Raw genomic sequence first — 72089 nt, 5'->3', positions numbered from 1 at the left:
TAAAATTTTTTCTCCAAAATCTAGTTTGTGGACAAAATCGAAAAAATCGGCCGGATTTCCAGTTTAATCCGGTTGAACTGTCGGATCATTGACCAGTCAACAGTTCTTATGCTTAAATGATCTAAATGAAAACCCGGCCTGGTCCAATGACCGGTTCACCAGGTTGACCGGTCCGACCGCCGGGCCAGGCCGAGTTTAATAACTATGATGTTCGGTGCTACATTTTGATTTTATTTAGGGGATAGTTGTTTGCTGACACATGCGGCAACCTTGTCAACTGTCATTGGTTAGATTTTATTTTAGACATTAAGGGTATGAGCGATATAGTTGGGACAGTGCAACGCTTGCATTTTTACATTTTCGTATGTGCAAAGTATCTCAGGCAGTAATGAGCTGTACTGCTGGATCGTACATATTTCTACAAGTGAGCATATATACACCATTTGAATGTGTGAGTATATTTATTTCACTACTTTCTGTAAATATTATAATTTGGCAAAATTTTTCATTATTACTAGTTATGGGTATGGAAGAGGATTCCCAAGATTCGACCAACCGTGTTGGATCCTACCGCACAACAAAATGACTTTTCGAGAGGCGGTTAATGTGCTAGGAGCCGTACAACCAAGCACGTGCCCTCGCATGTTGTATCTGCATTTCGTGATCAGCTTACAGTTATGGACGTCGACGAGGTGTTGCAAATGGTAACTGTTTCTATTCTTGACTATGTTTGTAATTACTATCGCGACTAACTATACATTTTTAAATGGTAATAGGTCATTTGGGAGTCTTGTCCTGACGAGTTTATTCCACATCTTTCCGTCTATTGCTCGGCTAGACAATATATATGGCTTCAGTCATTCTACTGATACATTGAGAAGTAATTGAATTTCACCTTTCAAATTAGGCACTAAAATAGTTTGGGATGCATTTGCCCATATCAGTTAGAGTTGACACAAATGGTGATAAAAAAATTGCATTCTCTATGTTGATCAGAACAGGTCAGAAAGGATTGAACTCGGTAGCCTAGTCATTGGATTGAATATTGGGAGTGTCGTGCTAAAGCATATGTTCGAGGCTATCATCCTGATCCCAACAGATTTATGGATGGCTACATGACATAGTACCATAATTGGACAATCCGCTACATATCACTTCCTATTTTGCAATTGCCCCAACGTGATGGTCATCAAGGAGATAGGAGACGATTCGATTACTTGGTAAATAATTACCTTTTTAGCTTTACTTCTTAGCACGTATTTATTTTTTCTTAAATAACATATGTAATAACTACAATAAACAATTTCTACTTTCAACAGATTGATACCATATTTCAAATCGGATCCATTTGCAATAGATACTTTGCTCCGATAAACCCTGCCCAGTGTGCTCATCCCAGGCTCTCTTTGATACGGGAAGAGACATTCGGAAAGTTACAATAATTGAATCAGGGAATTCGGATTGCATTGGATCCTTTGATCATCAGGATGTTGGTCTATCGATCTCTCAAGTTGCACCTTTCGAGATGCCTGTTGAGCATCCACCTAGCCTGGTGCATGGTAAGAATCAGGGAGGCAGGTTTTGTTGGAGGGTCACCTCATTACGTGATGATGATGTTCCTGTTAGACAACATCCTCATGCTTCATCACATGTCAGATACAACTTTATAGTTATCATTTAATTTTTCTATTCTAGAGCATTCTCCACACCTCCATGTGTTCCTGATATAATTCTCAATATGCCAAGGTGAATCAAGAATGTGAACCACAAGTTTGGACCTAGATTAAGGATCAACGTTTGGGGATGGATGTTTATGATCGATCTTGGACCGCTTAAGAAAGGCCAAAATGGTAAAACAAAACTACAATTAAGGTGAATACTTAATTGATATGTTGACGCATCATCTTAGACCTATTCTAAGATGTTTAATGGCGGCTTTCACAAGTCAAAAGAAACTCTCTCACACAAGGAAGACTTTTTGAAAATTTTCTCAAATTTATTCAACGTATGACAAACGTAAAACTAAGGCTTTTTATAACTTTTACAAGACTTAATACACCTAACCATACTAGAATTCACTTAACGAATCCTTAACTACCTAGAAGTAACTAATCCTTACTATGGTCAACATGACCTTAGTCTTTTATTCTTCTAAAAGTAACGACTCAATTAAATATGAAACCAACTAACATTACTCGACCAATCTCAACCAATTGGCTAGAAAATTGGATAAAATAAACAACTTCTACATCTAATAACTCAATCATCCACTAAAATACAACTTGATGACCATTCTTGAAGCAAACAACTTTGATAAGTTTCAAAGCTAACAAGATTTTGTATCATTCCCCTCCTATTGAAAGTGATTAGACTACAAATCGATGCATAAAGAGACACAAGAAGAGTTACATGCCGTCGAGATGATGAAGACAATTAAGAATTGCATCCAACACAAGGACCACCATGTGCAATGCTAAAAATGATCGATTGCATCACCTTGAAGCTCACGGATCGGCTTCAATGCTTGTGTATCAATAAGATATGGATTTTCAAATTGGTACGTAGCATCTTCTATGAAACTGGCCCTTCCACCTCATTGAAGCTGGCAAAGTGCAAAATCTGATTTGGTGATGTTGAAACTTCACTTGGACTATCTACAAGTAGAAAATAGTAGTTGTAATGCTCATTGAGGAACACACTCTTTAAACGAATTCTTGGTACACAATTAGCCCCAATGTCTACGAAAATGAGATAACAAAGGTTAGTAGACAGCTCACAAAAATGAGACAAATGTGTAAAAGAAATATAGACATGTTAGAAAGTTAGTTTAATTTCTTTTAGGTAGGTTTCTTGTTTTGTGTGGAAATAACTAGTTTCCTAATTAGTTTTAATTATTTGAAATAGTAGCTAAGGAATTTTCTATTTTATTTAGAATTAGAAGTTATTTCCTATTCTGTACAAGTACAGGAATTAGAATTGATTTCTTGTTGTTATTTGGGTTACTGGCCAAATAATATTCTCATAGGTGGGTTAGCATACTACAAACAAACACACAATGGCACACAAGAGTGACATGTAGCCTTATACATGGAGTAGTGAAAGAGACTCATTGGGAGATGAGAGATGGTATACAAGGGTTGGATTTGGATTAAGTTATATTCTTGTATAGGGTTTTTTTCTCATAGTAAAGAACGAATTTTTTCTCTGTGGATGTAAACTCAATGGTGGAGCCGAATCACATTAAATATTGTGTGTTGTTTATCTTTCATGCTCTGTCATTAAATTATTGTGTATTTGATATCTCAATAGTTGTTTGTTCCGCGCTTGAATCCTAATAAGTGGTATCAGAACTTGGTTGTGAGATTGGGCTGCTCACAAGCATTTGGATCCCAACAAATTGAATGGTTGGATCAATAGTTTGGTTGTTCATGGTTGGATCTTGGTTAACTATTGAGATCAAGTAGGTTGGTGGTTGTTACCAATTGAACAATTTAATGAGTGGAATCCCTGTTTCAATGGCTTGGCAAACAGCATTGATGATGAAGGATGGGAAGCCGAAAAACATAAAGATATTTGATGGTGAATTTAGGCAGAAGATTCAAGAGTCAAGAAAAAAGTGGAGTCCAATGTTGATTTTGGACGTGAATCGGTGGAGACTTTCTCACACCTCTAACAGTTGATATTTTATCCCGGTGACTTTTAGATTTCAATTATATTTTTTGAGTGGTGTGGCATATGTCCCAAAGAAACAAAGAGATATAAATTTCATACACCAGAAGACTCTGATAGTTACGAGTTTTTCGTTTTAGGTGGAGTCTTAGAAACCACACATGGCGAGATAGTCCTGAAGATGAAAAGAACTATGGTGATTTTACCACTTGGTTGCCTCAATGTTTAGGGTTAGAGTTCACAGAAAGGGATCCCAAGTTGCAAGTGATTGTGAGAAGAAATCCTGCAAAGGGAGACGATGAATTGATGCACCTTCTCATGAGTCAACTGGAGGTTGGACTCGGGGTAATTACACATATTCATTTGTCGATTGAATCAATTTGGTGTCAGGACTGTGTTAATTCGGGTGTGTAGTTCGGTATCATATTATTTAGTAGTTGAAAGCAAATGGTTGCTAAAAGAAATTTTTGCCAAAGTGAAGATTTGTTAGAAAATTGGCTTAATTTCTTTTAGGTAGGTTTCTTGTTTTGTGTGGAAGTAACTAGTTTCCTAATTGGTTTTATTTACTTGAAGTGATAGTCAAGAAATTTTCTATTTTATTTACGATTAGAAGTTATTTTCTATTCTGTACAAGTTTAGGAATTAGAATTGGTTTCCTGTTGTTATTTGGGTTATTGGCCAAATAATGTTATTTATAAATAGGTAGGTTGGCATACTACAAAGAGACACACAAGGGCGACATGTAGCCTTATACATGGGGTAGTGAGAGAGGGTTCTTGGGAGATAAGAGATAATATACAAGGGTCGGGTTTGGGTTCAAGTTGTATTTTGGTATAGGGTTTTCCTCTCATAATAAAGAACGAATTTTCTCTCCGTGGACGTAGGCTTAGTGGTGGAGCTGAATCACGTTAAATATTGTGTGTTGTTTATCTTTTATACTTGTGACTTGTTTGTCATTAAATTGTTGTGTACTGGATATTTCAATAGTTATTTGTTCTGTGTTTGGATCCTAACAAGACATGATAAGAAGGAAGAACGAAGGCAATAAGATATAAATTTCTGAAATTGTATCGTTGATATTTTCACAAAAAGGAATGGTAGCAAGGTTGGTTGAAATTGGATAGCAATCATGCAATTCCATGTCCTCTCACTTAACCTGCAAAAAGGAAGAAAAACTAATAGCAAACAAGTTAGTAAAGTTATAAGAAAAAACCTCATCATGCTCAACTTGTACTAACAAACTATGTTTCCTATCTTTATACACCCCTTTGGCCGAACTAACTAATGCCTTTCTCTCATTACCACTCTCGGTCTCACTCTTTTTCTTTTTGCTCAACTCATACCTAACTCATATTTCTCATGTAATCTTACTTGATCCTCTTGAACCGGTCTAGGGGTAAGGGGAACAAGAGTAACCTTTCTATCACCATGCATGAAGGAATACTTATTAGCTCGTTCGTTGAAGTGAACAGCTTTATCGAATTGCCAAGGATGACTTAAGATCAAATGGCTTGCTTGCATTGGTACCACGTCACATACCACTTCGACTTCATACTTACCAATGCAGAATAGTACCTGCACTTGCCTATATACTCGTTCATCATCATCATTATTTAGCCATTGGAGTCGATATGACTTAGGGTGCTTGGTAGTTGGACGAGCCAATTTCTCAATCATGAACAAACTCGCCATATTTGTGCAACTTCCACCATCAATTATTAGACCACACAACTTGTCCTTGATATGATAACGAGTGTAGAATAAGTTGTTCCATTGTATATCTTCATCCTTTAAAACTCGGGCTACAAGCACTTTTCTTACAACTAAGACTCCAACGTTCCCTTCAAAAGGCAATTTTTCTTCCGAGTTGTCACTTTCCTCCACTAAAGGTGGCATACCTTCACAATCGTTCTCATTATCCGACACAACTTCTCCATTAGGTAGGATGAGCATGGTCCTTTGGTTGGGATATTGAGATGCTATGTATCCAAATCCTTGACACTTGAAACATTTAGCATCCCTACTTCGAGGTTTTGGAGTGCGTGTGCCAATCTCAACCTCAATTTTAGTTGCGGGTTTAGCTTTCATTGGCCTCGATTTTGGTGGTTCAGAAGGTTCCATATACTTATCTTCTTGTCTTGAAGAAAAATTTCATCAATTTTCAGTTTGATAGTTAGAATTAGGGCGAGTGTTACCCCTCCTCTTGAGGCGCCTTTCCACCTTCACCGCTTTATCCAACAACTCATTCATACCTAGATAGTATTGGAGCTCAACTATTTCTGACCATTTAAAAACCTAGACATTGTAGCTTCTAGATCTTATTGCATGTCGACCCTCATCATAGCCATCTCCATCTTCTTGCAATAATCTTCCACGGACATATTGCCTTGAGTAAGAGTTTGTAACCTATTATGCAAGTCTCGATGATAATAGTTAGGCACAATCTCTTTCGCATCAATTCTCGCAACTCCTCTCAAGTCTTCCCACCTTGCTCACGATTCCTTCTACGACTAAGGTATAGTTGATCCTACCATACCGATGTATAGTCAATGAACTCCACGGCTGCAAGTTTTACTTTTTGCTCATCCGTGTAACTATTGCATTCAAATATCATCTCAATCTTCCTCTTCCATTCCAAATAAGCTTCAGGGTCAGATTTTCTTTGGAAAGATGGAATTTTCAGCTTGATTCCCTTGATTTCATCATCACCTCTATTATTGATGTTTCGGACAGCCCTTGTTCGACCTTCATCCTCCTCATATTCGTCATTAGAAGCTCCATTTTCTACTCTATTACTCCTTCCTTGGCTTGTTCCACTTCGGTTTTGGAAATTTTCAAGACAATCCATCCATTCATGTAAGGAGTCAAATTCCAATCTCATCTTACGTTGGAATTCACTCATCATACCCTCCATGGCAAGTTTAGAGTCAGCAATGCATGATTCCTCTCCATTTGACATGTTAAGGTAACCTATAAAAAGAGTAAGCAAGAAACAAGTGTATGTTGCCTCACACACTCCCTTACGTGTTTGCACTCAACACTCCAATGAACTCACAATCAAGCTCTAATGGATGTTACTTGCTTGCCTTGAATAAATTAGAGCTATGCTTGAGATGAAACTCCACTTATCAAGTAATATGCACTTGCTTGTAGCACGGACAGATTTAACAAGCAAAAGCAAGGATTAAACACAAACAAAGGTGCTGGAAATTTACAGAAATTAGACCTCAAGAATGCTGGAAAAACGGTACATAACAAAGCTGGAAATTTGTAAATTTATTGGTGCAAAGATGAACCCTAACAAGACTAAAGAAACTCTAGACGATTATAGGCAAAAATCAAACAGGTTTGGTGTTGAATTTTGGCAGATTTTGGACCAAGAATTGGACACACTTGGACACTTTAATTATTGCTGGAAATCTACCCTACAAAACCAAATTTGACTTGGACAAAATTACAAAAAAATCTAGAAAGTAATGGACTTGGACAAGACAACTAGAATTAAGAAACTCTTGACTCTTATAGTCCAAGACCGATTTGGACTTGTTTTTGACTACTAAAACTTGAATATAAACTGAAAAAATAACTCAAGATAGAACTATACAATGCTGGACAATTTAGTTTATTCAGTTGGAATAAGGAACAAGTTGGCAAAATTTCTGGATCCTAGAAATAGGCACTCTACCTGATTGTAGCTTGGCTGGAAATTGGAATCTAATCTGGATGGTTCTTGGATTCAAATATAGGAAACGAGATGCTATTTAGGTAGTTTCCTAAGTGTATGTTCAGATTTTATAGCTGGAAAAAGTAAACCAAAACCAATAAAGATTCTTTGTCCAACTTTTGGAAACAAGAGTCCAAGTTGATTTCAGTTGCCAATTCCAATTTGGCTTCTTGTTTCTAAACTCAATGCTAATGATCTGATTAAGACTTGTTCTTTTTTTTTTCCCACGGATCAAATTCAGAATTTTGTCTCTCTTTTTTTTCACTTCGGTTCACCCAATCAAGAAACAAAGGCAGCCTCTATTCATAAACTCAAAAATATGAACTAGGATTTCCAAGTACTTCAAGATTTGGAAACTTTGGTTCAAGATTTTCAAGAAACCCTATTATGCAACCCAAGAACTTCAAGATTTTCAAGAATTTGTTCAAGAAACTTCAAGAAATTCAATACTTTTGCCCAGAAATTTCAAGAACTATAAAGCTTTTCAAGAAATCAAGGAAAACAGCCACGGACTTGCAACAAGGACAAGGGCAGCCACGGATTCTCACAATAAACTCAAGGAACAGAATTGTTTTTTTGTTTTTTGGACGCTAAGTGACACAAGACTTGAAGAACAAGACAACAGGACACAAAATCAAGACTCAAACACAATTTGGACCAAGGAACAACAATGGACAGCAATGAACAAATGTGGACAGCTATGGAGGCTCAAGAAACCCTAGCGTTTCAACAAGGACAATTTCAGACTGGTTTGCTAACGCACAAAACAAGAATCAACAAAGAGAAAATACACAAAACAAGACACAATTGATGAAGGAAAACACCAAGATAAGTCACGAATTGGACTGCACAATTTGGACAGCAAGGTTGAGACAAATGAAATCCTAGAAACTAAACAAAACAAAAAAGGATATAGCGATGATACCTTTAACCTAGCTCTTGATATCAACTGATACGATTCTCGATATGCCAAGATGAATCAAGAGCGTGAACCACAAGCTTGGACCTAGATTAAGGATCAACATTTGGGGTTGGATGTTTATGATCGATTTTGGACTGCTCAAGAAAGAACAAAATGGTAGAACAACGCCACAATCAAGGTGAATACTTGATTGATAAGTTGACGAATCACCTTAGGCCTATTCTAAGATGTTCACTGGCAGCTTTCATAAGCTAAAAGAAGCTCTCTCACACAAGGAAGAATTTTTGGAAAATTTTTCAAATTTATTCAACATATGACAAACATAAAACTAAGGCTTTTTATAGTCTTTACAAGACTCAATACTCCTAACCATACTAGAACTCATTTAACTAATCCTTAACTACCTACAAGTAACTAATCCTTACAATGGTCAACATGACCTTAACCTTTTATTCTTCTAAAAGTAACGACTCAACTTAATATGAAACCAACTAACATTACTCGAACCAACCTCAACCAATTGGCCGGAAAATTGGATAGCATAAACGACTACTACAATTAATAATTCAATCATCCACTAAAACACAACTTGATGACCATTCTTGATGCAAACGACTTTGACAAGCTTCAAAGCTAACAAGATTCTGTATCAGTTCTTGCTTTCAGAGGCCATTTTTATATGACACCTACTCCCTTAACTGGATTCGACTTTACAGCAGGTGTTGGCTCCTTTTCTATTAGGCCACATAGGTCATTTGGGATGAATAATGAGTTCGGTGAAAACCTTAATAGTATCTATGATTTCTTAGGATCCTCGATGGGTTTTTTCACTAGTTTTTCAGACAAACTCAGACACCGCTTCTCATCAAGGCCCTTCCACCACATCTATAAATCTTTCCTATTAGAGATGCGGTTAGACTCCTGTGGTGGACCCCTCCGACGATGATAAGGATAAACAAATGCCTGAGACACTATATAGGAGGTCTGAATGGCTACAGCTGCAACACGATTTGCCACACCAGAGAGTGCATTGGAGATGCGATTGTTTTATTACCACACGCAATAGGGGCAAGGGGCACGATGGATGATTATGATTTGTACCGTTCATCTGTGATTTGTAGCTTTAAACAATGACAATATTTTTTACTTTGCTATATTAGACATTTACAGTTGATGCTATATTATTTATGGTACGTTAAATTATGGGTTAATTCCACTTGTCCCCTCAAACTATATGTGAAATCTCACTTCAGTACCTAAACTTTAAAATGGGACACTTAAGTCCCTAAACTACAAGATCCATCCCAATTAAGTAAAATCGTTGATGAACCGTTAGTGTTCTTAGGGCATGAGAAATACGCACCTGTAGTGCGGTTTTGTTAGTGTTGAAAATCAAAATAACGAGGATATAAATGTAATTTCACCCTAAACATTTAACAAACAAATAAAAAAATGATTCATCATTGTTTATTTCATTTGGAACCCAAGCTGTCACTCTAGCCCTTTCCCCCCGGTCAAAACACAAATTTAATGAATCCTCCCTCCTACTCTTGTTTTCTTAAATTATTGTTTAATGCAATTAAACAATCAAAACCCATATTAGCGAATCAGTTAGAGGCAGTCACAGTTTCCATTTGCATTTCCATGTTCCTCTTAATTTTGATGTTGCCATCACCTTCCTCATCTGTCAATTTTCATTCTTCTTCTTTTTTATACCATTAATCACTATAATATTCAAATCAACAACAAAAGCAATTCTCCACTAAACCAAAAAAAATTCCATTAATTAATCAAATCCTGACGCAACCCCTTCAGTGAATCTATCTATTTGTTACATAAAAAATTACAACCACTCTGTCCATCAGCCCCCTTACCACTTCCCCCCAAGCTAGCTTCCTCTCTATTTCTATTTGTCTCCTAAAACTTAAGCATCTTTTCAAGAACTAGTGCAATAGAAAAAAGACCAAATTTTTCCTCATCCATTTTTTTTTGTTATACCAAAATTCTTTCTTATCCAATAAATCTTGAAGCGGTTGGAGAAACTTATGCACATCGTACGGTGACTCAAATGAAGGGAAAAAAGCATTAGGGGTGGGCAAAATTATCCGCTAACCCGAAAACCCGTCATATCCGATCCGATCCGATCCGAAAATTAGGATATTCGATTTTTATTATTTGATCGGGTCAAAAAAGGGTCGAGTACCCGCTAAGATGCTTGGCGGGTTAGGGTCACATAATTAAAAACTCGCGAGTACCCAATCCGCCCCGCATATATATATTTTTTTATTTTTATTTTTATACACACACTATAAAATAATAAGAACTAAATAAGTAATTTTATTAAACAAATTGCATTACAAATATGAGCGACTATAGTTTATTTACAAGATTCATTTGTAGAGGCCATGATCTTATATTTTATAGAAAAAAGTTTAATTAATGTGGAACATATATATTAAAAATTGTGCTACTTATTTCAAACTTTTATTGATTTTGAATTCTTTTAATTTTTTTCCTTTATCTTATATTTTCTTCAAATGCTTGTTTCTTGGTAGGAAATCTTTTTTTAGAAAAAAAATATTTCTTAAATCTTAGATGAATGTGTAAAATATAAAATTAAATTGGTATAAATCATTTTTTTAAAAAATTAAATGATAAATGGGGCGGGGGCGGGTACCCATTGACCCGACCCTATCTCAGTAGGTACCCGATTATAGGGTACTCGCTGATATGCGGGGCAGGTAAGGGTCAAAAAATGGCTGACCCGCAAGGTACGGGTCGGGTCAGCCAAATGGTGAATGGGACGGGTACCCGACCCGCGCCCACCCCTAAAAAGCATGTGACCAACTTAAGAAATGCTATCGGCGTTTGCGCTACCATTGCCGTCGACGTTGCTGCCCAAGAAGATCGTCAAAAATTAGAAGCTAACCCGCCTCCCTTAGTCTTCCTTGTTCTGTTCCCCTATATATTTCTTGCTAAAAATCTGAAGAATAGGCCCAGGCGAACCTTCATAACCCTTAATAGCTGCTGATTGTTGTAGTAAGAAAAAGTGAAATCTGGTTTTATTTGATGGTGTCAGATCAAAATCTGAGAAAATGGACTCGGATTTGCATTTTTTTCTTCGTTCTTCCCCTGAAGATTCAACAACTTAGTTTCTACATGTACAAGGCATGTGGAATGCACTTCTAGGACTTGGATCAGTTAAATAAATGACTCAAATCAAATGTGATGGTTAGATGGAAGGAAACACTTTTCTAATTTAATTTCCTTACTTTTTATATTTTTGTGAAATTCCCTCAATGACCTCAGTTAACGGTGCGTGTTTCTCACACTTTAAGAACACTAACGATGTTCAAGATTCTGTTAATAAATTTATTAAACTGAGACGGAGCTTGTAGTTTAGGGATTTAAGTGTCCGATTTTAAAGTTTAGGTAATGAAGTGGGATTTCGCGTATAGTTTAAGGGGACAAAATGGAAAAGTATTCATAAAATTAAAAAACTTTCATAATTAGGATGCAGCGTCATTAATTTAAATCAATTTTTGTATTTGAATTTGGAATCTCAACCTTGCTTTTACCCATTCATCGGTATTTGATCACCGAATGATGGTGAAAACAAATTAGCATGTTTTTAACGTAATTTTTGCTTAAAAGCATAACACATTCTAAGATCATTTTTGAGTTTAGCATTAATTAATTAGGATGTAGGGTTTATAAATTAGGGTTTAAAATTTACGAATTAGGGTTTAGGGTTTCGTTAAAAAAAAATTTAAAAATTTTGGGTCATCATCACATGCACTACTGCATGCGGCGAAGCATCTTAATAAAAAAAGTCCAGTTGCGGAACAGAAAAAGAAAAAGAAAAAAAAATTTATTACCGATAATTTCAAATGTGGTGACCCTTCTACCATCACGAATCCTGAAACAACACCACTTCTCCGACTTTTTCTCTTATTAACATTATTTATAGAAATTCGCCCCTACTCCAGGAAGCCTTACTATAGTCTAATTTAGAAAATTTTAGGAGTTGGGAAAGTATATGATGCATATCTTTTCCACTACTATAGAAAAAAGATATGAAATGATGAAAAATCATCTAGAAGAAAATTTTCTCAAAGCACAAGTTTATACATGTTATATGAACCAATTGTAATTACTAATACCACTTCTTCAAAGTTTTGATTATAATGCAAGCATTCCTATTATATGACTTGTGTTAGTAGTTTAATAGCATGATATCATTAAAATTTCTACTGCTAAAACAAAGCGAGTCAATCACTCATATTGATTACCAGGAAGAAACCGCATTAAAAAATTGTGGATAAAAATTTTTTGAAGTAAACTATTCCAATTCTCTCATCCATGGATTCATCTAAATCATTTAGCTTCACACCTATTACTAATATTTAAAATTGTAACTATACAAAATCAATTAAAACTCTCTATGTAGTGGGTTTTGTTAAAGTGTTTCCCAATTAGGAGGCATCGACCCTAACCAATTTAAGTTAGTGAGTTAACCCTACTAATTTTGCCCAACTTCATTTTTATTTTTCTTTTATTTCTATATGCTTCATTTAGTTTTTAGAAAGTCCAATCACGAGATTGAGTTTATGAAAAATAAGTATACACAAGGCTTGCAGTCTCCTCATTCCTCCTTCTTTATAAAGTTTGGAGTCTCTCATTGAACCAAAACAAAAAATATGAATATGTGTGAACCAAATAAAGGTACTTGAGAGTACCTTCTAAGTATATTCTTGAATTATTAAATAGTTGAAACTGAAAATTCTATTCACAAGTTGGCAGTAGGGGTTATAAAAGAATACATTTCTTCTTGCTTCTTATTTTCCTAGACTATCTTTTGTTCATTTTTTTTAATCCTCTAACCTCCCATCCCTTCATATATTCTTCCCATCCCCAATTGTCAAGTATAAGATTTGAACCTTGAACTTGACAAGGGGAAGACTCTAAAACCCCTTCCCCAACCATTGGGCTATTTTTTGTTCATTGAATTAGCCGTTACATCAGTAAACATCATTGAGATTATAGTGAACAATAGGCTGTAGTTTCTTTTCATTTTACTACATGGGCAACATTCAAAAATTGCATTGATACATATGCTATAAATATTCTGAAATTGTTTCAATAGATACGCTATAATTACTTAGGCAATATGCTAAAGACAATGCCCTCTCTAATCCTATTTAAATTTCAATGTGTTTGTATCTATCGAGTTTGTATTTACCAAATAATTATTAATTTTTTTGACAACTCCCATACACAAAGAAGGAGTGTCAGCCCTATGATTTTATTATGAAAAATAATAAATTATTGAAGGAGGAGGACATTGACCTAAGATCCTGCACATGATAAAGATTGAATAAGTGAACATAAGGCATGCTAATATTATCTAAATGAACGAGTGCCTTAAGCTGAGAAGGAAACTTTGTATTTGATGAAAAATAAACTCTCCCTTAAAGGGAGGAGATGCTACTAAATAATTATTCCTTATCAAGAACGACATTTTCATGTGTAGATCGTTATTTTCAATCTCTACAGTTTGAGTTCACTATTTTTTGACTTCCATAAGCTTAAATTATTGATGATTGAACAAAAATTGTCCTTTTCCTTTAAAACCAATGGGTGGTGATACTCGATTAGAAATAAATTTTCTTTTTGCATGAAAGAAATAAGATTAAGTTCAATTGTTATGTATTCTAACAATTATTCTATTGTCTAACATTTTTTTGTTGTTCTACATTGGATTTGAAAACAATGTTTGTTCAGAATTTACTATTTCATTTTCTAGTTTTTTTGGAGAGAAAATTGTACCTTGCAGTTGGAAACATAGCTTACGCGTGCCTTGAATCAAAACACTTTAAGGATTTAAATAATATGTTAAGGCTCAACATATAAAAAGGGAAATCTCAATTGAAGCAATCATTACTTATGTGTCCTCCAAAAATCTATAGTTCAATTCACAATACTTTTAAAAGTTTTGAGACTAATCAAGCCACAACTATATAAAAGATAATTTCCAAGGAAAAAAACTACAAGAAAAGAAAATAGATCATCTAGATGAGTTAAAAATTTTTAACTTAGAAACTTTCTTAGATAATAATATCTGAAAGTTTTAGGTTTGATGCTCAAAAAAATAAAAAGGACATCTTAATAGAAGTAGTGAAGGCTTCCTCTAGTCCAATTTAGAAAACTTTAAGTGTTAAAAAAGTATATGATGTTTATCTTTTTCACTACTATAGAAAAAAGATATGAAAGGATGAAAAGGAAAAAGATCATCTAGAGGAAAAATTTATCTCAAACTACAGGTTTAAATATGTTAGGCGAATCAATACTAATTACTAAAACCACTTTTTCAAAACCTCAGTTATAATGCAAGCACAGCTAATTATGGGACCTATGTTGATAGTTTAATAACATGATATCATTCAATTTTTTACTGCCAAAATAGAGTGGGTCAATCACTATTTGTGATTATTAGGAAAAACCGTATTAAAAAAGTTATGGATAAAAGTTTTTGTTGAAGGAATTTGAAGTGAACCATTCCAATTCTCTCATTAATAATTCATCCAAATCATTCAGTTTCATACCTATTAGTAATATATGAAATTTTGAGTATGCAAAATTAATTAAAACTCCTTGTATAGTAGGCTTTGTTAAAGTGTTCCCCAATTAGGAGACATTGATTTAAACCAATTCAAAGTAGATATGTTAACCCTACAGATTTTTCTCAAATTCATTTTGGTTTTTTTTTTTATTTCTATATGCTTCCTTTAGTTTTTAGATTGGCCAATCACAATATTGAGTTTTAAAAAAATTATACGGACATACAAGGCTTGGACTTGAAGTCTCCTCTTTCCTCCTCCTCCCTTGAACCATATAAAGGTACTTGAGGGTACTTTCTAAGTTTATTCTTGATTTTTTTAATCATATAAGTGGGAAAACTTGAATCCGGAATCTCTCACTTTCATTCCCTCCCTCCGAACTGCTCAACCCATCCCTCATCCCAAATTTATTCTTGAATTATTAAATGGTTGGAACTTGAAATACTTTATTCACTAAGTCATCATGGCAATAGACTTTGTAGCTTGTCGAGTACTAAATGGATAGTTCTTTATTTTAAAAATACATCATAATAGCGGGAGAAGCAACAATCCTTTTTGGATTTGACCCTTACATATTAACTATACGAATCACTATTATCACTGAGAGATACAATTCGAGGAAATGGTTCCCTAAAGGGACCATAAAATTTTCTCATAATAACGAATACAACATAAAATATATTTCAATTAAAACACAAATATATATGCACATATAACCAAAAAGTACTGTACTGTGAAACTGCCGTGCACGTCAACATTGCAAATTAAGCTTGTAAGTAAAAATCTGGACAGGGTATGCTAGATGGAGGAATGATATCATCCTTCTTCATGCTTCATTTTTCTCCCCTTTAATATTGTTAACATCATTCCCTCCTATTTGATTTTCATTCCAATTAATAAAGCTCCCTGATTGACACCTTTTAATATTAAATAGTGATATATTTCTTTAGTTAAAAGTTATACCAATCCGTACTTTGGCTTGGTGATGAGGATAATGCTTAATTAGACAGAGCTTGCTTAAAGTTAATGATTGACTCACTTGGACTAGATTTAGACATGACGACTCATTCAATTTTAAGATAGGACTCTAACTAATGGAAATGGTTTCCAATAAAAAGAATTGCATAGTTGAAGAATAGTTAATTGAGTATTCTTAGAGAGAGGTAGAAGTTATTGGTGTTTTAGGCATTGCACTACGTTTGAACTTAAATATTGCAGATCATCACCTGGATAAATTACACAGGGGACATAAACAACAGAAATTTTTGGTGAGGATTCAGTGTTCCAGATGTGTTATATAACCTATTCTTTTTGTGGAAGGCATATTTGTGATTAGGGGTGCACCGAATACTGGAGATTTCAAGATGTAAGGCCATGTTATGGACCATAATATAGCACACAAAGGGATTGTTCTTGGAGAACAACAATTAGGATATTCAGGGGCGGAGCTAAGACAATAATTAGGATGGGCAACAATCCCTTGAATCAATAACATATGACTTAAGTTTTAATTCTTGTTATACAAAAGAAAAATTAGACAAAGGTTATTCTGTTATGAAATAATTAAATATTGTAGATGTCTATTACTTTTATCTCATTCCCTAAATGATGACAAGTCTTTCATGTTTTTCGAGATGACAAACTATCACCACTTTTGACGTGATAAAGATGGCACGACTTTTAATAAAGCTGCACGACTGTCGATAAAATTATTACGTCTTACGAGAAGATTGTATCACCATCTTAAAGAAGTTAGTTGTTGCACTTTCCCTTATAAATAGGGGTTACCCACTTTGTATCAAAGTGATAGAAAATTGAGATTTTATTTGAGTGAATGAAAGAATAATTGTTTTCTTACATTTCTCTTCTCCTGAACTTTTTAATTTTCTTGTTTTCTTAACATATTACTCACCACATAAATAACTCAAATCCTATATCACATTAGCATTAGTTTTATAACATATTCTTATGTTGTGCTTAATTTCAAAAGTCTTCACATTTTTTTTATTAAAACATTAAATATTCATTAACTTTCTATCAAATTCTCCATTAGAAATGGCACAACAAAGTCTGGAGGATCTCTTCACCAAAAGACATGATCACATCTGAATTTTGGATTCTTGGCTAGCATATGAGTAACTTTATTATGATTTCTACTCATGAAATACTAGATCCCTTTAAACTAGTTAATTCCCTCATAATATTCTCGCTTAAAGGGCCTAAACTAGATAAATCAATATCTATACTTGAATACCTAAATCGATTTATGACACCTTGTGCATCCCCTTCAAGCTCGGAGCCCTTGGCTTCCAATTGATAGCCTAACTGAAATGCTGCTGCTGCCGCTAACATTTCCACATGCTTCCAATCTTGAACTTTCTTTGGCAACGAGCATCCTACAATAAACGAAAATTTTATTTCTTCATATCCTTATTTATTCATGTGGTATTTTCACTATCCAAATAGGATAGTGGGAAATTTTTATATTTTTACGGGGGGCAATATGAGAGTAAAAGAAAATTTTACAAAATTCAAGAGGTCCAAATGTTAGATTAACTGAAAAATTATAGAAAGTTCTATGCCTAATTTCTAATTTTTGATAGTTGAGGATAATTGTCCACCCTCAACCATTTGGTTCCGCCACTTGACACACACACGGAGAAAGACACAGGAGAACCACCTTAGAGATTGTCATAGAATAGAAAGATTTTCCGAATTTGTTTTTTTATGTATTATTTGCTCTTGCTCCTGGGAGAACTGCAGATCTGGTTCTCAATCTTCAATCAAAGAAGCATCATAATAGAAAATGAATAGATGATTCTCTAAACTAAAAAGTGTAAATTAATCGAATTAGAAAAAATAATTCAAAACGTTTCTCACATTTTGTCAAATAAATATTTTCATTCTTCATTTTTAAATTTACATCCACTGCAAACTCAAATTAGCAAAATTTAATCCCAACTTAAATTTCTAACCACTTTTTAGGATAAAATCATCGCATGACCCACGTACAATAATTTTTTATATATAAAAATGTCAAATACCACTTTTTAAGTTGTAAAAATGATTAAGAATTGGACCAAATTCTAGTTTTTAAGAGGAAAAATGAATTGGATCATTTATTTGACTATAAATGAAATCTAAAGTTTTTACCCTGGAAAAAGACCTTATGTGAATCATATGATTGATTCATAATTAAAAGTAGTTGAAAATTTACATTAGGATTAAATTTTATCGACTTGATTTTATAAAGGATGTAAAATTACTATTTTAAAAGTGAAGGGCAAACAAATTCATGTAACAAAATATGAAAAATATTTTGAACGATTTTTCCATTGAACTAATAAGAAAAGATCCTAAGCTGAAATTGACAACCGATCTATGTTAAATCCTTATTTCTAATATAAACTGAAAGCTAATAAAAAGAATCTTTATGACTTAATTATTTGCTTTAAACAACTGAATATTTCTTATTTTAAATGTACAACAGACCAGCGAAGACTATAAATAATCATCTGAGAAGAAAATTACAATTTTTTTAAAGGAAAACTGATGCAAGCAAGTTCGAGTACAAAGGTTTTCATATAGAAAAACGCCTCTTATCCATAAATACTTGCAACGCATTTTCAATCTGTAAACTATTGTTCTACATGGATCCTTTACCCGATTTCAATGAGATGGAGGGGATGCAATCTCTCAGGTGGAGTTTAAAAGGAGTTGAAACTCATCGAATCTAAATTGAAACTTGCAACTGAGAAAGGAATACAGGCCAACCCTGATCTCATCTTAAGAATAACTTTTGCTCAATAGGTTCCAGCAAAAACTTGTCAGTGTCAACTCAGAAATCAGGAGCAACATCACTTTGGGCAAAACTCGAGATTACCAATAAAATAAGCAGCAGTTGCCTTAGATCCATCCTCTGCTTCCAGTTAATGAATTTATCATGAGTGTACTCCATGGATGCGCGCGTATGAAGACATGATATTTGTACTGCTCTTGCATGCTGACAGAAGGATGTGCACAATTTATTTCCTGCAGCAAACTTGAACCATTAGACAATGAACTCTTTTTCATCTCCTATTTTTCTAAATGCAGCTTTATTGTCAAATTTGGCAGTTCTGGCAGACGGCTGCAAAAGAATATACAAGTAATGCATTTGAACCTGTTCCTAGTTTTCAAATTAATCACCATATATATCTGGAAGCCTAATAAACATTTTCAATAAAAGATGCAAGACAATACACACTGTTCATTTGCATAATGAATTCGAAAAATTAAATCATGCCTGAAGGCCTTATAGTTGCAATTGGTAATGATGAGCTATGATCAAGACTTGCATGCTTAAAATAGTCGAACATAACAAGGTCTCAAATTTGCAACCAATATACCAATTCTAATAGCCTTGTTTCACATTGTGATCTATAACTGTAACAGCTACAATCGCTACTTAGGTACCATACCTGCAATTCAGTGAGGGCTATGAAATACAAAGAAACCATCAGGTCGATGCCCCCAGTGGAATTTCATTGAGTTGGAATATAGTATCAAAGGATTAATAACACAAGAAAGCTATAGTCAATAGTTAAATTTCAGCATTCACATTTAAGCCTAAGTGACTGGAGACGAACTGAAGTTATAAAATGGTATACATGCTATTAGGAACTTGGGGTTGTGAAAATTTCCTGCAACCATACTTTCATATGGTTTCTAACTTTTATGAGCCGCCAAAATATTGAAGAATATAGAACTTGGACTGGTGATTATTTGGGAAAATATATTCTTATTATTTCCCTAAACAAGTTTTCAGCCACCTTAATATCTCACGTCTTACATCACAAGAAGATCCAAAAGCAAGCTAAATGCCTCTAACATCTATTTGTACTATCTACTAGAGAAATACCAATCATAACTCCAGTTTAAGAATTGCTTATATATCAGCCAGCTTGCTGCAGCAAGAAATGCCAAAATATCTCTGCATTTGCCTTTTCCTTTTCCACTAGTACCAATTGGATCAACAAAATCACGGAGCCAAGGAATGGTATTTACGAAGTTAATTTTTTCAAGGAAAGATCATCAGATAATTTGCAGTGTTGTCATGCTGAAGTGCACATAATTTTTCATTGTCTGAGACATGCAACCTTCCCCAACACAATACAATTCCAACTAGTGTACAGGAAGCACTACTTAAGTTTATTAGACTACTTGGATTGGAATTTTCAATGACTCCTCATAACATAGTAAGTATTTAAATAGATGACTTCCAACCCATTAGGGTTCTCTTAACTAAAACCAGTTTTCTCGTGACACTGATCTTAAATCATTCAACTTGATCTAAATCATTTCTTATCCATATTCCAAGCGTTAAACTTAATTAGATATGTTCCTCACCATACAAAAGTTGGGAATATGCCAAAATTATAACATTATGCTCCCCAAGAAATATCTTCGGTTGGGAAGCAGTGAAAACAATACTATAAGAGGCAGGAATTATGAAAAACAGGGAAGACGTCACGTCAACTGGTAAAAGAAACCACATTTACAGCTTTTTGATACTTCGTCGCACCCACTTTTGGACTGTTTGAGTTCGTTCATGCCAGTAGAGAAGATAACATGGTCAAGACCGAGTTTTGCAATGGACTTGTAACGTAACAGGATGGAAAGAAAAAGGAAAAATATGACGGAGATGAGATATAGCACCTGTACATTGAATTATATTTAGGCAGAAAGAAACAATAATAGGATTTTGGCTGGTATCTTACTAGAAATAAGCTCAAGATTTTGTAAGACCATTTTGTGAACAAACAGAGTATTAACCAAACAATAGATTGTCTCCTCTTGCTTTTCAAGAAAAGTTTCTAGACGCAGAAAGAGGTTACTTGTTGCAGCTTCTAGTGTTCAAAAAATTATGTAGTCATAAAAGTAGAATAAAAAATGAAGAAAAAGGAAACAGATTATCACAGCACTGTTTCATTGGTGCCAATATAAATCACATACACACCATGGATATTGATGATTATATATTGTTTTAGTTGTTATGAATAAATTGAGTGATGATGGCACAACCACAGCATATTATTAACACATTCACCTGGCTGATTAGATGCTCTGTGAACAATGTATGGTACCATCAGTAAGAGAATTAAATATCAGCTGATTACTTAAAGTAATGTTCTTAATAAAAATCAGTAAGTAGTTGAGAAAATGGGAACCAGTAATCATCACAAATATTCCTTGTTCATAACAGGAGATGATATCAAAACACAATCAATCAGTTTACATAACCAAAGAGAAAGGACTACATTTTCTTAAGAGAATTGATTACTTTTGTTTCAGGGCTTTTTGTTTTCTTTTTTATTTTATGTTTTTAACCTTTCTGTTTATTTATCAATTTTGTTTTAATCTTTCTGTTTATCATCTAGTTTTAGCTTTTCTCTTCTCTAAATGGTTCCATTTAAGGCAAAAAATGAAAAACAAAGAAAGAAAATGATTTTGTAATGTAATTGTTTACTGAAAGTGATATCTTTTGATAAGGATGGTTCCCATACAATATACAAAAGAAATGGACGAAAAGAGATGGCTGAAGTGCATACCTCAGTTCTCAAGGTGAGAGAAAATCACACCCCAGTCACAGTAAAGCCAATATGAATTTGAAGGTTATGCTAATTTACTATCCACCATTGGCCTCTCCATTTATCACAGCTCCATCTGTTTTGCTGGCAAGATTAACAACTTGTTTACTGCTGCTCTTCTTGGGCCTTCCTTTGTCAATATGAGCTCCATCCTTGTCTGAGACGACAATTTTCTTCACAAACTTATCTTCTGAAACCAATTTATTCTCTACTGGCTTACTTTTTCCTGGGTTTGGAAGTTTAATACCCTTGGCCAATTCAGCATTCTCCACTGGTAAAGTATCCTTTACAACTGTTGCTGCTTTCTTAGGTTTACCCTTATCAACAGACTTTTGAGAACTTGTAGTCTCTTTTAAGGGGTTTCCCTTATCAGGATCTGGAAGTAAAGCACGGCGACTTAAACGAAGCTGTCCTTTCTCATTGACCTGTAATTGAGTCAAAAGTTATGGATACTCTTGAATTGCACATAAAGCACTTTAGAAAGACTCTTGAAGTATCTGTCAAAACAGTAGATAACACCAAAAATCATAATACCAAAGACGTCCAAATGTGCAATTAAATGATAATAAAGTTAGATTTTTTGTAGTCAATATTTTAATTATGGAATATCGATAAAATCCATCTTTAAGACGCCAAAACTCAGGTTTCGGCCAAGAGCAGCTTTTTCTATCACTTGCGTAGCTAAATAAATCAACACCATATTAGACATTATTAGCGGCTCTTCCGTTGATTTGAACACAAAATTAGCTATAATCTATGGAAAATTGCAGTCATTCTGAAATGCAAAACATCTGTGACCGATAAAAAAATCCACATTTCTAAGCAGATCATTAGAACATGAAACTTCTGCCCCCTTTAAACAACTAACCTCTTTGTTGTCACCGGCTGAAGCATCTATAATAGCATATCAAAACACTAAGGTAGGCTTGGTCTATGAGCCCACTCCTAGGCCATGCAGTATAGTCCAAGCCATATGGTTTTAATGATGTAGGATGATGTAAGAAAAGTAATGACGAGTAATGTCTGATGATGCAAGAAAACACGTCAACAGTTGGGCCAGTAGACCAAGCCTACCTGAGTATTTGCCCAAAACATGAAGATTTTTTCCCCTTCATACACAAGTACCACCAGGAAGGTGGGTGGAGGAATTAATTTAGTAATTATGAAGCTTGATCCAAATTAAAAAAAAAAAGGACCTTTTTCTGCAGGTGAATGTGGTATGCCAGGTTAAGCTCTCCCTGAGTTAGGTATATCAAGGCCCAAAAGTTGGAACAGTATATAAGTCAACTCAGATAGATCCTCAACTTATCCATATAGAAACTTATGACCATTAGACGTATATAAAACCAAAATTCTGTAACTTCAAATCAGAAAGCAGATTAACAATGGGGAAAACATTTCTGCAGTTGATATGACACAAGGGAGAGGGAATTTCCAGACCTCAATCAGCTTCACATCAACTCGGTCTCCAACTTTGACAGCCTGAAACAAGTTTAACAATGAAGAAACTACTATATTGTATGCTTCCAGAAATGATGCACCAAACAAAAGGCTAATTAACTCACATCTTCTGCTTTACCCAGCCAACTGGCACTCAGTTCACTAATGTGGCAGAGCCCCTGGCAGAAAAATGGAAGCTATGAGTCCTAAAAGCATTTTGCTTTTGCAGTATTTTCTCTAGTTTCCTAGGAGATACATGCATTTCCCCGTAAAAGATCATAGAAAGGAATCAAGAATACAAGATATTCCTCCCCTCTGAGCTTAAAAAATGTCCTTCATCTATATATGACACTATTAATTGGTGAAGCATATGTTTATCTTAAGATTCTCCATGGCATCAGTTTATGCCGTAGTTTTCCCTTTCTTTTTCAAGATGGACATTTTTAATAATCTTTTTCTTTTGTGCATGTATAACCATAATTGAAGAGCCACTTGCCTTTCTAACGTCACTTGTTTTCTTCTTGTGCAGATTCAAGTGCCACTTCATTAGCTTTCTCATTTACATGAAAATAGCTAATTTCACATGGGCTACACTTTTGGCCATTTTGACAGTCCCTTGTCAACATAGGAACTTCCAAATATGTGCAAACTGTTTAACAGTTTTGGCCATTCTTGTCAATCTCTCCTTCTCTTGCTGTCCTATCTACAAAATTTCATATATGCAGGCTATTGATAGAAAATGATTTAAACATACTTCATGTCTTTTGCCCAATATGAAATCAGATAGCATTCCACACATGGAAACTGATACTCTCTGAGTCTTCCTTTGTTTATCTTATAAGGACTAGATGGTTAGCGATTGCCTTGTTTTTGCTACATCATTTTACATGCATTTTGTTGCCTTTTCTCCCTGACATATAAGTACTTTCCTTGTCTTTTGTTACATATTTAGTTAGAGAACAATGTTATGCAAAGCATGCAACTTCTCAAAGAGAATCGCACTCTATATAGGTAAATGATATGTGTGTTTGAAAAGAATGGTGTGAGAGAAGCATTACAAATATGTACCTCCCGTCCAGGTGCAACTTCAACAAAAGCTCCATAAGGAGCAATGGATTTGATTTCACGGTTCCTGAGCGGAAAACATAGAAACATTATGATATAATGCAAGTTTTCAACAGCTAAGTAAATTGATCTCCTAAGAACTAAGATGAACAGGAGTCAGTGACAACTATGAAGATTAAATACACAGCAACTACAATAAAATAAAGACACTTCTATATGTAAGAATTAAAGAACTGAATTTGGTCAGAAGATATTTACTGCCAGTACCATTCAAACAAAGCAAGAATGATTAAGAGAAGTTGCTTGCCAGGATAATAGCATAATAGATAATGGAAAAGTCTTTGGAAGACACCGCAATTATAAACAGAGGATGAAAGGAAGAGAAGTTACCTATAAATATCCCCAACAGTTGGAACCATTGTAAGATTGCTAATTATGGCTTTGGACTTTTCCAAGCTGGATAAATCTTTGGCAGTTATTTTCACCTGAAAGGATAATGTGTAACAAACATTAATAGCACAATGAAGGAATCAAAAGAAGATTAGAAAATGCCAGGAGAAATAGAAATTTGATGACAAAGTGGTATATTGGCTTACAGTTCCATCATCCTGTGCGTCAATAGCTTCAACCCCAGTTTCCTCAATAATGCTCTTCACCTTCTTACCACCAGAACCAATGATGAGGTTAATCTTTTCTGGTTTGACCTGTTGAGCATTCAGAAATAAAGAAAACATCAGATTCAACTCATCCTATCATTGAACAAATTGCAAATAGAAAAGATAACAAACCTTCATAACATGAATTATTGGAGCATACTTGGAGAGACTTTTTGAAGGAGGAGGGCAGCACTTTGACATTTCAGCTGAAGCAGGAATAAAAGTGTTTAGTTGAACAACAAAGGAGAAGTGAGTCCTTGCAAAGATAGAAGAATCCTAAGAATTCCTACAGAACAGTTTTTTCTGAAGAGAAACCAAATCCACAAAATATTCAAGATCTAAACTCTACAATCGGCATTGTGTTTGTAAAAGCTAACAGAGAATTAAGCGAAAAACAAAAAGTCAGTATCAGAACTCAGTAATCAGTAAATATATAGAGGATAGAGAAAATATAGGAAGCATTAATACACTGAACAGAGGATAATTCCAGTTCACAAAAATTCATTGACTACAAAATGCAAACCACTCGAATATAAATAAGATCAGTACCAAGTCACTGATGCAAGACACATAACATAATTAAAGACAGCAAACCACAACTTGGATGCTACATTGTTAGAAAGGGTTGGATTCACAAACTCGGATGCTACATTGTCAGAAAGGGTTAGATTTTCCCCATTATGTGGCTAATAGCTACATAGTTTCGATTAAGTACCGCATCTCTAATACAGAAACAAAAGTATCAGGATGCTAATGACATCATCTTTGCGACTCTCCTCAGTCCAGGACATATATACCTAAAAATTTACTAGGGACCAGAGAGTGAGTTATATTCCTCTACTCCATTAATGCTCTGTGATGCTAATTTGAAGTTAAAATGTTATAATCATTAACTTTTGTCTCCTCTACTAATACTGCAAGTGTCCCACACCGGATGTGAAAGTAATGCTTAAATATAAAAAGTCTAATAGATTGGCTTATGCATTTTGGGACATTAATAAAAGAAAAAAAAATTGTTAGCTAGTGCAGTCCACAGATATTTGATTTGGTATCAATTTCATACCTTATTTAGTAAGAATATTAGGAATTAAGTGCTCCAAAGGACTACAGCCACAATGTGCACAGTGGAAACCACCTTTTGAACACCTACAAACAAACTATCAAATCTAGACCACCTTGCATGGTCCTAGAACGCAATTAATTGGACTGAATGTAGCAAGGATTCTAGGGCCTTGGACAGGCGCAGTCTTGCACACTGCCTTGTGTGGTCATTTGGAAAATGTCTAATACCTATTACTTCTGTATTCTAAGTTACAGTGTTCTTTACTTCTTACCTTTTTACCAAGAATACCAGTTCGTTTCCTTTAGAGAGTCCTGTACTTTCTTATTTTTTCTTCTAAAGCATAATGCTTTTAACTTGCTACAGCTTACCAAGAATGGTAAAATTGGTACTAATTGTTCAGCTGCTACCTGTTTCCCAAATATGACTTGAGTAGGGATACTATTTGTAAGGACTGAGAATGCATGTGGGTTTTGTTTGATAAAAGTTGAACTTAGCGTGCGCCACTGTCAACTTGGCACCACAAGAAATCCAAGAGTTCAAAGCGGTGTTAGATGTCGCAACTGCATCACTATCAACATTGCACTCACAAGAATTGCAAAAACATGTACCTGCAGTCACAATCCATACTAACTATATAAGTCATATTTGCATTTCTCATTGTGCCAAGTTGGTAGTGACAATGTGTCAGGACATGCAACACCAATGTCAGAGGTGCTTCCCAACTTCAAGTTAGACTAGCCGAAAACCAGCATTAACGTGGCGTGAAACTGAAAAATAGGAACAACTCGGTAAACAAAGAAGCCCAAGAATTTTCTCCTTTGGGTTCCCAGGCCCATACTGGTATAATTCTTTATTTCAAGTCATGTTTGGTGGTATAAAATAAGTACCAGTGATGCTCTTTCTAATAAGTAGCCAAGACAATGTCACTTAGGCTTGCTTCATAGTGAAAAACAACCAAAGTGTCCATAAAATATGTAAGGCTTATTTAAAAAGAGATATACCTCATTGTGGAAGTGACTTTTTGCCAGAAATAGCATTTGGTTTTTAGAAATAGCAGCTGGTGTTATTCCTAGTAAATTCTAGGTGCAAATCCTGGGTTGTCTTTACAGTACCTAGTCCTGTTCTTGCAATTTCAAGATTAAATAAACTCTTACATCATTAAATTCATGAAGAAACACTGCTTCAAATGAGTTCAACTTATGTCAAATAAAATATGTACTTGCAATCCTTTATCATTATTATTCCTACAATACTCGTATTTGCATTTCTCTTCAGGCTTCTGTTAGAGTATTCTCACCAACTACCCATCTACAAAGAATATTAAAATCGGACCAGATTCTTTTCCTTCACATTAGTAACATTGAAAAAAGTACAAGCTGTTTCACTGTCAATCGACCATAGAAGCAGATATTACTTGACAATGAAGTTTACCAAGGATATGTTTTCGACCATCTCTTGCTTGCAGGAGAGCCCGCTCCATGATTGGTAAAGTAATCCCTCCTACCTACAGTAGAGAAATTGAACTAGGATAAAACATCTGAGACTTTTAAGTAATAAGAATAGACAATGTGCCATCACCAAAGAAAACATCGTAATATTTGGCGTCAATGAAGAAAAATGCAGAACTAGATAATGCAAAGATGTATACAGAATGAATAACTTGTCTGAGAAATATATACGGCTGAAAATAGAACATCACATTACCTTGATGTCCAACTGGAATGCAGTTATACCATCATTATTTCCAGCTACCTGTAGCATTAGATTACAGATTACCATGATAAAGGTTCTCTTGCTCTGAAACTTCAAAACGTGACAGTAAATTGTACCGTCCTATTTGTTCATTCATTACTTTGTCACCTTGTAAATGAAAAATGAACAATGCAACAGAAAGCTATCCAACAAAAATAACCAAAAAAAATACAGAATACATTGGATCCCTAGAGATAGAAGACTTAAATTGAACAAACCTTGAAATCCATATCTCCAGATGCATCTTCTGATCCAGTTATGTCAGAAAGGATAAGTGGAGTTCCATCTCCGCCAAATTCTTTTGTGTCCAATACCATACCCATTGCTATACCAGCAATAGAGGACTTTAGTGGAACACCAGCATCTTGCAAAGCTAAGCAACCACCACACACTGATGCCATACTGTAATATGATTTAGGTCAATGAATGGGATATAACAGTAATTAAGTGCAGAGGAACTTCTTACGTTGAAGAGACAATCTGCAGAACTCCAGAAAGATGAAATAGATTTTTCCACAAATATTCAAGCATACAAAAGAACTTCAGACAGAAGATCTTGTATCACTCATCAAGTGACTGCTTTACCTTGACGAGCCATTGCTCTCAGTGATGGTACTCTCAACACGTATGGTATAAGGAAAATCATCCTCAGAAGGCAATATAGGCTCTAGAGCTCTCTCTGCCAGCACTCCATGACCAATTTCTCTTCTAGATGGTGCCCCCACCCTCCCAACTTCACCAACACATGAGGGTGGAAATGAGTACTACATGAAGCAGCAATAGATTCATCAGATAAGTTTTCAAGTCATGCCAAACAAACAAAAGCAATGGCGCTAAACTTCTAAACAAAAATTTCCAATTAGCAGCTATTCTCAGTAGTACGACCGAGTACAAACTAGGTAGAAGCAGATTTGTACAGATAACACAGAACTTGCAATGAACAACGTAGGATCTAATTTAGACACAATACAAATAAATATATAAATAAACTAAAAACTCATCTCTGTCATAGTATAAAATGCAGTCCTGTCGAGGAACACTGCAATGCAATCAGCACCAACCTCCCAATACGGTTTTTATTCATTGAAAGGAAAAAGATAGAAAGATGGAAGAAAGGGAAAAGAATAGGTGAAGCGAGATTTGGGCTTTGGTAAGGATGATGCATTAACAATACAACCTTGGATGAAAGCCTAATTACCCAATATAAAAAGATTGAATGCTTTAGCCAATTTAGAAAGCAAATATATCAAGATTTCAGCTCTCAAAGAACTTTAGTCAAATGCAATATGAATGGTAGAATATTTTATGCTCACGATGTTCCAGAAAAGAGAACAATTCTGCTGGATGTAGATAAATATTAGAGATGGATTCACCACAAGCTCAACTGTACAACATACAGGCAACAAAACCCCACCTGAAGATAGAATCTCTTGAATTCTTCCACATCCACAAGATTATCAATCTTTTGTGCCATTTGTTTATCACCAAGTGTAGCAACAGCTAGTGACTGTAAAATAGACAAAAAAGAATGATACCTCTAGGATAAGCTTCAATGGAAGAAAGAGTACACTGCCTGAAGCTTAGCTTCACATCAGTCATCAGAAATTGTACATACCTAATACAGTAGTTCTAAATCCTTGTCCTCATACCAAGAACAAATCGCATAACGTTTAGTGAAAGTACAGTATACAGATATACAAGCTTCAAAGTCAACTTTCTGGAAAGTAAGAAATTTCTCCTAGAAGTGGGTCTGTCTAGCTTGTTTCAGAGGTTCAGCTGGGTGATTAAAGCATCTCAGCTATAAAATTGGCAAAATTTGATTATCTCCTGTGGAAGATATGTACGCAGTTGAGTTTAGAAATTTTACAAGAATTTTATCACAAAAGATACTTTTCCTCTATTTTTACAATGTAAGGCTAAAGTTGATTCTGAAGTCATTGAAAGATGGGGACCTCTTATAAGTGGCTCCCATTGGTGAATACATACAAGTAAAATGAAACAAGTGATTAATATTATTTCGAAAGAAGATTCATGAATAGGAACACAAGATTGAAGGCATAATTGTCATAATTGTCAAGTAAAGCTTCAAGTTATTGAGCTCTAGAGTTGCATATAGGTTATGAAGAAAAGGATTGCACAGAGATTACATATGGACGATAATCTTATTAAAAAACAAAAAACTGCAGGATACTTGAAGAATAACCCCATAAAAAAAAATTCTCAAATGTATACAATAAGAGGCTATTTAATAAAATAAGGATGCCGATGACAAACTCGAAAATCAAACAGAAAAATATAATGAATTAGTCATATTTGGGAATTATACCCAAAAAATCACAGTTAAACATAGTAGACATACTCTGCGTAACTAATATTGGAAGTCTGAAATAGGCATAGCAGATATTAACAAACCATGTCAACATTTACATCTGAGGTTTCTGACAATTGCAGCCACCTCCTTTGAGGTTTGAAAAATTACACTTACCACCCCTGAAGTTATGAAAAGACTATAATAGCCTTGACAACTCTACAAATCCTAAGTGAAAAGTGGGTGTAAAGAAAAAAAAAGAAAACCGCATTTGCAAATATTTCTTTATCCAAAAGCTCTAACCTAGGTCATTTAAAGGGACTTCATGCTTAGTTTTATAATTAGCAAACTAGTAGGGATGCATTTGTTAAAAATAGTTTCTTCACAACTTACTTAGCAAAGGAAGAAAAAAAGAAAGTCCAAACATTAAAAAATGATGCCTTGAAACATGATCTAAATTTTACTCCAAAGAACTACCTTAAAATTTTCACTTAGCAAGTAATGCTGATATTTGATTTATTTTGTCATTTAATTTTTTTTTTTGTAAATCAAATAGGGGCAATATAGGATATTCATTAGACTGTTTGTGCTTACATCACCATTTGTTACCAAAACATACTTTCTAGGAGAGATTTCCGTAATTTTTCAAACCTCAAGGTTGGTGGCTGTAATTATTACAAACCTCAGGGGAGATTTCTGAAATTATCCCTCATTTAAATGACCTAGTATTTTGATCTTTGAACAGGTATCAGGTTGGTATAACATTATTGAAATTGCCATGGCCAGTATTTTGCACATTAGATCTTACTACCACCCAAAGATTTCACCGAATTAATTTAAAAGCACATATATCCAATTAGATATACGTCAACAAAAACCTTTAACCTTTTGGTTTATGATTATCATTTGAGTTCCCAATGTTTTTGCAGAAGCTGGCCTTGAATAAGAGGTTTAACTGGTCAATCCACAATAGACGCATAAAGAGAATCTAATGAAGAATATCCAGTAAAGGAGCTCTATAATCAGAAACTGAAAAGTGTTACTGGAAGCACTTCAAAAACATCATATCAAAATACAGACAAGCATTTGAATGAGTAGAATGCAAAAAAATCTGAGGAGCATTAAGAGCCTTAAATATGGTAAAATTATTCAATGAAGTTCTAAAATAAAAAAGGAAGTATTTTAAAAAAAAAAAACCTGTGTTTCTCCACGTGTAAACAGTGCACTCCCATGTACTCTGGGAAGTAGTCCGCAAGATGAGTTTATTGGCCGTACCTCACAAGGTGCTCTGCCATCACTTCGTTTTCCTCCCTGAAGCACAAAAAAAGGATGTAACAATACATGTAAATAAATGTTAATATTAATGACAATAACAATAAATACAGTAAAAAAATAAATAATTAAAGGAGAGAGAGAGAGAGATGAGCCTAAATTTGGTTGCAATGGACTGACACCAATCCTAGTAGCTGAAGACAATTCAACCTCGCACACAAACTACTTGTTAAATGGATGTTTGATGCTACAAACAAAAACCCAAGAAGAGCCACCAAGTTCTCTGCAAATAAACTAAAATAACTAATTTATCCTGCATACCTCATGCCATTGAACTCCATGTCTTCCTTAAAGCCCACATCTGTCAACCCTCCCATCCATACCCCCTCATAAGTCGTTAACCTCTGTATCCTTGAATGCTATAAATTGCCTGAGGAGTTTGTTTCTCAACTTTTAGCATTTCTCTGGATTGGAAGTATTTAAGATGGGAAAAACGAATGAATGATATGATCAGAGTTGTGCCTTTCTGAAGGCTACAAGTCATGTTCAGCGATGTAACTTTACAGAGAGTTCCTGTGCTACACCCATGAACTGCAGTTTTACAATTTAAGCCTCCTACAATTCCCAAACTGCAAGTTTGATGGAAATCCCATTAAACATTCCCAGACACCTTCTGTGTCTATGTTTCAGCATACTCCGTTTTATTAATATCTCAATTTATCATTATTTATTCCATAAGAATTGACTCATTTGCATACGTAATATACTAATTTCCTTGTTCAACTTTTCTAAAAGACCAAACTTTCCCAGGTGGACAGTAGTCATACACTAACATGCTTCAGAAACAAATACAAACTCTCTCTCTCTCCGCCCCATACAAACACACTCACAAAAAATTTACTCTAGAAAATTCAACTGCATTTACGTACTTATTCTCATCAAAACCATGTCCATGCAGCAGCAAGCTTTAAGACCATTATTATGGTGAACTATGTTTCATCATAATCAATTGGGGGCCACTCCATAAAGCTCATGTTACTTACTTTCCATGTTTTTGCTATGGGCAAAATGTGAAACTTGTCTATCAATAGCAAAAAGAAGAACATTAACTTATTTTCATACATCAATATTGCTTCATAATCGGCTAAGACAAACAGATCAGATTTAACAAAAACATTGTGCCTTATTTTGCTGATCTTTCAAATAATTATCTTTTAATCAAAGCCAAAAGGAAAAGCATAGTCAAAGGACTTGTTCTCAACTGTTTGTAAAAGCTGACTTTGTAGAATTGATTCTCGAAAATTCAGATTTTCCAAAATAACTCAATGTTTTGCCAGTAAACAGTTAAAAATTCTATTTTAATGAACGCATGGGTGTTCTCAAAACAAGTGGACAAGCTGATTTTGACTATTGAATGACCAAATTACCCTTATGTGCTGCACAAATGGACTTTTATGCTCATTAAATAAATTTTTGATGTAATTAGTTACTTATGGAGATTCAATCTTATCATTAATAATGCATTTTTTTTAGGCATTAACATTGCAGTTAATCTCACTAACTAAATAAATGATTTCAAATTGAAAACGAAATTCCAAGATATCACGAAAGAAGTTCAATAACTGAAAAAATAACAAATACTATGTGGCCTTTAGTTATTTTAGTAATTACGTCAAACTGTTAAGGGGATTCTTGTCTGGACGAAAAGTTAGCCTAGAATCAAAATCCAAAAGCAGCTCCGAACCTGCTTCTGATTTTCAGGTTTTTTGGGCCCAAAAAACCTAAAATCAAGATGTCAAAAGCAATTGAGATCACAATAAGGTAGCTTTTTTTAAAAAAATCAAAAGCTAAAATTAGGTTTCCAATATCAGTTGAGAACAGGGCCAACATTTATCAGAGAAGGAACTTAAATTCATGTTCATTTTCAACATAAAATATCAGCAAAAGTGACTGCATGCATGAGAAGGTGGATCGGTCAACCAAAATTTCAGAAAAAAAATTAGTCCAGCATCTTGAGCAGATTTGTGGACCAATCTACAACAATTCTTAGAAACTTAATCAAAACCAAAGAGTGGAATCTACTAGTAGTTCCTTTGCCTGAATACATGAAGAACTCAAATTTCCTAGCCAGACCCTCGAAAATTTACAATCATGGTTTCTCACAACCAACTGAGCCCAATCAGTAGTAATGTCTATAAGGACAGCTCCATCAAAATTAATCTTCATATGACCATCTGGCAGCGGCAGCCAATCAGATTTAGTCAATTGAGTAACACCCATCAAATTAGCTCTGTTATACTCAGCTAGGGAATACAATCACCAAAATAACAAATTTTTTATTACGGTATTCTAACAACCATTCAAGCCAAACTCATTACTGAAATCAGTCAAGACCACCATGAAAGTCCATATAAAGCCACGGAGACAATGAACCAATATTCAGAAAGAAATCCTGAAGTCTTCTAGGATACAAAATGGAGCTTCACCACAGAATGCCTTCCTGTAGAAGGAAGGGTGTAGAAGGTATTGAGTAAGGGAAGGAGGAATGTCTTGCGGGTCAAAGAGGGAGCAGAAGGGCTCTGGTTTTGTAAGGTTGGAGGGTGGGGCTACGAGGAGGAGAAAGGGAGGATGAACTAGTGGAGCAGTGGAGGACAGACGAGGACATGGACCAAAGCTGACAGGGAAAAGCAAAGAAACAGAATTGCAGTGATTGAGTTTCGAATTGTGAAATTCATTGAAGTTCATTGCTTACGCATAGTTTGGCAAACACTTGTTTGTTAAAGAGCCAAAAAGAAATGTTAATGTTTAGCAGATAGCCTCACTGTAGAAACATTAGAAACATTTTTTTCTTTTCGAAGCTTTGAACAAATACTAAGGTACAAATTTTTATAAAAAATTCTATAGATGGAAAGTAAAAAAAAAAAAAAAAAAAAAAAAAAATAGATCAGTAAGCATGGCAAAACGGTCCTCAACATCTTGTTACACCCATTACAAGAAGAGGACTCCCTCCGTCCAAGTGAAATCAACATCCATACCAATTTCTATATGTTCCTAATTTGTTGTCACATACCCACAATGGCAAAAAATTTACGATGCAAAATATATTTTTGAAAATTAGAAGGATAAAGTCGACTTTCATCAGATTAGGAAGACAAGGTAGATTAGGATGCTAAGAATTAGTTAGAATTTAAATTAAATTAGACCCTATCTCATAGATTCATTTCTGTAAGTATTCAGGTTCAGTATGTGCAATTTAGTTTGGAGATCTAATAAAATAATCATTTCTTATTAGTTCTTCATCTAGAATTACTAAGGGTGTCCACTAAACCAGCCCCCATTTTAAGTTTCCTACTGATTTATCCTAAAAACCAAACCTCTGATCATGGATCAAAGTGAATTTCTTTTTTCTTGTGCTTCCAACTGCACCAACTTATTCACCAATTTCCAACTCCTTCCCTTAATTTTACTACTCTTTATCAAAATTAGTGGGCCCATTAATTTTGCTTCGCATGAGATACACTGCACTTTCATTGTTCCTTGAATGGTAGTCTGTGTAATCACTACAAGAATCTGGTCCAAAATTTTGGATGGTAATGACAAAATAGACAGGGCCTACATGTAATGATGATTGTCACATTTGTCAAGTATTACACTGAACAATGACAGGTCAATGCATACTTATGTGGGCAACATTGGAACATCATATAAAAGACACCACCATCTTTCATAAATAAAAAATAAAAAAAGATGAACGATTAGAAAAGGGGACAGAGGTAAGAATTGGCACAGAAAAGGTTAATAGTGATAAGATCTCAGGCAACATCGGTCATTGAATAAGATCAAACCAGATATAAGAAAGAAATCTTTTTGCTATACAACATAGTAAATGTGTTGCTGAATATTTTAGTCCACCCAAATCGTACCTCCACAATTCGCCTGCGGAGAAACTTTGATGTAACTTCTTTGAAAACAAGCTTCACATCTACCTCTGTAAAGAGCTAAAAATGGAAGAAACAAGAAAAAGCAAATGAGCAAGTATATCAACCCAACTAGACCTGTTACAAAATGATCCAACCCTTACAATTGAAAAATCAACTTGATTACAGCCCTAAAACAGATGCCTGAAAGCATTAACTTACCCAATAAATCCAAATTTCACCATAAAATATCCAGTAAATGATGTTTCAGGTGTGTACATTGTCTCAGTTATCAGAATTAACAGAAAATTAGCCAATATTAGGATTCTGTACTTAATAAATCAAAATGAAATAAGCCGACGCATGCTTAAATCGACAAGTATAAGATCATTGAAAAAAAATAACCTTATATAAACAACTTCCTGGAGAATAAATAAGTCTTCTAAACTTGGGTTGGGTTCAACTCTCATAAACAAAACACATTTGCTGTTGCAACTACTTTTGTACACATCCAATCAAAGTTATTCAAGAATGATTCCCACAATTTCATGTTGAATTCTTATGGAAGATGAATACAATCCACTTGTACATCTTGTTATTGACAATTCATAGATCACCCAGTCATCCTAGAAAGATGGTACCAGATTTGAACAACAAAGTGCTATTGGTCTAGTGATGTCCAAGTAAAATGTGACTACCTTCTACTCTATCATTAATAGGAGGGAATACGTGTATCACCTATTGGCTATACACCAACGAAAACCATGAGCTCAACATAGTGTGAAGACCATCCCAGAGGTTATTCAACTACTCAAACATTCCTATTCATATGTTTTTGGTAATGTGTTCACACCACAGTTAGTATTTTGATGACAATTTTTACACAATCGTGTTTTCTGAAAAAAGTTGCCTTGATTTCTTATGCACATGCTGTTTCAAAGTCTCATTTTGAAATTTTCATTTAAACAGAACTTTTTGAAGATGCCAGCAACTTCTGGAGGTGTAAGCTAAAAAAGGAGAAGTTTACATAACAATATACAAATCCAGATGGGACACCATTCTACTTGACCAAGCAATTTTTTTTTTTAATTAGCATCTTTAGATTTGAGTAGATTTTTCAAAAGGTCAAATATGTTTCCCTTGACCTATAAATTGGTAACAACATATAGTTCCTATAAATTGCTGCCCTTATCTGCATGGTTTAGTAGAAATTTACTACATAAAGTACCCTGATGGCATGGTAAACTATCTGCAGAAAAGGAAAAATACAAGAAAAATAATTAAAAGCCTAATAGACACATCCAGCAACCAATGAACTAATTAACACAGAGTTTAATCCCTATTAATATTCTCAATTCCATTTTTTTGTAAGAGTAAACTTCAACAAGCATCTTTAGCATTTCCAACATTGCTTCAGATAGATAAAATTTTCTTTTCCCTTTCTGATAAAAATGGGGCTAGTGGGATTTAACTTGGCATCTATGGCATCAATCATTCCAGAAGTTTTAACTAAACCGGCCAATAAATGTATGTCATGGATATCTTCCTAAATCTCAACCACTTTGATGCCTAGGGGCGATCTCTTTTTTGTCCAGAGTGGTTGTAACCATTTTTGTTACTAACTCTTACAAACAGTCTTTGGTCATGTTACATCTTGTTTTCAGTACCATTGGATGTGTTTAATCAAATCTTAGGGATATCCTGTTATTTGGCTAATTTCAGCAGATTGATGTAAGATCTTTACAAAGGTTATCCATAGGCAAACTTATATTGATTTCTAAGTTACTTCAAAGTAGTTTAGCTAATTACTTAGCTATATTTTGTTGCTTAAACTAATGAGTATCAGTTTTAAGAAATGGAAAAACAGGTAAAACAATATCAACTTGAGGAGCAAAACAACTCGTGTCTTAGTTTAGCATAAAAGCAAATGGTTTTTCTAAGCCAAAAGTAGAATGCTGATGTGGAAAAATGGACAAATGGACCTCCATTGATGACAAAGAATAATTAGGATAACCAACCTAAGAATCTCAACAATTCAAAAAAACTGGCAAAAGGTAAGTTTTTTGCTCAGCTACCGCACTTGGTCAACAGGGATCTTCACTTAGATAGGCTTGGCCTTCTTTTTGTATTTTGTGATTATTGTACTTTTGCTATGGAGTAACAGTCATATCCTCCTCCTAGTAAATATTTTAAATATTAATGAAATATAGGTCTGGCCATCCTCCCCCGTATACAGGATTTTGCCAAAAATAAAGTTTTGTAGCTGAGGGTTTATTGAGCAAATCACATCATTGGTGCAATTTAATTTCTAAATTTTAAGTTGATGTTTGGGGAAATATTAGCAGGATTGACTAAGGTGATCCTAGCAAATGATCACCATCAAAACTAATTCAAATTCTAATAAAAGACAAAAGGTTTAAAAAGAATAATAAGCAACGTAAAGCAGAAAACTTAAAACTTCCACCATCAGGCAAATCTGGAAATAACTTAAAAAGCAAAACATGTTTAAAAGTGTTTAAAATTTGAAAGGATGAAAATAGGGAGAAGGAAGAGAGAAACGAAGCAAACTGGAAATGAAGACAGAAAAGCTGAACCCTACCAAGGGAATGGATTTACGAGACACTGGCTTGATGTGAACATCACCTTCATCAACTTCACCATCCACAACCACTTCCTCATCTTCCTCCTCATCCTCAATTAAATCTGGTGCCAACTCGGTAGAAACAATGGCATCAATCTTGCTAATGTAACCTCTCTCTGTTAGTATACTCAGAACCTTGTTTTCTAAATATGATAAAGCCTTTCTTCTTGGGATCTTATTTTTAATTTGTAACACTTCCACCAATTCTTGACCTGCAATATCCTGAGCAGCACACAGAATTTGTACATTATGATAGTTACATCTTGTATTAGATTAGAGCACCAAAAGAATGAGGTCATCATCTGAGAATGATGGATATGCAATTTATGTGAAATGGCAGGTAAGAAAAAAATTACACAGATGGAACTCTGCAATGAACAGAGGTGCAGCGCAAAAACCATTGTTTTGAGATGTGAAAAGTAAAAATCATTTTGATCTAAACATCCACCACCCCTGCAAAATTGTCATTTTTAGCACTTACTCCACAACCAGTTAATTTACTATGTATTTCTTCTTATGCATTGAGGTCACACAAATACAAACTTAAGAACTCCACTTGCACGAAGATCTATCCCAGATAACTTCTCCAATAATAACCAGATGTATGTGTCCACACATATACATACATACATACATACAGAAAAAGTATATATAAATAATATATACAAAAAAAAAATAGAAAGTGCTTACCATCGACTACTCTCTGTCTAACGGCCATAGGCACTGCCCATAAAAAGTTCTTGCACTATTGGCACACAACAGAACATAAGACATTTCATGACAGAAAGTTTGCTATGCAAATTGACACCCAACACTTTAGTTATCCAAGGTCAGTAAAAATGCTAACTTCGAAAAAAGGATGCCACGCGGCATCAATTGGTCTTGAAAAAATAGAAAGAAAAATTGTTTACCAGAAATTACTAAGTCTGAACTAGAACAGGTACTCTTAAATTCAGATAAGGCCAGATAACAAACTGGTTTTCATGGGGCTAGTATAAGGTATTCTGCAGACTTGGTGCACTCCTCAATGCATCTTGACACTGAAAACTGAAAGAATCAAACTAAGACCCTAATAATGGTATTAACAGTCCAACAGCTAACAGATAGGGCAATTTGTACCTGGTCCATGTGTTGGTCAATGGACTCGATCCAGTAAAACCAGTTTGGCCAAAAATGTACCCAAAACCAGTTCATCTTTGCAAGGTAACAGGTTGTCCATTACCCGAAAATGTTGGTTAGGACACATCAGGTCACCGATCCATTTTATGTGAAACGAATTATTATTTTAGAAAAAAAAAAGCTTCATAGAAATGTTTCCATTCTTTTTCCATAAACAAATTCTTTATATAAATTTTCTTAATCTTCTCAAAATGACCTCTCATTTATATATTAAAAAATTACATACACTAAACAATTCAAAAATTTGCAATTTTCTTGATTTAAAAAAATCACTAGAACAATATAGCAACAGAAACCTTAGTCCAGAAGTTTTCAACAGATATTATCCAAAGTTGAAATGCATGTCTACTCTTAAGATCGATATTCAACACACAAATAAAAAATAAAAAATAATCTAATTTATATGATGTGGTTTAGGTAAATACAGTTCAAAAAATTTTTGAACCCACTGACCATACCAATGGTGAAAATAACCAAAAAATAACCAAAACATAACCAAATTGCCAAAATCCAACTAAGTGCAATGCCCTGGATTCATGGACTGGCCCAAATAACTTTTGCGTGAATCTTAGGGTCAAAATGGTTAACCTAAGTTATTTGATAGCCCATCGGCCCAAGCTAATACACATATCCTCTCATCGTCTTCCCACTAATGTGTGATTAGGGGCCTCACATTCAACCCTCCTGGGATTTTTTGTGTCCTCACAACGGCCTGGTCATAATTCGGATTGTCCACTTAGTTGTGCTAGAATTCTAGAGATGGCTCATACAGGCTCTAGACGTGGTCCCCATCTGACGTGGCACTTAGCCTCACACAGTACTTAGCTCCTGCACTCCTTTGCATAGTTGGAACCATAACACACTGGCCTTGGCTCATCCAATGAACAGACCATGTGAGATTCGCTTTGATACCAACTGTAATGGCCCAAATCCACGGGCTAGCCCAAATAACTTTTGAGTGGAACCACAGGCTCAAAATGGTTAACCCCAAGATATTTGATAGCCGATGGGCCCAAGCTAATATACATGTCCTTTCCTCTTCCACCCACCAATGTGGGATTGGGGGCCTCACATGAGGTAACCAAATTTTCTGGTTTGGAATGGATAGGTTTTTCGTTTTTTGGTTCATCCGTGCTTCTTGGTGTAAGATATATAAACATGAGATATCCAATAAGAGTGGAATTATGTCATTTGTCCTCGAAGCTGCTCAAAATGGAGTTGTGACAGAAAGTAAACATATAAGTGAAAGGACGGTCAACTGTTCTAGAAAACAAAAACAGAACAAGGTAAATCAGACCACCAAACTTAGCACCTCCCCCTACCCAGCCAACCCAAGGAAATAAGAAACAAAACAATGACAAAGCAAAAATAACAGAGACAGGAAAGAAAAAAGAAAAGAAAACACAGAGAACAACATGGAAAGCATGCTTCTTTTGATTAAAAGATGTTTTGTCCTTGATTCCCCAAATATATCCAGCCAACCAGAAGGCTTCATCTAAAAAGAAAAGATAATCAAATCCGTTGACCTTCAATGGCTCTAACATGTACCTGCAACTTCAGAATGCAGTAGATGTTCACCAAAAAAGAATATCACAGGTAAAGCAGAACTTTCCCTGAATGTCCAGTTTAGATATCCATCCATAACTTTAAGCAATTACTGCAGGCTTGTTTTGCAGTCATTGTTCATCAGCCAATTTGACAACATCAAAAAACAAAACATCACTTTAAAGTATGAATTTCTTCACAATTAAGTCCAAGCTGCACCAAAACCTTTCGAAAATAGGTAATCTTTGCTTCACTGAAGCCAGTCTAACCAAACAGCTCCTTCATCGAAGAATGGTAGAACCAAGATAGCTCACAAATTTGTAATTATGAATGCATGGAAAATTCAATCTCTAAACAAAATTATAGTGAATCTTCTGTTAAGAATAATAATGCTTAACTACTGTGTATAGAATTTTTTGTAGTATGTTTGTTTACAAATGTGAGGATTGTGGCAAACATACAGTTGTTCAAAGTCAACAACAGGAAAGAATTTACAAAGAGTAAACGAACAACAAAAGAATCAGAATTTCCAAACAGAGAAAGATAATCACATACTTCAACATGCTTATATAGCTCTGGAGGAGGTAATTTAATTGCATCAAGCATTTTAGGCTTTCCACATAGCTTCACTAAAGCAGCCACTTCCCTGCAAATTGCACGCACAGCATCCTGGCATTGCAAAAGGCAAGAATCTGATCATTACTATCACTATGACAAATTGCTGTTAGACAGAAGTTAACCACTGAAAGATTCTGATTGATACTATAGAGCTACGGAAACTTGTAAGTGGAACTCTAGCAACATAAAAAGGTATAGCATAAAGCAATCTTATATCATGATGAAAATTGCTGGAATGCTACAGCAACATGAGGAAGATTTTCTCACTTTTATTTCTTCCAGATCTATTGTAGCAATACAGAAAGGATGAAAACACTTTTCTCCAGTCTTTAAGCCTAAAGAAAGTTACATAGAACCAGGTAATAATACTGCTTAACATTTTCAACATTCTTTTAGAGATTCAAATACTAGTATAATGTACTAACATTCTTCATTTAGGGTCAGCTTCATTCAGTTCTTTTAGGTCATTTTTCTATACTAGAATATAATAAATTGAATGATCGTACAAATTCAGGAGTAGGACCATACTAGGTCACCCTTTGAGCCATCCACATCAAGTAATTGTCCCTTTGATACCACCTTCAGTAATGAAGGGTCTAAGTGTAGAAATAATCAATGACAAATGCAATTATCTAGCTTTGGGTGGACCATCAGGGTGATGAGGCTCAAGAGAACAGTAAACTTCCTTTATCCCACTATAATGTCACTCTTGGTCAAAAGAACTCATTTTGTAATTAACATTTCTTATCAATATACAGATTCTTTGCAAAAATTATAAAGTTACCACCTGGAAAGTTAAATTCCAAAGCAATTTAGAAATATGGAAGTAAATTCTTAAAATTTGACAGTTTGACCAAAAGAGACTATGATGTGCAACCAGAAAAAAGAAAGGAAAGCAAACAACGGCGTAACATGTTAAAAGTTTTAAAAAAATTAAAAAAAAAAAAAACTCAATCCGAATGGATATACGTTCATACAAAACAAAGAACATAATGCATGCTCCAAAACTACCAATAAAAAGTTAGTGTACGAAGAAGAAAACATGTAAACTACAGAACTTTAACTGTCATTGATTGTTTCACAAAAAAAGGTAAACAATAACCAATAAAAATATTTGAGAAAATTTATCCAAAAAAATTGACTATACGTGTACAATTTAGCACATGAGATAAAATTAATTTGTTAAACATAAAGTGCTATAACATAACTTTTTTAATCAAATAAAACAAAAGAATTAACATTAACTTGTTTGACCACCTTTCGAAAAATTAATTGCTAGAACTTGAAGATGGAAAGTTGTACACAAATTCAATGGTCACGTTTTGACTTTTTAGTTTCATTGGTAAAAAAGAGAAAAAGAGAAAAAGGAGGGAACAATGAGGTATTGCTCAATCTATACGTGGGGCAAAATTCTCATTTTTTAATGATACTCCATAATTTATATGTAAAGTATGTGAAGACACTATTCATACTTAAAAGGAAATTATTCAAGATTCTTAGGCAGGCCTGCCTCCCCATGTCCCCATATGGCCTACACCCCCAATGGTCTGCCATTCACATGTTGCTTCAAAGTAACTAATAAGCTCAGGAGTTTGATACACAAAGTCTTGAACATCTTCTCTACTTATGCAGGAAAGGCTGCAACAGCTAACCTTCCCAAACACTTGCAATTGGATATTTTGAACTTTAAAGCAATACAAACAGTAAAACCAAAAGAAATGTCTTCAGATAAATAAATATTAACCAAGTATTAAACAATTAAGCAGCATTTTACAATAAACAACCTGCCCAATTTGTACTGCATTAAGCAACCTCTCTTCAGTAAGAAAATCACAATAACCCTGTGAGATCAAACATAAAAGATCCCATAATCAGTAAAACAAAACACAGTAAACATGCAAAATCTTGCATAACTTGCTAACACAGATACAAGGTGTTAAACTAATTCCTATACCAGATCTCTTGATTTTAAAGAAAATAAACATAGTTCTTGGATCCTTAGTTTCTAGACTTTCTGGATCATGCATTATTTTGCACCTTTCATACAACTTCTGGTTCTTAAATTTTGAACTTTCCACATGTAAAGTTAAGTAGAAAAGTGAGTTCGGAAAAAGTTAATAAAATGTGTAAGACAGATTGCCTAATATTTATGCAATAAAAGATCGTGTGTTCATCAAAATTAAATAATTCCCACTGCAGGAGGCAGGGCTTTTGTCAAATATAAACAGATTTAGTTCTGGGTCTATGACCATTACCCAGAAGTACTATTCAATGCAAAAAAGAGGTGCAAATGGTACGCAATTGAATCAACTACAGATTTAGGGCTTAAAGACAAAGTTGCATCACAACAGCAACCTTACCACCTTCATTTCAGATTGCCAAATTAGTGAAGTCCATACAGTGCATTTAAGCTTGCATCTCACAGGAAAATGCACGAAGAGCATGGCACTGGAAAAAGCACTCAAATAAAGGGATTTTCAGTTCTTCTCCACAAAACATTGAATTTTGATTGCCAATTAAGCGATGATTGATAGATCACTCATTTAGTCAAACATCGCATCCAAAAAATGCTCAAACTTCTGTAAATTTGTGAATTAAGATCTTGACATGCAATTTTATGTTCTAGTTCAGATGATAAATCACCAAGATGTTTGTTTAACCACTATACAGCATTAGATGTAGCTATCAGTATCTTGTATCCAGATTTTGGAAGGAGATACATATGCATTATTTGGTATTAGGAATGTAGTTTCTTTCGATATACCAGCTCAGCAGCCAAAATTGCTTCACGAGCTTTGACATACCAGAAGTTTGAGACCAATAACATGCAACTGACACCTACAGTTTTGCATCTAGCTGCCCAGAAAACAGTGACATACACATGTTTTGGTGGAGACAGAGATAGAGAAAGAGAGAGAGAGGGAGGGAGGGAGGGAGGGAGATAGAGCAAAACATAAATAAGGCATAAGATAATTCAGCACTTGAATTTTCATGGCAAAATGGGATGAACCAGGCAATACATTACCCATTTATCTGCTTAAGAAACTCAAATTAATTTGCAACCCAAGACCTTATCTGCAATTAAGAGCTGCAAAAGCTTGTTTCTATGTGTAAGAGTGAAAATTGAACCTCAATCATTAATATTGCAGTCTCCGTGCCTGCCAGCAACAGATCCAACTTAGACTTTTCCATCTCCTTCGTTGTAGGGTTCACAATGAACCGGTCACCAATCAGACCAACTCGAACGCCAGCAACAGGTTCAGAATTTGGCACTTCTGATAGTGCTCTGTATTGTTTAGATAATCAAGGGAAATTATTTATATTCACCATGAAACCAGTACAACTAGCAGAAGCAAGAACTGCAAGACTAGTTTAGCTTACACAGCAATTCCAGCAGCTGTAACAGCCAAAGAATCTGGAGGATGCAAACCATCATAGCTTAGTACCTGCAAGTCCATCCCAAGGTAGTAATACGAAAGCCATGTTAAGAACATCAAGCATCACAACTGTTAGAAACTGTAAAGAAAACATGCAGAGTCTGCAACACCTTACCCAGGACAATATTTGAGTTTCATGATAGAAGCCTTTAACCATTGTCGGACGTAAAGGCCTATCTATCAATCTACAAATAAGTACCTGCAAACTTTAATAGTTGTCAAAGCCTAAAACTGGATAACACTTTATACAAATAAACCTCTAAACCACTCCAAGTTTGCTGAAGCTAGATTCTAGGAACAGACACATAATTTGCTAAAAGACAATTGTTGGTACATATAGGAGAACATATGGAGACAGTGAAAGGTACCTCATGATCTTTTGTCCTTCCTTCTCGCTTAAAAAACCCTCCACTAAAATTGTTAGAATTAAGATGATCAATCCCCTTCCATATAAATTAAAAGATAAATTGTACAAACACATCTTATATCTTATAATAAGAAAAATGGTAACCGAGAGGAGAAGGGGAAAAAAAGCATACGCTTTACCTTGTTCGACCAGCAGCTGAAAAGCGTTCTTGATAATTTACAGATAGGGGGAAAAAATCTGAAGGCTCACTTGGAATATCATCCAGAGAAACAGTTGTGTATATAATCTACAAGAAAATGAACAAATTAATTTTCTTTCAAAAACACAAAGATCATATGAAAATTAAGCAAGCTCCAACATCCAGCATCATCTCCAAGCTTAAAAGATACATGACAAATCAGCAAACAGTATCAAAGACTTGATAAAATCAGATATGGCATTTAATTGGACCATTTTTCAAAGCTCCAACAAAACTTCAAGAACTAATAAGAAGACTCAGCATTCAACAGGCAATCAGGCAATGCACTTTAAAATTACTAAAAGGCATTCCACATTCAACTGGACTATGAAGTAAAACAAATATGAAAGAAAATGACTTTGGCCCCCACAAATAAGTTACCAAAATTTTGGTGTAAACATATTAGGGCATGTAAATATCATCAGAGAGAATATAGCATAGCATGTGAAACTTTTCCGTGCCTCAAGCTCGGGCTCAGACCTGAATTTGACAAGAGTTAAGCTAGGCCAACTTGCACACCAATTAGTACACCGATCAAAGATGCAATTGCCACAACTTTTCAAAGCCCAAGACAGAAGTACAAAATGCTCAAGTGATGTTGTTATTAGGAACCTGATAAGTTTATTAACTGAATAACAAATGCTGGATAAATATGTCACTAAAATCACCCCCTATTATGTCCAATCCAATCAACGAAAACCCAGGATCAGACCAAGCCATGTAGGATTCTATCGTTTCCACAGGTGCCTCCCACCCTTCAAGCATAGCAATTACTTCTACAAATTTTGACTAGGAAACCGCTATGATACCAACTTATTGATCCCAACTGCTTAAATCCATTTGTTCAGAGGCTGCACAGGTTGAAAGTCTTGAATCCGCTGTTATTGGTATTGTACTTGCTGGTTGAGTGAAAGTGGGACTTGGTAGAATTATATGGTACCCTTCTTTTCTGATAATTTAATTCTCTTGTCAATTCATTCATGCCCTCAAGCAAGGGTCTCTCATCCATTCAAAGAGATTTCCTAAACTTCAACCGTACTTGATCTCAATGCCTCACCTTCCTCCCTTGAATGCAACTAGGCAAACCGAACTAACAGCCGTTGGTCAGATCTAGCATAGATTGTACATGGACGGTTGTTGAAGTCAGCTATTTTCTGGTTTGGTGCATTGTGGAAGCCAAAGGAGTCAGGTCGACGAAGGCTTTTTTTTTTTATTAGCTCTTGGAGAACAGCACTTGCTGTAATCTTTCTTGTTTAATAGCTTCTACATTCCTTCCTTTACAAAGAAAGTTGTTTTAAAGCCACTAAGTGCACCTTCTCTGATGCCATTGACCATACAGGATCACTGAATCTTCTTCAACATCTTCTCATTCCCATTGAATTAATGCCTTTGACTTAGCTCATAGTGCCTATAAGGTCTTATATCACTCAAACATCACGTATACTGATCTGGGATACTTGGGTGTCAAACTAGGGAACTTCATCACTTGTTACATCTTTCCTTCCTCCAACTCTTTTCACTCCCTTCTCTCCCTCTTTTACTTTAATTTCTTGTTGCATCATGTTTCGCTGACAACATTTAAAGCTTATATTGCTGCCATCCTTTATCCAATTATTATACTATACCAAAACGTCCACTATTTAGGGTCTTTGAAGCCTCCAGCAAGAAATATATCTTGGAAAGGAGGATACAAGATTGACTGAAAACAACATACTAGTGTGGACAACAGTACATCCCCCAGATTAACACAATTTTCTCAAATGTCATGCTAATTTTTTTCATTTTGAACCCTAAACCCCATATTACCTTTAAATCAACATAGGCAACCAACATATTTTCCAGACCAAAGCCAAGCAGAAGTTCATTATCTGCCAAGTTTAATCAGAAACAACAGACATTAATTTATTCTTCATCACATGTAGATGATAAGGATGTACTCAAAATGCTTCACATCTTTTTCTTCCATGCCACAATTCCACCAAGTGCAACTGTCATTTATCATCAAATGCATGACACAGTAGGGAGGGGAAAAAAAAGAAAAGGATATAGAGACTGAGATGGCTAATTCAGGCCTAATTGTAAAACATATATTAGTATTTTAGATAGAGGATTTCATATCTTTTACCACTTATAGTTGTGAAGCTTTAGAAAATACCATATTAACTCCAAATCTCTGCATGAACAAGCAACCACAAATTTGTCAAAATGAAATACTTGATAAATTAGGGAGGGAGAGAGAGAGAGAGACAGACAGACAGACAGAGAGTGAGAGAGAGGGAGAAAAAGACAGAGATAGAGTCAAAGACAGACACAGAATGAGAGAGTAACAGACAGACAGACTCGTGGAGATCAGAGAAGGGTCCTACTCTGGAAATGATAACTACATTTTGCTCTATGTAGTTAGGTCCTATGTGACTCTACAGACAGTAACTATCACAATGAGAAAGCTAAGCATATGAAAGTTCAACAAAAAGAATATATATCAAGGCAGTCACAAACTCATCAATTACATAAGCTAGCTCACCTTTAATAAATAGGATAGCTAAGAAAAACAACAATACATTTGTTACAACTATTTAAATGGAAGAAATTATTGATGAACTTTGTCCCTTAAGGTACCAGCTCAATCAAGACAGAGAGATCAAGCAAGCCTGTATACAACCAAACCAGCAAAAGTATACATACAGTTTCTCCATCTGTCAGCGTGACAGCACCACTTGCTTGCCTTCCTATGTGACCTGTTTCAATCAATATCTGCAAAATCAAACCATAAACTCAATAGTTCCCAACAATCGGAAAAAGCATCAACTCGATGTTTATTCACTCTAAATTACCAACAAAAAAGAGGAATATTTACTTTAATAGACAATGTTTCATTCCAGGTTTCACATGATTAGTGATTCTTCTTGAGAGAAATTGCAGGGGAATGGTCCATTCCATCAAGTAAAAACTAGAGAAATTTGCACTCTGATTGTTGTCAGGTTGCACTGCCTGAGCAACTACCACTCCTTTCACAACATTTAAATGCTATGAAACAACTACGAGTATTATATTTCATTCACAATTTATATGATCATATGTGCTAGAAACAGTAAGTTACTTCAATGGTATTTTATATCTAATTGCATAATCAATAATAACAGGTAAGTTGCTATAAATTTTTCTTCAGTGTTTCTGAACCTTGGACTCTCATGCGGTAGAATTTTACTGAATTTGTTGTTGGTGTAAAGAAAAAAATACATGCCCACGTCATTGATACCACAATTATGTGAAAGCATTTTATATAAAGGATACTTGGATTCATTATTATTCAAGAATTGGGAACCTACTCAGTTCACTTGCCCCACTAATATATATTTCTGATTTCGCTCCTGAGTACTTCTAAGACACTTATAACACAAAATGTTTTGTCAATCCCCCATAAAGTGCCATTTTGGTAGGTAGTACAATCCATGTTGAATTTTGTTCCTCATGGTCTTGCAACTGTCACCCATTTGAGTTACAAGCATAGGAAACTTTGCATGCCAAACTTTTTTAACTCCCAAGGAGAATCTTTGTTAGGATTTCAAACTTCTATTATCATAAGAAACTCTTCGGAAAGGCAATTCAATTCTGCATATAATTTGCAATAGAAAAACAAATAATGACAGATACTAATCTACATATATCTCTCACACATGCCAGATCCAATATATTCTTTCGTAAGACTCTCAAGAAGCCATGAAATTTTAATTTCTCTCTAAACTGTGTCTCCCATTTCTCCTTGTCAAAAAATCATCTGAAAAATAGCTGCTTCACATTCCAACCATGCTGCAGTACACAAATAATTAAAACCAAAAGAACATTCATTTGAAAACTTTGCCATCTCCTCAGTTCTCACCAATTACATCTTAAAACAGCCTTAAACATCATCATACAACACATCTTTGAGAAAGAACCTAGGTTCTCTAGAACAGCATGAGACAATTATAAAAGCATCAAGGTCCGTGCTGCTTGGAGTTTAGAGCAAAATACAATACCTCAGGACACCTCATGACTTACAGATGCATATTCAATCTAGTAATACAATTCATGGACAATTCCTTTTTCTTCTTGAAAGAAGCCTTAGAAGAAAATTTTCTATAAAGATAGCATTTGTTTCCTTTAAAATAATTATCTCTGGAAATGATACTTTTCATTTTTATCCTTTTTATCATATTACTAATCTATGGCAAGAATAAAACGGGTGGTGCAAATAAAAAGTGTTAGGGTCAAAACCTGGCATAATGCCTTGCAAAAGAGTTGCTCTGCAACTAGAACTAGAGCCTGCTCTTAGGAAATGAAAGTCTGAACCAGCCAAACCATATCTTTAATAAAAAAAAAAGGACAAGAAATGCTGAACCGATGACCAAGAATTCATTCTATCTATTTCAGTTTATCCAATATCTTTGTGCATTATTGCTTATCAAGCGATAAACAAACACCATCCAGCATATAAGTCCAGGAAAACCAGCATATCAACAGGCTGTAATTTCAAACTATTTATCATGTAAAGGGTATCTGTGCTGATTACAGTATCACAATGTACTTTTTTTTTTTTGTGATGAATTTTCCCAAAGAATTTTATCAGAAACTGCAACCTACCTGTTTATCTAGCAATTGTAAGTAGTATGGACCGAGCATTTAAACACCATTGTACCTCAAGCATAAACAATTGTACATCACAATATTAGCATTTCAACACACAATACTAGAACGAATTAAAGAAGAAAAATAGACAGAGAGACTTGCATGTCGGTTGCCCACGGGGATTTTCACGGAGTAAGGCGCCGCGCCGCCACCTCTGGAGTCCAAACAAGCTGCAATCCATAACCTACCACTAGAATTTCCTCCCTTTCTTCTTTTTCTTGAACTTAGTAAGTGAAGCGGGAAAAAATGAGGATTTTTAGAGTGAATTTGCAGAGAACGAGCAGAAGAAGAAGCACATGAGCAGAGAAGAAGCTTGTATTTAGTCGAGGCTGGGAATTGTGGCGAAGATAAGCCATGGTAAAGAGGACAAGAAGCTAACATTTCTGAAGAAGTCTGCTGCCGCCGACGCCGCCGGCCGGACGGCAATCTCCGGCTGTGGGTTTGTTTGAGAGAGGGAGAAACCGGACAAACTTATCCGTTTTCGCAAAGTATGGCCATGTAGCCATTGATGCAGGGTTTTAAGTAATTTTGTTTAGTTTTTTATTAAGTGAATTGCACATTGTACCCTTGAACTTTAGGTGTAGTCACAACTTTACCCCTGAAACAACAAATATATCTATCTTTAATTCTTTATATTCATAACAACTTGGAATAATTTCATAAATCTCTCCTAAGAATTCTATCAATTTCATTAAGTTCCCTTAAAGTTTTAAAAATACACTTACCCCCTTGATTTGACACTGTTAGTAACCAAATCTTAACATAGGGTAAAAAAAAACTTAATAAATATCCTAAAATGCCTTCATATAATAAAGTTTAATTTAATCTTCTAAATAATTGTATAGTAATTTAGCACTATTACAAAAGAATAAGTGTCAAGTTTTTTATGCCCATATTTGTTATTTGATAATCAATTACAAGGATAGGCTACTTTTAATAGTGCTTTATTGGAGATAGAGTTTATTTTTTCCAACAAAGAAGGGGTAAGACTCAAGAAGGGAAGGAGGTAAAGAGATTTGAACCCAGAACCTCTGATGCTTAGGATTTCAGCCTTAGCCAAAGATTCTTTTTAAAATGGAGAAAAAAGTGTCACCATAATTTTTTGAAAAGTTTGTGAATTAGTTAAGTGGTGGAACTACTACAATTTAGTAATGATTTTGGACCAATTTATTTTTAGTTATTATTAATTTATTGTTGATTTTGATACCCAAAAAAATAAATAAAAAAAGCTGCAAAAGAATTATAAGATATTCAAATTTATCAAAAAAAATATTACTAGTTCGGCATTTAATCATGATGGAGGCTAGGGATTGATGATACTGAGATTTTGCTGACAAAATATAAGAGTAATGAATAAAAAGAGAAATTATAAAATGAATTATAAAACCCATCCTTTGTATAAATATAGCAAAATAGCAAATAAAGGAGTTTCATTAGAATGTTAAGGTTAATATTGTTATTTTAATATCGCCACTGCTCTTTTTCCTCCGTCTCTCTCTAATGTTGCCGCCGCTGGCTGCCTCAACCTCTCCTCTTTTTTCCCCCTCTCTCTCTCTCTCTCTCTCTCTCTCTCTCTCTCTTTCTCACCTCCTTTCCTCATCATCCTCCTCTCTTCTTCTCTCTTCCCTTCTCCCCTTCCCCCACCACCCTATCTCTCCCCCCCTCACCACTTCCCCCTCCACCACCCTCGCAACAGCTGGTTATGCAATTTAATAGTTTGGGTTAGTGGTTTGTGCAGCTACTTAGGGTCAAAACTATTAATATCCACTATGATAATGTACAAAAATCTATACTGTTTTACTTTTTTGTTACAGACGCTTCAAAATTTGTCCATATTTTTTTGTGAACTACTTATGTGTTTTGCTTAATAATGGATGCTATCTAAATTTGGCAATGGAAACCTAGATGTTTAAGAATAGTTTAAGAACGTGTAGATTAGGTAGACGATGCCACAATCAAGGTGACTACTTGACTAGCCAAAACTAAACTACTTAATTACCCAAACTAATGAACTAATTAAGGCCCAACTTAAACAAAAACTAGTCGATTTATTCAACTAACCTAAAAGGCCCAAACGAATCCAATAGATTTGTTTTGTTTTTCTCCTCACTATCTCTATTATTGTGTCTTTTTCTCTTTAGTAGGAATACTATTACATTAATTTTATATGTTCTTTCTTTTTGTTCTGAGACAATGTGCTCTTTTTGGTATATTCTCCATGTTTATTCTTCTCTTTTATGAAGTGCCTACAATGCTAAAACCTCCGTGTTTATAATTTAAATAATATATTTTTGCATCTTATAGTTTCATGCATCTTGGTGGCTATGTGACAGCCCCACCTTCCCCTAAAACGAACCAAAAGGGTTAGCGGACTGCCTGCCCAACTCTCGTCAGGACTAACGGTTCAGTTTAGAGCGATCTAATACGTTCCGAAACATACAAACGCGCGTAAACAAGTCAAAATGTCAAAATAAAAAAAAATGAAACCGGAGTCGGCCATGAATGGTAACCAACACGTCAAAACCCAACCAAACATCAAGCAAATATTTACATGTTGCAATTAAGCATAGACAATCCAAAGTGGCATACAAAAGTTATTCAAAAGTGGATACATGTACGGTTTGCCAAATCAAAAGAGAAACGGACCCAAAAGTACATTTAGGGTTTCAATCAAGGAGCTATACAAAAGATATGTCCATCTAGCTCAATTCGGCAACCAACTATCAAATCCAGTCCAAAAGTATTTATTTTCCTGTAAGGAAAACAAAAGGGAATAGAGTGAGTTTACGCCCAGTGAGATAATACCACTCAAGCAACCAAGTTCATATAAGCATCAAGTTTTTCATTTCAATTCATAAAAAGTAAGCAAAGGCACACATCAATAGTGGTGATAAAAGGATACGAGCGGCTCTCAAGAGCCTTTTTCCTCGTTTGCATTCTTGATCGGATCTCATTGACCCTCCGTCAATGTTTAAGAGTAACCAACCGTAGGCTCCACTTTACTTCCATTCCTTCCACCCAACATACCCCTACTAGGCCCGAACTCCAAACAGTAGAAATTTGGTAATACTCGAGTATACCGGAATCAAGAGTCTCACTACTACAAGATTCCATATAACAGTCCCCATGACTCGTCAATTTTCACGACCAAACCCTCGCCGGCTCGATCCAATCGACTACCAATGGGGTTGAGCTCAGTCGTATCAGTAATGGTCGTTGGATACTCGTCCAAGCGACACCAAATTCATGAACCAATTCAGTATTTCATGTATCATTCAATCAATACAGTAAAACAGTAGACAGTCATATGAGATACCAAATGGGTGAGGGCGATCAAGTACACCCTCACTCAATCAATTTCAACGGAGCAAATAAGCCTTCAAGGCATCAAGTTCACATATACCAAAGCCACATTGTAAACAACAAGTGAGTAGTACACTCACCACTCAAGCAAATGATATTTCATGCACTTCCGCCTAAGAGCGTTTTGGACCACCGTCACGTCCTAAAACATTCAAATAAGCACAATAAGACTCGATTACCGGTCATAAACCAAGTCCAAATACCACCAAAATAGGGCTCCATAAGAATACGTAAGCACTAGAGTAAACCAGGAAAATCCGGAAATGGAATTAAGCTCTAACCCAAAAAATAGATTTTGACATCATTTTGCGGTTTTGGTACCATTGGCACTACGATTATCGGATGGAGGTGCAACATACGCCGTTTCGAAGCTAAGAGATAGGGCTACAATGTTGAAGAAGGTTACTCTGCCCAGTTTCAAGTGTAACCAGGTCAAAAATGCAAGATACTAAACCAAAACCGCAAAAACAGGTTCACAAACCGCATTCTGGTTCAAACATCATAAGTCAGGCTACCTAAGTCCAAATCAAGTGATTCCAAAGCCATCCGAAAGCTAAAATACAAGGTTACAATTCATCAGAAGGCACCAACAACCAAATCAAAAGTATTCCCAACCAAATTAACCAATTACAGATGCAATTATCAAATTCGGGTAAAACCAGGGCAGCAGGGGTATTTCAGTCTTTTCTCAAGTTACGTTGCTCCGATTGACCTAAAATTTTGTAGGCATCTCTAAAATATCATTCCCTACAACTTTCATGTTTTAACCCAATGCCAATTCGGCCTCTAACTATGAGGTACTGTGCCGGGCAGAATGTAAAATAATGAAACCCTAACTTTCCAAATTTCTTTCCAAAACAGAAATTTCCTGCAATTAACCACCACATACACCTTCTAGCTTCATTCTAGAGCATTTCCAATCATCATACATAGCCACACCATGATAATCATATGAAAACATAAAATCATCAATAATTATAAAACTTCACCAAATTCAACCAAAATCAAGATATAATCCATAAAATTCCCTCTTAGGCTACCACAAATCATGAATTAAACATCATTAGATAGAGGAGAGGGGTTCCTTCACTACTCACCTTAGTAATACAAGAGAGGGAGCAACTAATCCCTTTAGCCTTCCAAGCAACTCCACTACACACCTCACAATCACTAAGTGAAGGGGTTTTATGGAACAAATGCAAGATCAAATGGTTGATTTGTTGAATTTGAGCAAGATGGAAGCCAGTATTTGAAGAGCTTTACCCTTTCTTTTTGCTTGAAGTGGCCGGCCAAGAAGAAGAAGAAAATGGTGAATTTTTGGTAATTTTTTTGATTTATTTAGTCAAATGGTAAAAGGTGAATAGTAGTAATAAAGTACAACCAATCTCTAAGTGACACTTGTCACTTCATTAAATGCATAGCTATCACTTTGTTTCCTCTCACACCAATCCACTTGGGTAACCTCTACTTATCTCTTAGCACCCGATAATTTAAACCCAGTGTCCAAAACTTAACCTAGTTGACCGAATTTTTCCGAACTTTTCGCCTTAGTGGGTCCCACGTCCGGTATACGCTCTTAATTTCTCAAAATCTACCAATACTAGAAAAAATCATCTAAAAACTATATTTACCCATAAAAATTATCTAGAAACTTTCCTAATAAAGAAAATGCAGAAAAACATGCCATTGAATATAATAAAACCTAGAAAAGGGAAAAATTACGAGTTCTCACAGGCTACTTTCTTTTGTAACATAGATTTGAAAAAATGACTTAATGTGTTATCTAACTCCAAATATTGTACCATTGGATTTTATTACCACTACAAGAAAATTTGCCTTCACTGGCACCCATATGATGGCACTTTTCTTGAAGTGCTGGTAAAAAATTGCTTAAATGGCACTTACTATTTTGCTTCAATTTGGTAGTAAACAAAACTACATTGTTTTAAGGAGATTAGGCAATTCCTACCACGTGTTGCATGGTAGTAAGAGATTTGTGCCCACCCATTTGCATAAAAATTGTATGCCATATTGCTATAGTTGATATATCGAGATTAGTAATATAATTTTACAAATAAGAAAGGACAAGAAAATTCTTAGTAATATTCAATCTTGTTGGATACATTGTTATTTTCATATATGAAAAATAAATGTGCAAAATTTGTAGAATAGTACACCTGATTAATAATTTATTTATGGTTTATGTTGTTAATATGCATAATAAAGACAAAAGATTGGCAGTATGAATTAGTAAAATGTGGAAGTCAAAATTTAGCTATTGGTGAGAGTGCAATCTATAACCAAATAAAGTTAGATAGCTGATGTTGCAGTGGTAAGGTAGTAAGCAATCCATTACATTTTTTAGACATTAAGAAAATGGAAATTTTCTTGAGACTCCTGAGAGTAAACTTAGCTAGTGGGATATTAAGATAAAATGGAATTTAAGGACACCTAGTATGAATTCAAACTTAGTGTTTTCACTCTTAAACTCCCTTAATTTCTGTCCCCTAGGGTTTTCACCTCTATAAATGTTCACATTAGTCTTGTACTACCATGCTTGAAACTCTCATCTAGTTTTCAGGTTTGGAAAGCATCAGCAATGAATCCTACTAGACTTGAAACTTCGAATGGAGATTTGTCAGCAATTACTTTCATGGTGAGGAGGCATGACTCTGTGATCGAAAAGTAGGCAAACACTTTCTCACAGTCTTCAAAATACAAAATAGGTGGTTAAAATTAAATCATTGGAAAATCAATGTTTTCAGACTCGGACCGGGAGTCGACTCGGCCGAGATCAGGGGGTCAGTGGTCAATGGGTTCGACCGGGAGTCGATAAACGGTCGAACCGGATGACGTCATAAATACGTCATATATATATATATATTTCCTTACAAATCAAGTTTACAAAATATAACCAAAGAGTCCAATCATCCAAATTTATATCTAATTCACCAAACAATTCACTAAATTCATCCAAACTCACAAAATTTACAAAGTAGAAATCCAATACATATTTAATCCTTAACAAATAGCAATTCACATAAGACAACAAGTTCATGTTCAATCCTTGATAAATATCAATTCAAATAAAGCAACATGTTTAATTTCTAAAGTAAAGAATTATCTAAGCCATTCTTCATCTTCATCTTTATCATCCTTATCTCCAATTTCATAACTTTCCAAGTTGATATCATCAAGATCATCCTCATCATCAAGTTGCACAATATTTGTGTCTTTCTTACCTAAAAATAATTTAAATACTCATAAATAAAAATATTAAAAAATAGACAAGAACTAAAAAGAAACTTAGATAAAATTAGCAAATATAATCTTACTTGATTGAGAGGGTCCATCTTCACCAGTTTTGAGAAATTCTTCTTCAATCATTTCTTCTAACTCATCATAATCAAGCTCTCCTTCTTGCTCCTCATCAACTATCCAAAATTCAACTTTATCAATAGTTTCATAATCCACCGGATCATAAGACCTCTTTTTATATGAAAGCCTACAATGAAAAAAAGATGAAAAATTAGAAGTAAGAAATTTTTAAAAATTAATAAATTTACAAAAGAAAGTAAGAATAGGTAATAGTAATTTCATACCTATGCTTCAAACGTAAATTATAATGAATATAAACAAAATCATTCAATCTTTGAAATGTGGAGAAGATCATCATACTCAAGTCTATTCCTCTTTTTGGTATGGATGCGTTCAAATACACTCCAATTACGTTCACATCCCGAGGAAGAAGAAGTTTGACTCAAGAGTTTAATTGCCAACTTCTGTAAATGTGGAGCATCATTACCAAATAATCTGCACCACTCATCTATATTAGTAAAACACAATTAGTACTCTTTTTAAAGAAAAACAACAAAAATAATTCTTATCAATTAATGTAATAAATGTAAAATTAAAATTAGGCATACCTGGACGGGCAGTCTTGTAAGTATTTTGGGCAAATTGAAATCCAAAACTTTGGTCCTTGACCTAAACATTGATATTTCATCTATCATGTATTGAAGTCCATCCATTTTCAACTTTTGCATGACTTCTAAAACACTTTTCATGATTTCAGGCATGTGACAAGAGCTGTCTCTATCATATTGGAAGGCTGGATTCAACCAAAACGCAGCCGCATGACGATCTTTTTTCAACATATTATCCCATCTCCTATCTATTATATCAATGTATGGGCTGTAAATTTTTTTTTTTTCTTAAACAGCTCTTTAATGCCACTAACAACTCTCCACATGCTTTCATATATATAACCCAATGAAGGTTTTTCATCGAAATCACAAATACGCAACAAGCGCATAATTGGACCCATAATTCTCACAATAATCAAAGAATTATTCCAAAACTTGTCATCAAGAACAATTTGTTTGACTTCTTTACCTTTTTCATTTTTCAACTCTTTTTTGTATGCACTAGAAGTCACTAAAGCCTCGAAATGCTGTTTCAAATCATGAAGATTTTTTAAAGCAATGAAATTAGTACCAAATCGAGTTTCAGCAGGACGAAGAATCTCTCTCCAACCAGGCCTTTTTCTTAACCAATTAAAAATCCACTTCCGATTATGAACATACACAGTGACTCTTGAAGCAAGAGTAATGATATCTTTTACATGAGTCATTTCTCCAATATCTTTCATAATTAAATTCAAGCAATGTGCTGCACAAGGAGACCAACTAATTATCGAATATTTTTCAGAAAGTAATCGGCCAGCAGCTTTATAATTACTTGCATTGCCTGTGACCATATGAACAACATTACTAGGTCCAACAATCTCAATAATTTCAGAAAATAGATTACACAAATATTCAACATTAGACTCAAAATCTGAAGCATCAACATATTTGATAAATGAAATTCCACTAGGACAATAGACCAGAAAATTGATCAAACTTCTTTGCCTATTATCCTTCCAACCGTCACCCATAATTGTGCAAGCAAATTCAGCCCATTTACTACGCAAATTCTCAACAATTAATTCAACTTGTTTCTTTGCATCTTTCAACGAATTTACTCTTAAAGCATGATAACTAGGTTCTTGATAACCATGACCCATACTTGCTATTTTTCCAATTACTTGTTGATAATAAGGAGAATTACAAGCATTCATTGGAATATATGCATCATAAAACCACAAAACTATAGCCATGTCTGTATCATGCCATCTCTCTTTACTTCGCATACAAGACTTGATGCTCGGTTGAGAATGATCAAGAGATTTACCTGTCATATAAGATTCAATGCCATGTTGTGCCTTTATTTTTCCCTTATTCTCACCCGCATTAGTTTGAGTTGCCTTTTTTTTTGGATGAGGAATTTCTTGAACATCATCACCTTCAAATCCTGTTACACTTCAGCCAAATGGATTCCCAATTTCAAATATTCTTTTTTTCTCTTTTGCTTTTTGAACATTTTCGTTCAGTGAAGCTTCCATCAACAAACGAACATCATCCGGCACATTTTTGCATGGAGTAACATTACCCTTGACTTTTGCTAAATGATGTTTCATTCGATTAATACCTCCCCCTCTAAAAGTATTATTGCACCATTGACAAATTAAAATTTTTCTGCCTTCTAAATCTTGTCCTTCTATAGCATGTCTCCAAGCTATATCAGTTTTTTGCCTATAATTTTCGGAACTTGACTTTGATGCTGACTCATTTGTTGGTGTGGATTGTGAATCACTACCTTCCATTATCCTTTATTAAAATGAATTGGAGAAAATATTAAGTAAATTAAAAAAAAAACCTCAATCCAAAGCCATTGGGTTGCCTTTTTTTTTTCTCTCTCTTATTATGCCTTCACATTTAGGAGTAAATATAATGCAAGTAATTATCAACCAATTTTCATGCACGCCAATTATAAATATAAGGCAGACTATAATTAATCACAATGCACTTTTAAATCAAGCAGGAATAACACACTTTTAAATCACAATACTATTTAAGATATAAAAGGTTATGTAACCTACACTTTTCTTTCTTTAAGAAAAAATATGACCAAAATGTAGACAAGCTATAGCTCAAAATGTAGTTGTTCATGCAAGGCAGGCTCCCAAAGATAGTAAATCTTGAATCTCACAAAATTTTTTTCATAAGGATCAATTCTGCCAGCCGTATAGTAAAATAGCCATTCCAAATATTATACATATATAAAGGTCCTTCAATAGAAGGACATCTATCTAGTTAAAATCATAATGCTATCTAGACTTGTGTACTTAATTTGGATCGTGATAAACCTGGAGGCTAACTCAATTGGATTTCTTTTTTCTTGTAAAAAACTTCTCAAGCTCATACACTTTCTTTCCTTTTTTTTCATTGGGTTTCTTGCTAAATTGTGGGCAGCAAAGGTGTTAGACAATGAAACAAAGACTTTTTCATTTAGACAATGAAACAAAGACTTTTTCATTAACTTAATTAGATATGATCAATTGGCCTGACCTATATCAAATTATCAATAGAAAGCCCGTGTGATTACTATGACCAATGGGCCTGAACTATCAGTAGAAAGCCCGTGTGATTACTATAGGCAAATTGTAGAGGTAATAAGAGCTCCTTGCAACTTTAATTAAGCATAGTGCTTTCTCTAGCTACCACTACTAAACCTGTTTTACCTTTTCTTTGGTCTTGACAGAAACATCAGTGTTCAATTTATTAATGATTCTTTAGTTTCAGGCCACTCCTAGTTTTTGAATACCAACAATCCTTTTAAAAATTTTCTGCAATTTTAGTCCAAACCATGCTTATCTAATATATATGGAAGTGGCCTACCTTGTCGGATCAGAAAGTATAGCATATGCCTCACCAATTATTTTGAATAGCCTGTCAGCATCTTCATGAACCTTTTCAACTATGTCCTTCAATGATCTTGCCCCATCATCCCCGCCGTCACTCCTTACCAAGTACTGGCCAGCATATGTTAGCACAAAAAGTTAGCAAATGAATGAAAATACTAATCCTCCAACCAATATGCAGCCAAAGAAAAAACATAATGACTTGAAGACCTTGTCTAGATGATGCTTAAGAGCAGCCTTTCGATATGCCTTCTTGATGTCAGATTCCGAATCAGATGCTTTAATTCCCCTGTGAGTGAAGAGTTTTAACCAGTTGGTAGTGGCGCTGTAGCGATGACGAACTTGTACAGGAGTTAGGGTTACACGAGAAAAGGGAAGACGGAAGAGTGAAGATGAGAAGAGAATTAGAGAAATCAGAAAGAGATAGTTTGGTAACTTTGTTGATTTTGCTATTTTTTCAGATTTTTTTTACCTCTATTTTCCTTATTTAGTCGGTCAATGTGTCAAAGTCAAGAATTAAAAAAAAAATTAGGCAAAAAATTGAAAAATTAGGTTTAATACATTGTACCGGGTCACCGGTCAAACCTGATTTTTGACCGGGTTTTACCGGTTTATTAATCACTGAGTTTTTATTCAGGATCGGACCGGCTACCTTTCCGATTTCCGGTTCGACCGGCCGGTCTGATCCGAGCCTGAAAACACAGTGAAAAATATGTGTATGCAATTAATTACCTTCACTCTTGTGAATAAACTGCTTCCATGAACACTTTGGGAAAGCACCATATATGACATAGGCATTTATTTTTGTTGCACTATTTGTGGCTAGAACTTTTTGTAGGACCAAAGAGAACTAGAGGAAACAAACGTGGAAGCATCAAGTTAGATGCATGCATTTGTTATAGTAAAATGAAGCATATATCCAACCACATTTTCTTTTTGGTACAAAAACATCTTAATGAAATGGAGCAAAGATATACCATTGCACATCAATAAACTTTGTTGTAATCAAGTATCAAGATTAGTAGATGTTATGTCTCTACTAAGGATGGCATCTGTAATTCATTTCAAACACTTCAAACCACTAAAAGTTTTCTTTAGTTGTATTTGTATACTACTGAGTTGAAATTCAAGCATTATAGTCTAAAAAATCATTGCTTAGAATAATTTGTATTAGCTTCTTGGAGTCGAATTCATAAACAATTATCCAAAAGGCAAAACACCAATCCAGCATCATGAAAAGGCAGGACAAAATGATGACCATGACTCAATTGATTCTACAAATATATGCGTTATGAATCAGCATAAAAGGCCAAACAATGAGATCAATTCTTTTTTAAACCATTTCTATCAAATGAGAAAGTATTACAATATTTAGAGAAAAGGGGGAATAGTATGACCACTCCTCTCTCCCACTCCTCTAGAAAAGGGGGAAAGAATAAAAAAAACTAGAAAAGAAAAGATCCTGAGAAAAGTAAAATAATTATTACCTGGCACTCAATTAAAGTACCTCGAAATTTGAACCAAGTCATTAATAATCACAACATAACAACCATTTGGATTATCTTTAGCCTCACAATTCTTTTATGGGTTAATTCCACTTTGTCCCCCCAAACTTTGGACGATTATCCACTTAAGTCCCTAAACTTCAAAATGGGACACTTAAGTCCCTAAACTTATAAGTACCTCCCACTTAAGGAAAATTGTTAACAAATCCTGAATGCCGTGGGTGGTCAAAGTGTCCCATTTTATAAGGGTTTAGGGTTTTAAGTGTCCCATTTTATAAGTTCTGGGACTTAAGTTGGAGGTATTTATAAGTTTAGGGACTTAAGTGTCCCATTTTGAAGTTTAGGGACTTAAGTGGATAATCGTCCAAAGTTTGGGGGGACAAAGTGGAATTAACCCTTCTTTTATCACCTTCAAAATTCTCATCACAATTCTTTGGCCTCACTATCCGCCATTCGACAATTACAAGTATCCAATATATGATCAAGTAGTAGAATAGAATGATAATTAGAATATACGTAAATATGTCAACCATGAAAAAGTGGTCCAATTGCTTGTGGAATCATTTCCATGCGCCATCATCTAGAAATGCAATTATACTTTGTACAATAAATATACTATATTGGAGATGAATTGATCTAGACATTTACTGATTGGAGAGGAAAAGAATTTCAAATACATGAAATAAGGATTGATAACTCAGGTATAATTACAGAACCAACACCAACCCTAACCCCCAAAAACCTTATTAGAATCGATGCTGGTGAAGCCATTGTTTCAACAAAGGAATCCTAGCCTCAAACAAAGGCAAAACTTGATCCAAAGTAAAGCCTTTCCTACAAAAGAAATATTCAAAATATTGATGTAGAAGATGAAAAAATAAAGCATTATTTTTTTTCTTTTACTTGTATTGGCTAAACTTTCATTCAAAAGGTTCCAACGTAATATAATTTTTGTTTATTTTATGTTTCTTGACATAATAGCTTCACATTCATTTCAAAGTTATCTCTTTTGGACACAATGAACCATTGAAGTTGATATGATTTAGCAACAATCTTTAATTGTTTTATTGTTCTAGCGAAGAAAGTAGCTTAAATATTGCTAGAAATGGTTTCCAAAAAATAGTTAGAACATATTATTCTCATTTTGACATATAAGCCTTCACAAGGAGAAAAGCATTTTTCAAAACCTCCAACCTAGTTCATAGATTTGAAGATACAGACAGATAGTAAATAAGTGCACAAAAATAAGTACAGGTAATTACTAAAAAGGTTACCAACAATGGGCACAAAATATTTTTGGCAAATTTATTCATATTAGCTAATACAAGTGTACTAATCATGCTAAACCACAATCATAAAAATAATTTAAAAAATCAATTATAGAGAATGTATCAGTGCATCCAATATAGAGGATAAATTGTAACTAAAGTTTGCCTGCAGAGCATGTATATCATAGATGACTAAACTTGTTGGCCCACCCCTTGAAATAGGAATGTTGGACAAAATTCTTGCATTGTGAATGCAATGGCGACATCCCCTTTTTCTTCCATTATTTCAAAGGAACCAATTGGAAAGAAAGGCAAAATCAGCTAAAAAGAGGCTTTCAATTTCTAAAGTTATAAGTAAATAAAAAAAGGGCAAAATGTAAAAGTTAGTTGTTTTAATGAGAACCCTGTAAACTAAACTTGCAAGAGTTCTAAGACGATAAAATAAAAAAGGAGGGGAGCAAAAAGTTGAAAAAATTGGAAGGCTTACCTCACAGACAGCTTTCAAGGTTTGAAAACCCTCTGGTGCTTGAGAAATGTAGGAGAAAATAGGAACAAGATATAAAATCCTAGAAGACACAAGGAATATAAATCATGATGAAAAAATAGATACTAAATTACTAGAAAAGATCAAATAGATAGTTAAAAATATTGAAAACAATAATTTTATTCTGTATTTTGCCAAGTGCCTTTCAAGTGCAAAAGAGAGATGAGGGTAGGAGGGGTTCTTAGATGGAAAAAGGGGGGATGAAAGTAGGAGAAATTGCAATATAGGGACCAGAGCTATTTCGAGAAAATAATTAGGATAATGGTTTAAAGAGGGGATGAATGTGTTTAAAAAACAAATTAATATTCAAGAGATGGGTGGTGGTATGAAACTGACGACTGGTGAGAGAGAAATATAGACTGGCGTGGAAATTTTTTGGAGCCATGAACATAGAGTAGCAATCAAAGCTACCATATCAGTCAAACATGCTATTTTTACTTTCAAATCAACTGGCAAAAAAGATTGTTAACAAATTAAATGACAAAACCATGCAATCTTTTCATAAAATAATCTTATCAAATATGATTTAAATGAGTACATTAGGGAGATTCAAGAAATATATCAGCATTCAGTGAAGGCGTGGTAGAAAAATAAAAAAATAAAAGCATTTATCAGGGCAAATGTCAAGTAAATTATGCTTTTGAATTAATATTTTTAGAAAAATAAAATAGAAAGTGAATTTTTAACAATATGGGATAAGAGAACTATGGACTTATAGTAAAGTATATGGAGAATCTTACGTTCATAGGTATAGAAGAACCAAGTTATAAGATTTATTATAAAAAAAATCACTCCATAAGCATAACGAGTTCAAAGAAATTTCTTCTTTTTTGCCAAGTTGTCAAAATTTATATGTTCCAATGATCCATATTGTTCTTTCAGATGAATAACTACATTATTAGATAATTTGATTTCCACCATGGTGGCTTCATTTGGTGCAGCAGATTCAACCATCCTACTGATTCAAGCTACAGTATTATGAACAGGCATTTTAGATACAACAATCTATTATCACCCATGACAAAATGCTCTGATTAAGTCAAAGTATCTACCAATGCTAGCGAATGCTGAGCCCGGTAAGTAAAATTGAGCAATAGTGTGTTTAGGCTTCCAATTTTAGAAGTTCTTATTATGCTCAAACACAAATAATAACTTAAGAAGCACTTTTTTCATTTGTAATGCAACTTAGATGTGAAATCTTTAAATGATATCCACCTTTAGATGTCCAAATAATTATTTTCTGTAAAATTATCAACATGCTTTACGAACCAAATTTATTTAAGAAATCAAAATAAGATTATGAGTGGCAGCCAAACTAAATAACTAAACAAGAAATCAAAACTTCTAATCTTCAAAGCCAAAAAAAAAAAGGAGAAAGTAGAAACTTGAGGTTCAATTTAACATACAATTTGAAAAAATTACTAGGAAATAGACTAAAGATGAATTCAAAACCTAAAAAGTTAAAACTTTTTTCTTCTTTCAGTCAACTTTCGTTGCATTTTCCCTCAACCTATCACAAGAATAATGAGATCTCTGTCTATCCATAGACAGGGAAAACTTGTAAAACTTGAAGTACTAAACAAGAAATCAGAAACTTTTCTTACTAAAAAAACTTGAAGGTCCAATCTAAAATAAAATTGCAAAAATGACTAAAAAATAACTTAAAGAAAATCACACAACCTGAAAAGTTGATCTTTTTTCTCCTCCTCTTGGACTTCTCCTCCATTTTTCTCGATCTATCAGAAGTAAAATAAGATTGTAAGTAATTGCAAACATGTAAAAACAAAAAAAATTAAACAAAAAGGCATCAAAATGCCTCTTTGTTTTCTTCTTGTGGTTGATAAAAAGACAAAGAAAATCAATTGAAAAAAGAAAAGATAGGTCTGGTCATTGAAGTTTGAGGGAGATTAAGAGAAAGTGAGCAGTTGCCTAGAGTTTGAAGGAGAGTGAGATAGAAAGAGTGAGATCGGAATAAACAATGGCAGTGAGCATTAGTCATAGATGTTTTTTTCTATTTTTAAAGGTTGGTCTAGTAGAATCCAAAGCAAACTCACATGAATTGCATGTAAGAGGCGAACAAGGGACGATGAAGGACGACCAAAAGTTTGAAATCCTCCTAGCCCCTTTTGTCTATATGTTAATAAGTATTAGTTAAAATTAAATATTGGATTAGGACACTTAAAATGGTACTTATCTACTGCCATAATCTCTCACAAATAAAAAATTACCTAAATAATTGCACTATGAGGCTTCTTCTTAGGTAAAATATATCAAAATTCAACTTAAATCACCATTCTTACTCTCTCTCTCTCTTACCATCAAATCTGCCCCACACTTCTCCATCCTCTTGTTGTTGAGTTCTCTTTCACAGTTCCTCTCATGCATCCATCTCTCTTCTCAATCAATTCTATCTGCAAAATTGATCAAGTGATAGTTTTAATTTTTTTGTTCTTATTTAAGTTGATTTTCTTTATATGAGAAATCCAAACTTCATGTAAATGTCTTTATGTTGTCAATATTGTATTGATTTTGTGTGAAAGTATATATTTGTATATATTTGTACCTGATACGATATTGAGCTAGCAATGAAGTAAGTGGAATGCATTTCGATCAAGTCAAGTTGTTTTCTTTAGTTGTATTGGTTATGCCATTTGTTTTGATTTTTATGAGTCTCGTTGAGTTATTTCCAGCAGCTTTAGTTTGTCGCTAGTTAATGGAATAAATGGCTAAGATCATGTTGACCATAGTAAGCCATGGATAGCGTTAGTAAGCCATGTTGGCCGAATTTTAAGAGTCCATTCTTAATAGTTAATGTTTAGTTAAGTGAATTCTAGTTTGATTAGGAGTTGGGTCGTATAAAAGGCTATAAATAAGCTTTGGTCTTTACATTTTTAGTAGTGAACAAAAATTTTGAGAAAATTTTGAGAATTCTTTCTTGTGAGGAAGAGCTCTCTTGGCTTGTCAAAACCGTGCTTAAACATCTTAGAGTTAGCCTAAGATGTTTCGTCGACTTATCGATCAAGTATTCACCTTGATTGTGACGCCATTCTATCCAATTCTAATAATTCCTAAGCAGTCCAAGATTGATTATGAATTCCATCCACAAATGTTGATCGCGTATCGAAAATCGTATCAATACCCATTGGTAAAAAAATCAATCACAAATCATTTTTTTATTCCAAATCAGATATTAGTTAAAGATTATTGTATTCAGTAGTATGATTTGAGTTATTGTACATCATATGGTCCAAAATATATACTTATGGATAGATCCAAAACGGTAAAATAACAAACTAGTTGTAAGAGATGCTTTTTGGGTTCCCTTGAAAATTTGCAAAATTCCTTTAAATTATGGAGTTTTATTTATTTCTACCTAGACTTTCCTATTGTAATTAGTTTTTAGATATACTGCATTTGTGTTCTTGGAAGTTTAATTTTCGAGTACTTAAATTTATATATATCACTTTGTTTTTCATTATGACCTTTATCTTGATTCTTATTTTGCATTGCATGATCTTTGCATTTTAGGTAAATTGGTTTATTGCGCCATATGTTAGTATTTGCCACTAATATATGCTGCTTTAATATGTTTCAACTTAATGCTTATATTGAATAGTTTGTCCTAAGTTATTTATGAGTAGTTGCAGGGTTAATATACATTATGACGACCCTACCTTCCCATAGGGCATACCTCGGGGTTTAGCGGATCGCCTGCCCAACTCTCGCCAGGACTCACTCATTCACTCCAAATAAAACAGTTCACAGCCTCAAGCGTAAATGGAATAACAGTTCCTAAGTTTGGAACGTACATGTAGATTCATTTCTATCTCAAACATTCAAACAATCCTAAGTATAACAAAAGATTTGAGTTCCAGATACATTCAACCCTAATCGAGCACTAGCGCGAATACAATCGCAAAAGTTCAAAACTAGACTATGCTAGTTTGTACCATTCTCACGCCCTAGCTCGTTCTCCTTGTAAGGAAAACAAATTTAACGGAATAGGGTGAGCTAAAACTCAGTGAGGTTCCAAATAGCAAATTGATCATTATTCAAAGTGCAAGTATCAAAGTAGCAAAGTAGCGAGCATAACAAGTCAAGAAAATGAGTAATAACACTTCAAATAGCAAATATCAAAATGAGCGAGTGTAAAGTTTTTTTTTCCAAAAATAAACAATAACACGACAAGTAATAATCATTTCAAAGTATAAGGATACATATGACTCTCAGGAGTCAAATTCCTGTTGCTTCACTAGAACTTGATCAAGTAGTAATTGACACTCCGTCAACTTTCGAGTAAAGTAACCAATCCAGTAGTGGCCCATTTAACACCAATTTTCGTCCACCATTCAACCCTCTTACCGGGCCCGAACGCCAAAATAAACATGTGTGGTAATACTCGAGTATACCGATTAGTCGAGGAGGTATCACTCCACTCGACAAAACAAGAGACCCATAGTTCGTTATCTAATCGACTAAACTCTTGCCGGCTCGACTCGATTAACTAGCTAGTGGGGTTTGGGTTCCCAAGTAGTCAACATAGTCGATGACCAATCGACTTAATCAAGAGAAAAAGTACAGAGACGGGAATGAGAAGCACCTCTCACTCGGATCGAGTGTGGTACATGCTGTTGCTCAGCACTTACAAGTCAAGCACAAGTACAAATACAAGTACAGGTCAATGCAAATCAAGTTACTTGTACAACCATGAATGAGATATCAAGTGGTTAGTTGAGTTAGGTCAGGTGCGATAAAGTACACACTTACCCGACCAAACCAAACAAATCTTATCCGATCACGTTGGTAAAGAATTTAAATCAAGTATTAAGTTCAATCATGTATTTGGAAGCAGTCACCAAAGATTTAGTACTTGTCAAAATCACGTTCAGATACAACTCCTTAGTTGGAGTCCAAATCTGCGGTAAAACATCATTTAAAAGTTTGACATCAACTAGGGTTCGAAACTTAACAGTTTCGCTTAAAGAAAATCAAGTAACCGAAACTCATTTAGATAGTATTCATGCTCGCTCTTTTGGTGTTGCTAAAGAAACGAATAAAACTTTGGAATTCGCGTTTGAGTCTAAAAGACGAGGAAAACATATTTCGAGTGGTCGCTACTTTCACTTTTTCAAGGGTATGAGTTTCTGCAAAATTTTAGCTTATATAGCTCTACGAAAGAAAACTTGAATACCCTAGACAATCCAAGTCCAATTCGATCTCAAATCATCGCTCAAGTCGCGAGTACGTACGCCTAACTCTCGAGTAAAAATTTGGGCAGCACGCCCTTTGTATTTAGCTATTTTTCAGCCATTTATGGCTTCATTATTTTCCTTAATTCAGCCCAAATTCAACACATAAGCAATCCTAACATAATAGCTCTTCAATTAGGCTCAATATCATCCAAATACAAGTCAATTTTAGCAATGAAACCACCAAGACCAAAACTGGAAACTAGTATTAAAGAAGAATGTCTAAGTGGCAGATTTGTCATCTTTTGACGTTTTGGTTACAACTGAAACTACACTTATCGGATTGGGGCAAATTTTATGGCGTTTCGAAGCTAAAACATAGACCTACATTTCCTGTGAAGACATCAATACCAGTTCTCGCATTTTCAGGGTCAAAAATTGAAATCTCAGAGAAAATAAAAAGCTGCCTGTGAAACAGGGCAATTGGGCAGTCAGGGGTATTTTAGTCATTTCATAAGATACATTGCTCCGATTGAGCTAAAATTTTGTAGGTAGATATTTAACTCAATTCCCTAAAACTTTCATGTTTTGAGTAAGAACTGATTTGGCCTTTATCATGGACAAATATGCAGGTCAGATTGGTTCCAAAAACAGGGCAGAATCTCTACCAAATGCTGGAATTCAACTTTTACTCTAACAAAGTTACACTCAAGCCCAAAATCACTTCACAAGTTCCATTTCCAACCTCAATAACATCATTTACTAGTTAAACAACACTAATCAAAACTGAAAAGATGCAAACCCTATCTAAACATGCCACTATTCCATCAAAACTAAACAACTAACCATAGCAAACCAAGAATATAAGCTTCTATCCCAAATTTAACAAGATTAAGCAAGAGAAAAGGAAAGTCAAGCTTTATACCTTCCAAAAGCTGCTTGCAAGTGAAAACCGAACCACTCTCTTCCAAAAATTTCACCATACCAAGCTTTCCAAACACCAAAAGGTAAGTTTAATCGGTGTAGTTTTTGAGATTTCAACTCAACAAGGAAGAATCAAGGTTGGAGTTGAAGTTATTTTTCTCTCTTTTTCCCTCTCTTAGTTTCGGCGAACATAAAGTAAAAATGAAGGAAATTGAGCCAAAAAGAAAGATAAGAAGGTAAGAAATTTGTTTAGTCAAAGTTTACTAAATTTCCAACAAGTGTCACACTTTGATTTGAGGTCAAATTTTTTCTTTTTTCTTTTGTTTTTTAGTCCAAAATTTCGGCTGGTATGAGGAGATATTTAGGGCTGATTTTGCTCAATTAATAACAAGGAAATTAAGATAATAAAGTAGTGTTCAAATGGTGCACTCAATCGCTAGCAAACTGTGCACGTCGGTTCAAATCTATTTTCCTTAACTCTCGCGTACTAGTATTTTCACTTATGATTCACTAACTTATTATTAGCATTTCTAATCACACACTTTCTCTTATGTAAAACTCACTCTTAACCACCAAATTTAGTACACACCTCACCAAGTGATCACACTACCAAAATGCACAAAAAACACACCAAAAACCCTAGTATGCACAAAAAATCTTAACTTATGCCATTCCTTTAGAAAAATCATAACTTGAGTTATAAATGTCAAACATTCATACAATTTGGCAAGTTAAAAACTAGACTGAAAACACTGATAATCTTTAGAAGACATTTCAAAGAAATTCAACTCATAAGTTAGTCCAAATTGAGTCATAAACTACTACAACATTCCTATGTTTACTTGTGCAGGGCAGAATTTTCAGTTAACTTTGCCAATTTTCTGGAATTTATAGAGATTGAATCAAATTCTGAATTTTCCACTGTAGGAATTCCTATGAGTCTAGTTCAAACGCAACAAACGGAACTCAATTCCGACCTTCCTATACAAAATTATAGCCAATTTTCAAAAGCTGCGCAAAGCCTCCTGCGAAAATTTCTAGATTTTCTAACAACTTGAGATTATGAAACTTTTCTTAACAAAATTCACTCCTTTGACTCAAATTCAATCATTCAAACAACCAAGAATCTAAGGCAAGTAAGTTCAAATAAGAGTTATAAAGATAAGTAAAATTTCGGAGTCTCACATACATGAAACTTTGAAAAGATTTGATGCCTTTTTTATGGTTGATAGTTTTATTTTTAGGGTTACATTGAATCATTTGAATGTTGATACATGTCAATTGGATAACTTGAAAGCATTTAATTTGCTCATTACATTGATGAAAGATACATAATATTGTAATAATCCAATATTTCGACATATAAGGTAATCCATCTAATTTATGCTTTAGTGTATGACTTTTGTTTATTATTTAGTTATCATTTAGAAATATCTATGTTTATTTTTATCTAGGTGTTGGCAGTTCTTTATTTTTTTAAAACAATTCCAAGAATGGCTATCATGATAGGGATGTGATAATTTAACATATCTCTTAGATCTAATCACATATGTTATATCTTATTTATCATTCTATGTTTTTGTTCCACCGTTTAATTTTGCCTCTATATTTTGATTTGCTTCACAAATTTCTTTTTGGTACATTTCAATTAGTTGAATGCTTGCAAGTTACTATCTTAGTTGATTTCTTGGATTACTATCATATTTTATGTTCTTGACTTTTGACTACACTTCATTTTAGAAGTTCTTGTATCTTTTAAACTCTCTACATTATAATTCCTTTTGATGTGTGCATGGACCTTAACTCAAGTAATGATCCAATTCGAGTTCCATTGGACCCGGTTACACGTGCACGGACCAAGCGTTTCAAGGAGTCTTTTCAAGCTCTTGTGCGAAATGTTCAAAATCAACAAGGAGTCTATAGGAACATTGAAGGCTTGGACGGTGATAATCAAGTTGTCTACACGATGATCCAACCCCATGAAGAGTCAAGTGGCCACGCATGTGGGAAGGTCGACTAGGCCTTTAGTTTTTAGTGTTAAATGTCGTTATTAGTATTAGTTGAAGGTGTAATCTCGACCCACTTGAAGCCAAGGGTGGCCGACCCCTTCCTCCTAGTAGTTCTTAGGATTTTCTTAGTCCTTAGCCTATAAGAAGGCTCACTTTGTATGGTCTAAGGGTTAGACACTTTTGATAATAAAATTCTGTTTGTGTTTCTCTCCAATTATTGAGAGATTCGAATCCTTTACTTGCTTTGGCAAGGATTCTTGAGCAATCTCGTAATTGTCCTTGATTGTTCATCCGACCTATCTACTTGAGTATTCACCTCGTTTGGAGTTGTCGTTCTACCACCTTTAATCAAGTCGTGTCGTCCGTCTTGGTTTTGGGTTCCGCAAACCAAACGTTGGACATCCTCGCTAGATTCTTGGGTAAACGTGCTACGTGTCTCGAAACGTGTTGATCGAGAAGCGTATCAGCTAGTTTCAAAGCATAGGTTGATGTATCTTTCGTTATATCCGTGTTTTCGTCGTTGTGTCATCTAGGATTTTGTGTTTCTGCTGCATTGTTAAAAAAAAATAATATAGAATTTGTCCGCACTTTTTCTTGTTCCTTGTTGCGTCAATTTCTGGTCATTGTAGTTGTTCATCAAATTTCTGTCCGTTAGCGTCTCTTTGTTGCGCTTAAAATCTGTCTGCCACTTGTTCTTGGTATTGAGTCATTAGTTGTCTCCAATTCTGTCCGTAATCTTGTACCTTGTGTTG

General features: G+C 34.6%; 2 protein-coding genes across 9 annotated transcripts; both read right to left on the bottom strand.

The window, feature by feature from the left end:
• Positions 1–18451: 18451 nt before the first annotated feature.
• On the bottom strand, positions 18452–50229 carry LOC113697532 (probable polyribonucleotide nucleotidyltransferase 1, chloroplastic). Of its 7 annotated transcripts, none has more exons than XR_011817137.1 (25): positions 49833–50229; positions 47748–47816; positions 45004–45110; positions 44826–44868; positions 44573–44656; positions 44402–44466; positions 44150–44306; positions 42805–42861; positions 40958–41071; positions 37637–37900; positions 35044–35118; positions 31046–31159; positions 28955–29047; positions 28126–28304; positions 27759–27942; positions 27493–27540; positions 27220–27292; positions 24858–24931; positions 24666–24773; positions 24460–24554; positions 24073–24136; positions 23130–23183; positions 23005–23046; positions 21526–21989; positions 18452–18967 (listed from the first exon to the last, which is right to left on the bottom strand). XR_011817137.1 is itself a non-coding variant. In XM_072055796.1 (24 exons), the coding sequence occupies exons 1-24, from the start codon at positions 50109–50111 to the stop codon at positions 21603–21605; spliced, it is 2829 nt and encodes a 942-aa protein (XP_071911897.1). In that variant the 5' UTR covers positions 50112–50229; the 3' UTR covers positions 21525–21602. The 7 variants fall into 7 exon arrangements, 1 of the variants encoding a protein (XP_071911897.1); XR_011817139.1 differs by having other exon boundaries at positions 47748–47800; positions 49833–50044; XR_011817138.1 differs by lacking the exon at positions 27493–27540.
• A 5918-nt stretch (positions 50230–56147) lies between these two features.
• Positions 56148–60337, bottom strand: LOC140009184 (uncharacterized). 2 transcript variants are annotated; one of them, XM_072054079.1, is made up of 5 exons: positions 60109–60337; positions 57020–60009; positions 56696–56906; positions 56429–56598; positions 56148–56335 (listed from the first exon to the last, which is right to left on the bottom strand). In XM_072054079.1, exons 3-5 carry the CDS (start codon positions 56767–56769, stop codon positions 56214–56216), a joined length of 366 nt encoding a protein of 121 aa, XP_071910180.1. In that variant the 5' UTR covers positions 56770–56906; positions 57020–60009; positions 60109–60337; the 3' UTR covers positions 56148–56213. Both variants share the same exon structure in this region; 1 of them encodes a protein (XP_071910180.1).
• Positions 60338–72089: the final 11752 nt, after the last annotated feature.

Source organism: Coffea arabica, chromosome 6e (genome assembly GCF_036785885.1).
Source record: "Coffea arabica cultivar ET-39 chromosome 6e, Coffea Arabica ET-39 HiFi, whole genome shotgun sequence".
Classification (NCBI taxonomy): domain Eukaryota; kingdom Viridiplantae; phylum Streptophyta; class Magnoliopsida; order Gentianales; family Rubiaceae; genus Coffea; species Coffea arabica.
Note: the sequence above shows the minus strand (reverse complement) of the source record. Positions and strands in the feature narration are given on the sequence as shown.

Bases quoted from the DNA above. Each gene is read 5' to 3' on its own strand.
- LOC113697532 (XM_072055796.1), bottom strand. From the start codon at position 50,111: ATGTTAGCTTCTTGTCCTCTTTACCATGGCTTATCTTCGCCACAATTC. The intron at 29,048-31,045 runs GTTTTTTTTTTT...TCTATTTTACAG, and splicing joins TTACACGTGGAGAAACACAG to TCACTAGCTGTTGCTACACT. The intron at 27,541-27,758 runs GTTTGTTCAATT...CTAATGCTACAG, and splicing joins CTGGAGATATGGATTTCAAG to GTAGCTGGAAATAATGATGG.
- LOC140009184 (XM_072054079.1), bottom strand. From the start codon at position 56,769: ATGATGATCTTCTCCACATTTCAAAGATTGAATGATTTTGTTTATATT. The intron at 56,599-56,695 runs GTATGAAATTAC...TTTTCATTGTAG, and splicing joins AATTTACGTTTGAAGCATAG to GCTTTCATATAAAAAGAGGT. The intron at 56,336-56,428 runs GTAAGATTATAT...AATTATTTTTAG, and splicing joins AGATGGACCCTCTCAATCAA to GTAAGAAAGACACAAATATT.